This window comes from Orcinus orca, chromosome 7 (assembly GCF_937001465.1).
Source record: "Orcinus orca chromosome 7, mOrcOrc1.1, whole genome shotgun sequence".
Classification (NCBI taxonomy): Eukaryota; Metazoa; Chordata; class Mammalia; order Artiodactyla; family Delphinidae; genus Orcinus; species Orcinus orca.
Window position 1 is genome coordinate 80,157,023 of NC_064565.1, and position 72,089 is coordinate 80,229,111.

Sequence of the window (72,089 nt, forward strand, 5' to 3'; positions counted from 1 at the left end):
CTTAATGATAAAGAAAAGTTTTCTTTATCTTAATGATAAAAGTAAATGATAAAGCAGAATTTTAAGAAAGGAAAAATATTAGTACTGATAAAATTATTACTAAAAAAAAGTAAATAAGAGTTTTCGGTTCTGCAGACTATCTGCTAGAACTAGATGGTCTTTTATGGTAGTAGCTACAGGTGACTACTGAGCTCCAGAAATGTGACTAGTCCAAACTGTGTGATGTAAGTATACAATGTTCACTGGATATCAAGACTTAGCCACCCCCCAAATTATAAATATATCACTAATATTTAATATTGAATAAATATTAAAATGATAATATTTTAGATATTGGGTTAAAATAAAATATATTATTAAATTTCATTTACTTTTCTAATGCAGTTAGTAGAAAATCTAAATTAAAATGTGATTCATATTGTATTTCTATTGGAAAGCTCTGACATAGAATGTTAAATCCTAGTATGTTCTTATTACAGTCATTTGAAGACTTAGAGATAGTACTAAAGGTCATCAAAACAGTAAATTTTGTTTTCAACCAAAATATTTATCAGTAACCTGTTATGGCACTTATGCAAAGGTTAACATAAAAAGATTTAAAGAACACACTGTCATATACTTCGTGCTATACATGTGTCACAAGTCTAGTATTTTCACTATACAGAATGGATTAACCCAACTGAGAACGATTGTCTTTAAAATATTCCTATATATTGGGTTTTTAATTTTTAAAGTTTCAGAAAATGCTTTAATGCACCCTTCCATGTAGGTTTCTGCCACATAGAGTTTTAGTAAGTTATGGTACTCTAAAATAGGACACTATAATATTTAGAATATTATATTACTTGCATAAAATAATCCAAAACAATAAAAAGAAGCAATTGCTAAAAATGAAATACATCTTATTCCTCCAAATTATGAGCACTGATGAAAATAAAATGTTTAATTTTGTAATTCCATTCAGTACCTTTCATTATTCACAGACTTACCAGATATCCTTTAATAGTTTAAAGTTATCATAAAGTGTGACTTTTTATTAGGTATATTTTAGACTTCATTATTTTATGAAAAAACATACTTTCATCATATATATGTATCCATTCTATTTCTTCATGAAAACTAACAAGATGTTTGAAAAATATATCTTCAAATATCAAAATATTTTTGAAGAGATCTGTGACAGCAAAAATGACTTTTTCCAACAATGAGTAGAGATGCTGAATGTTTCTCTGAAGAAAATAGATATTTAATCACAATCAAATGGATGTTTTAAAAGTGGAGCAATTTGGGTTTTGGATATTTACATAGATTCTTTTTTATTTGACAAGCACGATGCTTGGTCAGGTTTGCTTCAAAGTTGACATAAGTTTGCACAGTACCGCTAAGAGAAATCATTGTTGAAATAAAAAAGAAAAGAAAAGAAAAGAAAACTAGAATGAAAGCACAGTCACTATGGAAGATTCCTGAGTTTTGCTTTACAATTAATTGAATTCTTGAGAGCTATCACCCACCTATGAATTTATAAAAATTGTTACTCTGAAGTTTAATTCTTTATTCCATTACACTGATGGTTTCACCATCTGCAGATGGGTATTAATAACCTTACCTAGTGTTTCATTGAATTTCTGTGCGTGTTAAATGAGATAATGTCTATAAAGTACTTAGCATAATCTCCAGCACACATTTTAGCTTTCACAGTTTCAGCTTGCAACCTAACTCTTACAGTACAAAATACAAGTGTCTCTCATTTTATGAAGGCATTGATAGGATAATTTTATTTTTAGAAAATATCGCATATCTACTTTTATGCAGTTTGGTTTCATTGGAGTAACTATAGAGAAGTCATCCTAAAATCATTTATATATTCATGACTTGATTTTTATAGTAAGGCATATGAACAGTTGGTATAGCATCTCATTCCAATATATCTTGAAAACAAACAATCTTTAGAATATAAAATAGAAGATCATGGATAGATTAATAAATCTGAGTATTTGGTGAGGGGGATGGATTTGACTCTCTTTTCTTGACATACTGTCTGCCACTGCTTGCTGAATGGGAGATGGCTCTCTAATTTACTGGGGAGCTCTAATTTAAAATTTTTCAAAAAAATTGTATGTCCCTGGAGAAACTAGCTTTCTGAGCACCATAAAGATGAGGTAATCTCACCCCTCAGAAAACCAAACCCTGCATTTTCATTTCAAGCTGTTCACTGGTACAGCAGAGATTAAAAGCTTTTGACTCACAGGAAATGCTTCTTCTTACTCAACTAATTATTTGTTATCCACTGTGGGTGTTATACAGTGTACATTAGAATATATATTTTGGCTGCGCAGACTTATTTTTCTTTCAATTATAATTTTACCTGTATTCTAGTGAGCTGAGTTTTCAATTAGCTAATGTACTGTTATTGATTTATGTGCACATTTTTCTTGGTATTTGCTTATTTGCTAATTTTTTTTCTTTTTAATAGATAGGGAAAGATAGCATTTATCACTTTGGGACATCAAAGAATTTTTTTTTAAATCATAGTATTTCAGACATGAAATGGACTTAATATATAATTGAATCCAACATTTTTATAGTATAGATGAGAAAACTAAGATCTGGAGAGGTTAACTGAATTGCCACAGGTCACAAAGTAATTAGTGGCTAAGTTTGAGCCAGTTACTATTTTCTGACCTACAACATAAGTACAAAGTCCTACTAGTTTTGCTTCAATATATTTTTCAAACAGTTCTCCTCTTCATTGTCAATACTACTGCCACATATGAGACCATAATGTCCTCATATAAAGGTTTAATCAATTTCATCTCAAGAGGTTTTCCCACCTTCATTTGTGCTATTTCACAGCTGTTGAATATATTGAGGATATATTCCTTTCTCCTTCTTATTCCCCAAATTATAATCTTAGATGAGGCAAAAGCTTTTATTAAACAGGACCAAAGCCAGAAACAATATATGAAAGTTAATATGACTAGTTATATATTATTTTTAAATCCACTAAGGAAATCTTTGCCATAACAAAAGCAAAAGATGAATGACATAATGGGAAAAAATGAATGCAGCACAGGTAGTATGTGACTAATATCCTTCATTTACAAATAATTCAGTGAAAGAAATAGGTGGTAGGAAAAAATGAGAAAAATATATTAAATAGATATCAAAGTGATGGGGATGTGAATGAAAGTCAATCCTTGTATTCTCTCCTTATCATGTAAAGTTTATCTGGTTGGGTTCAGTTAATGTTTATAAAACCCAGTTTACATTTCAGTAAAATGAGTCACAGAGAGGTTGAGTTGTTCAAAGTCAGCATGTTCCAGTTAGTTCATGCATGATCATCCAGGCCAGGCCAGGGTTCTGAGACATCTTTAGGTTAGAAGTGGTCAGTGAGCCTTAGATATTGGTGATATATATATATATATATATATATATATATATATATTTTATGATACTAATCCTTGAAATTCATGGTCCCAAAGTGCATTATTGGAGAGGGAGGTGAAATTGGGTGGAGGAAGCACATCAATTTCTGGAAACCTCTAGGACTGCTTTTCCCTGGACTCCCGTTTCAAAGCATATGACAAAAAATTTTGCCCCTCTTTATAACCAGAAGCCACAGAAAGACTGATGATAGGTAGATATAGATAGATTTTTTAATATGAAACAATTTATACGTTTGGTGGGGAAATTCTCCTGGCTGGGATATATTGAATTGTTTTACTATATCTTATGATTCTTTTTGATATCAAAATATCTCTTCAAATTTTAAGAAACTAGTTCCTATGCTTTGGAAATTTCTAGCAGTCAGGAATTTAATGATTTATTGAAGTCTGCCATTATGGAATCATTATATACTGTGTTTTCTCACAACGATTTAAGTTAATGTTTCCAGATGACAACCATCAAAAAAAAAAACGCATAAATAAGCAAGTACATAAAAATTTGTCAAGAAGATTATTTGTTTTGGTATTGTACTCAGTCTTAATGCTGTCATAAGTGTTAACAGGTGACACTAACTTAATTTATATTATTTTAAAAAATTCTTTTGGAATTGGTTTCCATAGAGGTTATTAATCCATACAACCAAATGATTTCACTTCGTTTGCTACTAAATTTCATTCCCTTTCACATGGACACAAAAACATTTGTAACATCTATTTTAGCTCAGAATCTGATAACAAATATCAGGTCTACTCTCTAATTACAGGGGCTTCATTCAGTGTTCATCACCCATATTCTGAATGCACTCATAAAATTAGTTTGGTGTATATGAAAAGAAAACAACTTCATTAAGAAAAATACGAATTTAACTCTGAAGACAAATAGAAACATTTTTTGATTTTTACAATAATAATTATTTTGAGTAAACAAAATAACCAATACAAATTATCTGACTTTTTGATGGATGGAGAGCTATAATTCTCTCAATGACATTCTTCAGTAATTTACTTTAGCATTTTATTCTTTGATTCTTCAAATAACCATTTCTCATTTTAAAAAAAGAATTTCTAAAAGGATGTAAATGATCCTTTGATATATACTTGATTTTTTTTTTTACAAAGAGAATTGAAAATTTTTGGACTATATTTCCTCTAAAATTATACATATTACCTTAAAAAATTATTTCTAATCAATCCTAATTTCATTATATATAATAAAGCTAAAAACTTTAGAAACTTTTTCTAAAATTAAGTATCTTTAAGTAAGGCTTACAACTATTTGAGTCTTTAAAAAAAAAGTTCTTCGTTACTAAGCTATTATATCATATCTACTAGAGACCTATAATTTATTCTAAAATTCCAACTAATAATCCAAAATGAAGAGAAAAATCAAAGTGTGATTTATTTTCTCTACATCAGATATTTTAAAATTTAAACACATAATGAAGTGGCAATTTCATTTTATCAAATAAAATGCACTTTCAGTTTCATTACTAGATAGACCAGCCGCTAACTTAGTATTACCACTGGCTCAGGCACGCAGAGGAAGTTTAATTTTCTCTTTGTATTCTGGTTGACTTCTTCCCCTCCTCCTTGCACACCTGGAGTATTATAAATGCAAGATTGCATTACATTTCCTCTTCTGTAACTTCTTCTCAATCAAAGCAAGTACAACAGAAAGAGAGTAACCATTTCCTACGGTAACATGCCTCCAACAGTTTATCAGCTCACTGTGGTATCATACCTTCCAATAATCTCAATGCAAGATATCTTTACAAATGGGTCCTGTATATTCTTTACACCATGAAAGTCATTAGCAAGGATAATTAACTGAGACTGTGGTGATGAATAGAGCTGCATTACTGATCAATGTAATAAAGAACAGAAGCCACTAATTACAGATATAGAGCCTTGGAGCTACCGAGAAATGTAATTTAACATTGCTGCCCAGATTCCACACAGATTAATATAAGTGCACAATTAAAACAATAAGGTCTTCCCACAGATAATGCTTTTGGGATCATTCCAGGTGTAAGAAAATGTGCCCATCTGCATGAAGTGGCTTGTGATCTAGTAAGTACAATGCCTTAAGAAAAACTTCTAAAAAATTAAATATACCTAAATATTTTGCTAGGTACTCGCATCATAACCTTGGTCTTCTATCACGTAGTTTAGTAATTTCTTTGGATTTTCAAAAGGTTAAAAATAGTTTCACCTTTATATGAGTATACAAACAGCATAAATATAAAAATCTTTGTATCCATAGAGTTAGTTAGAATTGTCTGTTCCTTAGATACAAAGAAGGCATTTTTCAACTGCACAGAAAGTAGTAAGTTGTAGAGCAGTGTTTCCCAAAATTACTTGATGATAAGAATTATACGAGGCCCTTGTTAAAATTCAGACTACTGGAAAGTACCCTGGGCAACGAGAATAGGATCTCGAAGGGGAAGGCTTAGGATAGTGATTTCAATGAGCGCTCTGGATGATTTTTATCATTGGGCAACTTTGGTGCAGTAGAAAGAAATTGGTTTGGGGACTTTAATACTGGTTCTTTGAATCCTGAACTACCTTTTCATAGATGTGTACCCTAGTGAGAGCCATTTCTTCTCTCTTAGTCTCAGATTCTTTATTTTTAAAATATGGAAATATATTATCAGTACATATATTAGAAATGTATATAACTTGCCTATTAATGTGTTTGTACATTGTACACATGCAGCAAATATCAGTTCCCTCACACTTTCTTCTTACCTTTAAGGGTTCTTTTTATTCAGTAAATATATATATAGTCTCACTAAGAGTAAGGAAACTATATATGTATGTTTCAAATCTATTATAAAGAAGAGGAAGTAAACTCAGGAAAACAGCCTTCTATTGGTCTTCCTGGCTTTTGTGTATGACAGCACCAAATGAACATATCTGCCTGGACAGTGCCCTTCTGTCATGCTTAGAATTTGGTAGCTGGTACATCCTCTAGTTTTAAGTCAAGAGAATTTTAACATAAAGCAGGGGTTTACATCCATTTATATAAAATCATTTGTGATAACATTCTACTGCTAGCAAAAAATTTTAATAACATCAGGTAACATATATAAATTTTAAAAAATTATCATTAAAAAGTTATCATACATAATATCAGCAACTATCCAAGTATTTAGAAACAGCTTCTCATTATTATTACTTTCATGGAATGAAAGAAAAATGTTTTGGAGTCTAGTACCATAATTTGGAGGCAGACTCAAAGAGATAATAATTTAAAAATGCTTATCACTGAGTTATTTTGCTATGATTATCTTTTTGCTTCTAATAAGATTATAACTGATATGGTAGCCTCTCAAAATTGTGTCAATAAGAAGACTTGCTGGAAAAGTTTCCTCTTAGAAAGGGAAAATGCGGTCTTTTTCTCCAAAAGTATAATCCTCATCCTTGACTGGTAATTATACACCTATTTACTTGACAAATATTTCTTGATGACACACATATAGGCCAATTGGAGAAAAGAAAAATTATTTCGACACAGAAGAGGTCATAAGGATCTTCAGTTCTACAAGTTATGCACATACATTTTTACAAAATGGCTCAATGATTGACAAAGAAAGGCACAACTGTGAATTCAGAGGAGGGCTAGATTACATACAGCCTGGATGACCAGCTAGGCACTATAACACTTCATAATTTATTTAATGGTGTAAGTCAGTTCATAGCTAACTGAGCTAATAATTAATAACAATTGGGCTAAATAAGAGCCAATAATACCAAAAAAGGTGTTTCCTAGCTTTTGTTTTATATTTATGTAATTTCCTGATATATATACCCACTGGTCAAATTAAGCCACCTCCAAAATAAAGTTAAATAAAAAATTAAAAACAATATTTTGAGTTACTCGTTAGCTCTTTTTTCTTTACTATTTTGCAACTTCAACACCAACCCATTTAAATTTATTTGTATTTTGACAATAATAATTCCATACATACATGGAGTTGCTTTTCACTATTCATCATACTGTCCACCTTTTATCAAACTGGCTAGTTTAAACTCTCATGCAAAAAATATCTTCTTACCATAGACTTTACTATCCACATTGTTTTTAATCTCACTCCTCGTAAAGATGCACTAACTCAATGACAATGTCAGGCTAAGCTTTTGCAATAAATTAATGAACAAAACAGCCCATGGAGTTTACTTCTTAATGGAGAGACATAAACAACAACAACAACAACAAAATATTACCTTAGAAAGTAATACGAGTGATAGAAATGATAGAGCCACATAAAGCAGATGATGGCTGAGGGAGAGTAGAGTGTTAATTAAAATAATCATGATAGGCCTCCACAGGATTGTCGTACTTGAGTAAAATGTGGAAGAGGTGAGGGACAGAATAATCCAAGCAGAGACAAGGACTAGCGCAAGGACCCTAAGGTAAGAGCATGTACAATGTATATTCAAAGGTGATATTTAATATCAAATAAGTTACTAATAGAGATAAAACCTCTAAGTCATGATGCATGCAAGGTATGGCTACTGGGCTTCTGCATTGAATTTATTACTTCAGAGCTTTAGGCTTCTAGTCAAACCACAGATGCTCATATCTCTTTTCAATTAACTCTATTAATCCTCTTCTACTCTGGAAAAGAATCCAAAATTTTCAGCCACAGAAAAGCTATTCTGTCATGAACTCTTTTTGAAGATGGAAGACAAACAGAGAAAAATGACAGGATAGTCAAGGCGTATCCTGAATGTTTGAAGCAACAAAAGTAACAGAGTTGGAAAACACCAGTTCCAATTTAACAGTGATGATATCCTTTACCCAGAGACATTGATATTCCCCATATCATTCTTTTTATGTAAATCCTAAAAATATAAATAAACAGCAAACAAAATGCAACTTTTATAATTATTTTGCCTCAGACTCAATGATTAGCATGGGTTCAATTTTTAAAGAGATGAAAAGAACAGAAAGAATAATAAAAGATTGGGAGTTGTAAACAATAGCAAAACTAGGTACCTGAGGCAAAATCATTGAATTAGACATAAAGGAAAGCTTTGAGTTTCCAAGAAGTCTGTAAATGGAAAGTTTTAGGCTCTATCATTCTCACAATAGAATAATAAGAGCATTCTCTGCTATTAGCTTCAGCTTTTTTCTAAAAGTACCACTTTATAGATCTTATTATTCTCCCACAGATAATTTCTATGTCTAGTAAAACAGAGAACATTACAGAGGTATGACAATATTTTATTGCTCTTCAAAGGCTAAGAAAAGTATTTTTAAAAGTTCAATATTATAAATCAGTGACTGGCATAGAGTAAATATTCAATAAATGTCAGCACCTTCTCAACACCTTTTCTTCACTTGTTCTCATTTTATATGTGCAACTAATTATACAGTTATTTAGAGATTTCTAATGAGGCTCTCCCTTGTGCATTAAAAAATGGGTTGAAATAACATTTGATAGAAATATATTCCGTAAGTGGTTCTGTGTTACTGTCAATAGTGTACTGCTTCTGCCCCTAGACACAGAGATGCAACACCTCTCAGAGGCTCACTTATTACCATATCTAATTAGTTTATTTACCTTAATTAAAATTTTGGCAGGTTTTATTCAAAACCTCACATTTTAACTACACAATAAGAAATTTATAGGTACTTATAGGAACACTGAAAAGCGTAGCTTGAGAAGAATATGAAACCACTAAGATAAAGACACCCCTTAAGGAGTAAGGAGATTAAGAAGTCTTAAAGCTAAAGGGTCTAGTCAAGGCTTCAATAGCTCACCATCAGCAACCCACCCTCCTCCACCAAGTAGTCCTTCACCCTGCCTGTGATAGGAAAAAAATGTTTAGATCAGTTATTTCAAGCAGTCATGAATTGTAGAGAAAGCACTGGAGTTTCAGTTATATGCCAAAAGATAAAACATCTTTTTAAATGCCCTTTCTTACTCACTAATTGCTTTATGTGTTTACTATTTAAAATGCCTACAATATAAAAAAAGTTTAGTAAAGAAGAAAGCAAATCATGAGAAAGGAAATAATATACTCAGGGTTAAGATTAGCAGTCAGAAATGCCCACTGTAAAGTCCTGAGTAGATGTAGAGATGTACTAAAATGTTGACTCTAAAATTCCTGGTGGTCAAAGCAATCAGCATAAAATTCAGAGATATAGCCTCTATAAGATTAGAGAGGCAGGGACAGAGGGGAGCCGGTGTTTGAAAGAGATATATCTTCTACTGATAACAGAGGCCTAATAGAAATGTCTCCTTTGGGATACTGTAAAGAAGAAGCTGTTCCATATATTGACTGATGTCCTCAATAACATTCACACAAAAGGAAAGCTAACAAGTTTCTTTTGATTGTTTATTTTAACATCCAGAACAAAAGCTGGTGGTAAATGCTTATGTGCAATTCAGAAAGCAATTCTATCAGGGGCTAAGACATTGCTATCCAAGTATATAGTTCCTTGGTTGTCTCAAACCCAGATTTAGTCCATTGGGATCTAAGAGACAATAACCTTTTTAGGTGTAGAAAGTGCATTCATCATGATGGGAAGAATGTCTTTATTTCACTCTTTCAAAAGTTACAGGATTAAAAAAAAAATTTAAGGTAATTCCCCAAATTAAGCTCCAATAGAAGTAATATCATACTTCTGTAAAGTATGTCAAACAGTATGATGGTTTAATGATCAGTGTTCCAAAAAGGGAATCACCATGAGAAATTGCTGTTTTGAATTTTTTCTTCCTGAGGCCAAAGCAGTAGTAGCATTTTTATCTGGCCATATTCTCTATCAAGGTTCACTTTGAAAACTTCAAAGGCCATATTTGGAAATAGAAAATATCTCTCATTTTCATTCCTCTTCCCTTTGAGCCAGCATGTAAAAATGGCAATCCTTTTAATCCCAGGGAAAAATACTTTTAGACAAACTATGTAGGTGTTCTTTTTTTTCCTGGGAATATATTAAAATTAATGTAGAAGAACTATTATAAGTAATGCATTGGCACAGTAAGGCATTAAAAACAGAACAGGTAGAAATCATCATAGTTCTCTACCAATTTAGACTTCTTACATTTAAGACATGACACATTAATGGAAGCCTTTAGGGCAACAATAAAGTTAAATAATATACTCAAAGATAAAATGATCTAATTTTTCCTTTTAATAACAATTACTCTACATATTACTAGAGACTATAAAATAGTAATAGATCGATTTAGGATGCTGGCATCTTATATGAAATATATTCCCATTGTATATGAGTGCATTTTAGTTCCAATCTTTTTTTTTTTTTTCTTTTTCCAGCATCAAGGGACTGCTGCTTTGGGAATAAATGGGACACCTACATGAGGACCATAAAACACCGAGTTTTGGCAACCAAAATTTTCCATTCATCTTATGATTTCAGTGGTTTCATTCAACTTTCTACCACCTCACTGAAAAGCAGGGCAATGGTGAGGAAACTACCAAGTGTTATCTTTGAACTAAGGAGTAACCTACTTTAAAGTGTCCTGCCATTAGTTACAGATAACCTAATATATGTTCCTGTATATTTTTATTATTATTTTTCCTGTTACAAAATCTTCAGAGAAAGAATTTCTTAGAGTAAGTTTTTAATCTAAAATTCTCAAATTTGCTTTTTATTGCTACCAGTACCACCTTTCAGATAATTTTTAGTAGATTACTATGTGAAGTTTTACAAGTTAATATATTCTTATATAAGACAGAAATTTCCCAGGATGGTATTAGCATTATTGATATATCATGGCAAAACTGATTAGACAACATAAATCTGAATAATCCTTTTATACATGAAGTAAATAGCCATGGATATAAAAATAATATTATTGGGCTTCCATAGATATTATCTTAAATATTCTTTATACTTATTAACAGATTTTTCTGAATACTTGACTCTATGTGCATTTTATATTAATATATAAACCAGATTAATCTAATTTCTCTAAATCCTAAGAAAATCTCCTAATAATATTCAAATTTTAGATTTTACAACTAGCCTGAATTTCAGATTCTGCAATTCCCAAATCACTGAAAATCAAAATGTTTTCTAACTTATGGCAAAATCTGATATGAATAGACTCTGATGCTGTATATGCAGTCTTTATTAATCACACTTAGTTTGAATATTCATATATTTTGCTGCCAAAATATGTGCTCAACCAGATTCCTCAATGGATATAACATGTGCAATTTATTACCTTTCTTAAATGCAAAATATTCAGGCTTCTGTTCCCAGGGGATACTGGGCCTGGATAGATATATCACTGTGGGTAGACAGATACATTAAATGGACAAGTTGAATGTAAAATAAATGGAGTAATCATTTTAACCCACTGAATAAAATAATAATTTATGAAACCATACTGATATAAACAAATGCGTAAAGAGAGAGCTCTCCTTACAATAGGAAGCTAGTTCATATATGTACATATATTATAATATAGTATCATATATTGTATTGTATATATAATGTGTAGTTATAATTATATATATAAATAATATACATAATAATATATAATGAATGTATGTATTATAAAAATATATACATATATAATTATAAAATCATCAATGGTTGATAATACTTGTGACTGAAAAGTTGATGAGCATCAAGATTTTTAAATAGTTTCAAAATATCTTCTTACGATTCCTAAATTGATCACATAGGAAAATATAGTAAATTTATAGTGAAGAAACCTAGTAGACATCACCTTAACCATGTGACCAAATTTAATATCACCAATACTGAGACAAACCAGAATCATTTTCCTCTTGATTTCATTTATTGAGAATAAAAGACAAAAAAAATCTCTCAGAGTATTCTGCCACAAATGTATACAGTGAATTTGATTATGAAAAAAAATCGTATCAGAGAAACTCATATTGAGGAATATTCTGCAAAATAACTGATCTTTATTTCTAAAAAAAAAAAAAAGAAAAATTCAAGTCAGGAAAGACAAAGGCTGAAGAAATGTGCCAGGTTACAGAAGAGACATGACAAGAAAATGCCATACCAGCTCCTATAACTTTGATAGAGATGATTGGCAATGGAATTTATTCCAATCAAAAAGAAAGAAATAATCCTGAATATTATCAAGTATATGAAAATGGTGCTAATTTTGAAGCAAATGAAATGAACTTTTAAGGGAAATAATTTAATAAGACAAGTTAAAAAGTGCTCTTCTATGGCCACTAATGGCTGGAAACGGTAGAAGAAAAAGAAGCAAATATGTGAACATAATGGAAGAAAATGAGAGACAATAAAAGAAAATGAAATACAGGCAATTATGGTGAGGAAAATAAAAGTCATCTAGAAATATTGAGTCCTAGATATCCAGGAAACAATTAAGTGAGTTACTGTAGTATGGTATAAACATAATTGGTTTTAGCCAGTAGAAAAAACAGTTTGAAATAGTTAACATTTAAGAAAATTTAAATGACTCATTAGGAAGCAGAATATATAAAGTTTTGAAAAGTAAAGCAACTTTAAGTAAAAAATGCATGTTTTGTGAGAAACAGATCAGATCCTTGAATAATTTAATGACTCAGAGTCCACATTTGGGTCTCAAGCACATTTTCCTGATAAGGTACTTCAGTTGTGAAGGATTTTGCAATGTGCCCGTCATGTTAGTTTTATATATTTAAATAAATATAAATAAAATAAAGCATGAAAGAATGAAGGAGAAATTTTCTTCTGCAATGAAATATACATATATACAATTAGCTATTACTTCTATATTCTTTGTCATTAATGATAATGACCATCCAACAAGCCAGAACTGGAGATTAACTCTTTTGTCTCTCAGAATCTCCTCATTAAATCAACCACTTGGACATGATTTTTCTTCTTTTCATTTATTGTTAAAATAATAACTCAAAATTTTATAGTTTATCTAGTAGATTAATTCCTTATTTTCTAAATTTCTTTTCTGATTCCTACTTGATTCTTATTAATTCATCATTTCATCATTCACATTCCAGAAAGTCTTGTTTTTTCTTTAAAAAACTGTACTGATGCCCTCCCATTGCAAAAATTTCTTTAGTGGCTTCTCATTGCATGTGGAATGAGGTTCAATTCATTATCATTGCCTATAGTTTTGAATAAAAAAAAGTCAACACAGTTTTTAAAAAATTAAAATTCAGATGCTGGAAATTTTAGTTATCTTATAAGCCTTATATTTATACATGATCAGTGAACAGAGTTACATACTACTACAAATAATAATAATAATAACTATTATTATTATTATAGTTATTCATCTTGGCTTCAGTAGAGGGTGCCATTTCTGTAAAAAAAATGTAATTGGATTATAGATATTAAAATCACCAGATGGGGAACTGTGGTACTAGTAATGTTCTATCTTTTCTTTTTTTTGACAGCTTTATTGGAGTATAATTGCTTTATAATTGTGTGTTAGTTTCTGCTTTATAACAAAGTGAATCAGCTATACATATACATATATCCCCATATCTCCTCCCTCTTGTGTCTCCCTCCCACCCTCCCTATCCCACCCCTCTAGGTGGTCACAAAGCACAGAGCTGATCTCCCTGTGCTACGCTGCTGCTTCCCACTAGCTAGCTATTTTACAGTTGGTAGTGTATATACATCCATGCCACTCTCTCACTTCATCCCAGCTTACCCTTCCCTCTCCCCGTGTCCTCAAGTCCATTCTCTATGTCTGCATCTTTATTCCTGTCCTGTCTCTAGGTTCTTCATGTTCTATCTTTTGATCTGAGTGCTGGCTATATAGGTCAGTTCAGTTAGGGAAAAGCCATCAAGTGTAAAATTATGGTTTTTGCAATTTTTGGTATTATATAATAATAGTAAAAATGTTAACAATTGTTTGGAGATTTAGGGTAAAAGGTACAATAAAGAGGAGGGAAAAGGGATGAAAGAAAATATATATTAATATATTCTCATTTTAATTAAAAATCCCATGAAAGATCTAAATTTTCCATGTATGATTGTTAATTTAAGGTTAATTTATCTTAATGATTATCATGAGGTTCTTATAGTAGCACTTAAATTACACATAAAATATATAATCCTAATATAGCTATTTATTTTCTAATCAAGAACATAAACCTTCCAAAAATTCCCTTCTACATCTTTATAGCTGAATTTATTTCTCTGATTTTTTTGTTTTTTTTCAAAGCGTGTCCTTCAATACAGAAACCGATACTGCATTTATCCGTATTTATTTAGGTCTTTCCTCAGCCCTACTGCCAACCCATGTGTCTTATTCTTAGCTCAGTGAGCTGGCACTAGTTTTGTACCTCAGGATGTTTACTCTGGCTAATTTAGCTAGTGATCTTCTAATGTCTGGTGTTTGGCAATAAAGTCCCAGTTGGAGTTTTCAACAACAGCAGTTTGTATTTAGTTTCTGAATCTCTGTTTTATAGTCTTAGTACCTTCCCTTCTACTACATGAAGACAATTGCTCCTAGGGACACCTGAACCTGAAATGAACTGAAAATATTTTACAGCTTTCAACTTGCCAGCAGTAGAAGAAATATTCATACCAATCCCAGCACTCTGAACAGCTGTTGCTATAAGGTGATGTTGCTAAAGAATCCCAAAATAGAACAAGGCAAATACCATCACTACAAGGTTTCCACTATGTTTTGGAGATATCCAGCTGGAAACTTAATTGTAATTTAAACAGAGAATGCAGAAACAGCTTTCTTGCATCTATTCACCATACTTTTATTGAATTGGATAATTTAATCAATAAGTCACAATACTCTCTAGTGCTGTGCTATGTAAAATTCTGGGAGCAGAGAAATTTGATCTTTGCTGCCTGTTTCTTCCATCTTCCTGTATTGCATTCCTCTAGGATTTAGGTAATATATCCCCCATTCTAATTAAGTCTTTATACACATGCAATCTATTTTCTGTTCTTTGTGTTAGCACCCTACCTCCAAAAACCGCCAGGAACACCGCTGTGTTTATTCTTGTTTGCAGCATTAGGGCATACATACGGTGAAATGTGAGGTGTCTTGGTAAGAAGGTGTATTAGAGTTCTCCAGAGATTAAGGAACGGTCTTGTTTTTGTCTTTATCCATAAAGATCAAAGAATGGTCTTATCTGAATTTGAGGTTCTGTGAAAAAGTTTATTTTCAGCAGGAGACGCGGAAACCTAGCTGTGAGTGCCAGGACAACTTGAAGCAACACCAAGGCCTGGCTGAGAGTTATGAGGCCACAGCCTGCATGTCAGGGGCTTGCTCTTTCTCACTTGTTTCTATTAAAGAATGTTAATAGAATATTCCATTGTAAAGTATAAAATGTAAAAAGAAAATCAGAAAATTTAAGAATTCCTCATAAAGGTATTTATTCACGGATTCATTCATCTATTTATTTTTGGAAATTAAGGCAACACATTCAATTTCCTTGCAATCATATGATCTAAAGCATGTGTGGTGGTCATTGGCCAGAATACGATTTTTTTAAGGCCTTCTATAATTAAACTTCAGTTCAGAAATACATCATATTTAGTGCAAATTTGAGAAAACTTATTTCTGGCCTGAGCTCTTAACTCATGGTAAATACATCTTTACCTCATCAACCCTTGATCACACTCAATCACTGTTTCAGTGGCAGGGCATAGCCAGTTTTAGCAGCTTCTCTAAAGGTCCCCTGTTCTAATGTGGCCTGTCCAAGTAAAGTAACTGTGGGCCATGGTGGGCTCCTTTCTCTTCTCAGGCTGGGCTCTGCATGATGAGTGTCATAACTTGGCCAACTCCAATGCACGCTTATGCCCCTGCACGTTTTCCACCTCCACATCTTAATTCATGAACCATGTGTGCAATAATGCTTGATCCAGATCCTCCCAATGGCTGATCCCCAGTAATGGCTCTTCCATTTAAATTGGTTATACCTGGGTCGAGATCCAAGCTCTTCTCAACTGCCAAGTACTGGGGAGGAAAAGCTCCATTTACCTCTACCAAATCCACATCCTTAGGACTCAGTCTTCTTTTCTTTAGTGCCCCATTGGAGGTAGGGACAAAACCAATATCTATGACAGAGAGATCACATCTAGATACAAAATAGCTCACAATTCTTGTCAGTGTAATGTTATGCTTTTTAGCAGCATCTTTACTAGCTATGAAAGCATCAGATACTTCTGGTACATTCCTTACACTGATGGTCCCTTTGTCCTTGAAAATTGGAGGAAGTTTATTTAACTGCTCCAGGCTCGTTGGGACCAAACTGGCTCATGACTTGCATTGTTTTCCTGTCCTTGTCTTTACCTCAACTGGTACCATCTCATTATTAAAGTAGCCAGCATCTTTAGCAGCTTTCCATCTCTGCTCTGACTACAGGGTGTATTTGTTACATTTTTCTCTGCTAATTTTATGTTTTGCAGCAAGATTCTTTGCAGTAATTCCCATGGGGATTTGGAGATGCTGCTCTGTTAATGCTGCTCGCAAAGAATCTTCCAGCTTGAAATCTGATCAAAACTTGGCTCTAAAACGCACGTTTCTGACACAGTAAGGAGCCATATTTTTGGCTGTTCCACACAAGACAACTTCAGCGTCTTTAACACACATTTCCTGACATCCATTCACAATGGACTGGAAACCAGAGCCACAGAGTCTATTAACAGTGAGAGCTGAGGTCTCTTTCGGAACTCCCACATCAAACTGACGTGCCTTGCCAAGTATGCAGCATCTGAAGAGCTATTTGCCAGTTTATTATAAAGGATACAACTAAAGAACAGACAAATAGAAATGCATAGCGCAAGATATGGGGAGGTGGGGTGTGGACCTTCCACACCCTCTGGGCACCCACCTGTCCCAGCACTTTCATTTGTTCACCAACTTGAAGCTCTGATGGGTTTATTCTTCATTCATAACAGAAGGATTTGCAAAAACAATGGAATTCATTTTTAACAGTAGAATTTTTGTTAATCAAATTCTGGAGAGGACAGTATCATTTGATGCAATGGGAGTTATAGGTAGAAGTTTTAATCTGCCTCTAAAAATTTGGCAAATATAAGGTTAATCTCCCCTGCCCTCCTAGTATTTGCACTTGAGATTTTCTTTATATTTAGTTTCTAAGTTAAAGGAATCCTGAATGAGAGGAATTGAAGACACATGTTTAAAATATAAAATTATAATTTTCAGTGCCATCACTATATTATATTTTAAAAGTTCTATATCTTATGCTGCATTCATAATACTTCTATAGTATATAGTTTAAGAGCCATCTTATCTTACTCGATTGGAACAATTATTTGGTAAGTTAATTGAAAAGTAGGTTAAAGTAGGAATCATATACAAACAAAAAATGTACGCATACCTTAAAAATTTTATTTCAAGTTAAAACATACGCATGCATCTTTGAAAGTTAGTTTACTGATTTATTTTCCACATTTTGCATAAAAGACATCCTAAGGCCTCACACAACATCTAGCAATGGTTTCATTAGGTAAAGTAAGAAGGGCAGAAGGTGTGGAGCAAAAGAGAGGCACTTATTAGCCACAGTTATTCAGTTGGTATATTTTCAAAAGGGAATTGAAACCTTCAATTAATCTCAAAGATTATATGAAGACATATTAAGAGAGTTTCTGTATGTTCTATAAATAAAGTGGATATAGTCCACTTAATGAATAAGGCTTTTATATATTATCTGCAAGGGCTTATAATTATTTTTAAGTATTTTATAGCCTTATGTCATAAATCTTAGTGTCTATTCATTAGGTGAGTTTCTGTTGTTGTTGTTTGTTTATATATATATGTGTATATATGTCCTCTTTCCTTACTTAAGGTACCACTGCAAAGTATTTTGGGAAATTTAGAATAGAAAGCAGAATTCTCAACAGCAGGTCCATTTAGTTGGTTAAAATATGTTTATAACTAATCTTTTAAAATATATACTTGTAGAAATATAATTTTCAGACAATGTTCATCTATTATATATATATATATATATATATATATATATATTTCCCCCATAAACACCAATTATATGTTGACATCGATCCTACTTGTTAGCTATGCTGTCGGTCAAAACAGATCTGACTGCTCTGTAATGGCATTTGGCAGAAGTAAATGGAGATTAGGGGATAGAGAGATCAGTTCAGGCCTCCAGGACAATCTGTAGCTTTCAATTCCAGCCAATCAGTGACACCTGCATGTGGTAATCATTCTCCTTGGTTACAAGTGCTGGCAGAAACTAGAGACGTGTTTTTCAAGCTTAAGCAAAACGAGCTAAATATAAATGTGAAAATCCTCTTCATTGTAGAAGTTTCATCTTCTTTTGAGGAAAAAAAAAGGACAAAAAACAGGGTTGTTTTATTCATATTTTCTATTTTGTAGTAAGGTCAATTAAGCTTAAACACACCAATGAAGGATAAGCATGTTGGGGATAATATTTATCTTCTTGGGCCTATGACAAGAATTCAAACTGCAGTCCAGTATCCAACATGGGACTTTAAACGGCTGTGCTGGTGCCCACTACACCAGTCTCCTTTTTAGTTACTTGTTAGAGCTGTGTGAACCTTTCATCTTGTGAAACTTGCCAACCTCAGGAATATTTTATGAGTTACCAGCTTTGCAACTTTTGTAGAATACATTCAAACATCACTTTTACGGGCAGCAGAACTGTAAAATGTCTCTCCAAAGATTAAAGAAAAGTATATAAAAAGGAAACTATGGAAAGAAAACTAGTAGCATTCTCCCATCATTTCCCAGCAAACTCTTGTTTTCTCTAACTTTAAATGAAGTCAGGCCTCGACTTAGGGGTCAGCAGACCATCCTTCTGAGGTTATCATTCTCAATTGAATCTGTCTCCAGAAAAGCAAAAACACTATAGGTAATAAGCTTCTTCCATTTTTTTTATTCAGGTATTTAACTGCCATTCTTGGGTAAAATAAGATATTACTTTATAATATAGTATTTTTCTTTTTCTTTTCTCCTCTTTTCCAACTAGTTATCCCTAATCTTTTAACAAATTCTCATATAAAAATGTAATATTTATTTAATAGATGATGAAATATGCCAAAGTTTTTTTTTTTTAATAAAGATCAAAGAGCTTGTAAGAAAGCCACACTGTTTTTCCAAATGTGAACAGTAGTGCATTGTTATAATGCCTGTGGAAACCCAGAAGGGCAGCTAGATGCTAGATCTGGTGCATAGGATAAGCCTGGATTTAGATCTTGAATTAAACCCTTTTGAAAATTTGACCTCAGAAAGATTAAAACTGATTTTGTAAGCAGATTTTGGGGAGCATACCTACACAGTTGGCCTTACTTATGGCAAAAAGAGGAAAACTAATAATTATAGAACACCTAGTACATTCCAGGGTCTCAGAGTCACAGACAGTTTTATTTGCTATCTTATATCCATTCTCCTTCTAGATATTATTTGAGGTCAGTTTTAGAGTCTCCATGGGAATTTGCCCTTGGGTTCTTTCAGAAGAGGAGCATGCATGAGACAAATCAAGCAAATATTGAATGGTGAAAATTCAGAACCTGTCTATTGAATGAATGTCAGAAAATTTGGAGAATTTATAAGTGGTAGTTCTTTTTTCTCCTGAACTAGAAATTTAGGAGCTACTGCCATCTTGCTACCAGAAAGAGAGTCTGAGGGTAGTTGTTCCTACTCACTGAAAACAAAGTCAAGATAAGATCAGAGAAAAACCAAGACCTAGAATATTGTTTAAGCCACTGCATCAAGCTTGATCAGAAGTCACTTCTATCCACGGACTTTTCAAAGGATCAAGCACTGGATATGAAAGCCACAGCACAGCCAACTGCACCATATTTGTAAACTACGTGGCCAGCAGAAGCAACAGCACCCAACACTTCCTACTCCCCACATAGCAGAGAAAGTTAGCTCTCCCAACTTGCCTCTGTTAGAGTACACAAGATTTTATCAGCATGTTGTTCTTGAAAGGGAAGTGTCAGTTGTTTTCTTTAGAAGAAGATGGAAAGAGAGAAATGAGTAATTGCTGCTCATCTTTCAGATATAATAACCGGTTAACATGAGGACACGATTCACTGCAATATGTCTCACACACTATGAGTGGCTCAAACTGGATAAAACCATGGCTTAAAGCAGAAAGACAAACTGAAGGCCCACCCAATCTATCCAATTTACTTTAAAGTAATTATTAATAATCCCTTTAAAAATGATAAACCTGGAAAAAGCCTAAGCCAGACAGGATGCCAGGATAATAGGTATAAATCAGCACTGTCCTGCAAAGGAAATTATCAACAAAACAAAAAAGACAACCTACTGAATGGGAGAAAATATTTGCTAATGATATGACCAATGAAGGGTTGATATCCAAAATATATGAACAACTCATACAAGTCAACATCAAGAAAACCCAGTCAACTCGATTAAAAAATGGGCAGAAGTCCTGAATTGACATTTTTTCAAAGAAAACATACAGATGGCCAACAGGCACATGAAAAGATGCTCCACATTGTTACTAATCAGAGAAATGAAAATTAAAACCACAATGAGATATCACCTCACACCTGTCAGAATGGCAATCATCGAAAAGACCACAAATAACAAATGTTGGAAAGGATGTGGAGAAAACACTTGTACATTGTGGTGGGAATGTAAATTGGCGTAGCCACTGTGAAAAACAGTATGGCAGTTTCTCAAGAAACTAAAAATAGAACTACCACATGACCCAGCAATTCCACTTCTGGGTATATATCTGAAAAATACAAAAACACTAACTTGAAAAGGTACATTCATCCCAGTGTTCATAGCAGCATTGTTTACAATCACCAAGGTATGGAAGCAACCTAAGTGTCAACAGACAAATGGATAAGATGTGGTATATATGTATACAATGAATACTACTTAGCCATAAAAAAAGAATGAAATTTTGCCATTTGCAACAACATGAATGGACTTGGAGGATATTAGGCTAAGTGAAATAAGTCAGACAGAGAAAGCCAAATACTGTATGATATCACTTGTATGCAGATTCTAAAAAAGTAGAACTAGTGAATATAACAAAAAGGAAATGTACAGATATAGAGAAACAAACTAGTGATTACCAGTGGGGAGAGGGAAGGGGGTGAGGGAAAAGACAGAGGTAGGGGATTAAGGAGGTACAAACTATTATATATAAAATAAGCCTCAAGGATGTATTGTACAACACAGGGAACATAGCCAATATTTTATAATAATACAAATGGAGTATAACCTTTAAAAATTGTGAATCACTATGTTGTACACCTGTAACTTATGTAATATTATACATCAACTATGTCTTAATTAAAAACAAAAAGCACAGGACTGTCCTGGGAAACCCAAGATGTACAAATCATCTAGCTACAGGGAATAACAAAACTCATGGGTGAGGTATGTACAATGACCTGTGACCTTTGGCTAATATGTAACGAAAACATGACTTTATTAATTCACTTAGTAAACATCGTTGTGTAGACTATCATGCAGCACTATGATACATCATAAGAATAAAAAGATAACCAGAATAAAATTTCTTACCCTAAAATAACACGTGTTTATCAATGGAGAAAGACATATTTGCAGATAGTTATGACACAAACATAAGGTATTGGCAGGGATAAAATAAGCACTCAGATTGAGTACTGAACTCTGTTTGGGGAGGTGGGAGAAAAAGTAACCAGAAAAGCTTAAAAAAAGAAGTGAAATTTGAGCTGTATAACAGTGGAATAATATATATTTGGCAAGTAACTAAGAAAAAAAAGAGTTTAGTCTTAAGTAAGGGAATGAAAGACATGGAATCATGGGGTCTAAAATGGCTTAATAACTTTAGGTTAATTTTGTCATGAAAATATTAAATCTTTCTAAGACTTATTTTCACCAAGGTGAAATGACTAAGAATAATATTGAGAGGCATTTTAGTTAATAAATATATCGTATCTTTTCAGAATCCATTCCTTGGTAGATTTTCAGCAAATTCATTGGCACTCTAGGATTTCTAAGATTGAAATAAATTTACAAAGGTCAGTTTTTATAAGTGAATTTAAGAAAATATTTCTTATTTTCTACATAAAAAACTTTGATTTAAATCCTGGAAGCCAAAAGTGTTATATTTTATTGAAACTGGAAAAAAAATAAAAGAATAGGAAAGCAATTCCCTTAGGAATTAAAGAACATTTTTATTCCCCTTTTATACAGTATGGCAGTTTCTACTTTTAGTGTTCCTCTTTAAAATATAGAAGTAACCTCACCATGAAAATTTTATGTGTAGAACCAAAGAATAAACAGCTTTCACTGATTCCCACCTGTATGCACACAGAGCCAAAAGAGTCCTTTCACTTAATTAAACCAAATTAAATTTTAGAATAACTTTAGAAACACTTACCTTCAAAATAACTGAGGTGTGCACTTCTCTCTAAACCCTCTGCTTGCCAAGTTTTTCCCATTAGACAAGCTTTTACATTATGTCATTAAAATCCTTCTTCTTTACTTAGTATAAATTGTTCAACCCAGAGGTTGTTATTTTTACCTAAGTCCAACATGTTCTGATTTCTCATAATGACCTACTGTTCTAATCTCTTATTTAGTTTATGATGTACTTTGCTTTTATTCTAATACATGGTATTAATGTTTGGTATTTTAAATGTCTGGACCATTAAGTACATAATGAATTACACAACTTTTTTTTTTTTAACTTTCACAAATGAGTTAAATAGGAAGAGAAAAATTTAACACTATTTATGATCTATATAGAAATATAGCATAATGTAGAAATTTAATAACACCTTACTTTTGTGATTCTATTAATTTGCTGGGCTGCCATAACAAAGCATCAAAAACTGTGTGGCTTAAACAACAGAAAGATATTGTTTCACAGTTCTGGAGAGTAGAAGTCCAAGATCAAGGTGTCTGCAGGTTTAGTTCCTACTGAGGCCTGTGAGGGAGAATCTGTTTCTGGTGATTTGCATGCACTCTTTGGTGTTTCCTGGCTTGTATGTGCATCAACCTGGCCTCTGCCTTCATATTCATATGGAGGTATGTGTGTGTGTGTGTGTGTGTCTGTGTGTGTCTGTGTGTGTGTGTATGTCTGTCTCCACGTCCAAAACCCCTCCTTATTTTCAGGATGCAATCATATAGGATTAGAACTCCCCCTATTGAACTCGTCTTAACTTGATCATCTTCAAGGACCCTATTTATAAATAAGGCCACATTCACAAGCACTGGGATTTAGGACTCCAACATCTTTTTGTTATTAAACTCATAGGAGTGACTGGGTTTTGAAATGTTTTTCTTAAAGCAGACTGAGAAAATGCTTAACTGTGGGTCATCATGCCTGGGTTTAAATCCATCCCCTATCATTCATGAAGAAATCATATAATTTCTTCATGTTCTAAGCTTTTGCAAATATACCTGGGTATTTAGGCTCTGTTTTATCTTACCTGTATCAGGAATGAAGATAATATGTCAAGGAAGAAAAAACTGGAATGGAAACTTTTAAAGGGTCTTAAAGAAAAGCAGGAATATTAAGAAGAGAATAGAAATAAAGAAGTAAAAGGTGCCCAAGGAAAAGTGGTTGATATGGAAGAGTGACAAAGAAAATCCAATTTATAATTGGATTTGCTGAAGTTCATGAGATCTTACTTCTCGTTCTGTTGTCTGAGAGGTGCTAGAAGACAAGGCAATCAAGTAACAATCACAAACCCAGAGCCAGATCCTGGTTTCTAAATACTCTCTCTCCACTAATAGGAACTAGAATTATTTGGAGAAATGTCTGATTCCAGGCTGGAGCAGGAACAGTACAAGATGAACTTGGATGATCTTGTTTCTGAAAGTAAGTACTCAAAATTGAGACACACAAAAAGGACACAGAAGCCAACTTGAGGAACTCCCATGGCTAAATATGATGCAATTCAGCATCGAATTAAATGATAGTAAAGCATTATAGCTTCTTAAATGAATTAACTTACTATTATGCCATATTTAATAGTTTATATATCTATATTTATATGGAAAGCCCTTTCTTATAGTAGAGACTCAAGTAATAAATAAGAAAGGAATGAAGAGACCCAAAAAATCACCATTTAACAACTATCAACATTAATTGAAGCAAGACTCATCAATGGATACTAAAAGAAGTGAGTGATATTTTGAGGTGTCACAAAATATTTATACGATCTCAATATAACTCCTTACAAGATAGTGAAAAAAATTGACAGGAACAACTTCATAAAGTGATCAAGTTAACATAATGAATCATGAAACATTTCAATAACATATGCTAACTGACATAAGACATTGAGAATAGCACGATATTGCTTCTGTGGTGTTCCTGACAAATAAAAACATCTATAACCTGGACATATCAGAAATTCCAAAGAGAGATGCATTTTATGCAAAATTACTGTTCTCTAAAAAATAAAATTAAAAACAAAAAGTTAACCTCCCAAAATAAAAGAGACTCAAGAGACGTGACAACTGAATGCAAGGCATGATCCAGGATTTTCGGCATTTTCTGTCATATAAATTGCATTATTGGGAAAATTGTCAAAATCTGAATAATGTCTTCAAATTAGAGAATAATGCTGTATCAGTGTTAATTTCCTAGTGTTGTTAAGTGTGCTATATTCAATGAAATATTTACAGAGAAAGGGACATAATATCAGTAACTTATTCTCATGAGAAACAGAGAGAGAGAGAGAGATGAGGGAAGAATCTGGGTGAAGACTATACGAGAATTTTTGTATTTATTCTTGCAACTTTCTGTATATCTGAAATGATGTTAGAATTAAAAAATAAAAGTTAAAAGGTACTCATATAACCTCTTACATGGTAGAGAGTAAGACTTGAAGAAAGAGCAAAAGTGTTACTCTTGAATTAAGAGAAGAAAGAAATAGGTTGTAGCTTGTAAGAGTGAAAAACTATGACACAAGGGGGATAAAGGAGAATTTCAGCACCACTTGGACTTACAAGATTTGCAGAAATGGGTACACCAGGAAAGGGCAGCAGCAGATGCAACTGGGAAGTATTGCTTTTATGAAATTTTTCCAGGAGCAGAGAGCAAGAAACGTGAAGAGGTGTTTGCAAACAAGAAAGTGAACATGTTAGAAAATACATGTAACCTGAAAATGTGGGCTGAGAAAAAGAGGGTTTTTCCAGTGGGCTCAAGTCTTGAATTATGCATACAAGGGCGTGAGCTAGTGACATTTTTCTTAATATTTTTAATATAAGCATGATAGAATGATAGAATTGGCAAAGGCTAGAGAAAATGGGGTTACAGAAAGTATACATGTGCCCAGAGGGTCAACATGTCCTGGACTCACAGTAGGCTCACACTGGTATTTCTAATGGTTGTTGTGTTGTCTTAATGACAGAAGATCTTGAATTTCTGTTCCCTCATTGCTGTCACCTACTTGAGCCTTTTATTTCTTCTGACACCAAGCTTACCAGATTTTCAGCTTGTTTCTAATTTTGGAAAACCGAAGTCATCTACTATCTTTCTGATGATCTAGGGTACAGAACCATTTTGCAGGACTCAATTACCAGATTATAGGTCTTCACTTTGACTCTTGGAGCTTGAGTATCTACCTAAATTACTGCCTCTGTTAATTGGATGGACTCTATATGTGACCACATTTGAAAAAATATTTACTCCAACTTAATTTCATGGCCTTCATTTCTGTTACATCTTAAAGAACTTCAGCGACTCTCTTATAGTATTTAGAGCTTCAGTTAAAATTATAGATAAAGGGCTTCCCTGGTGGTGCAGTGGTTGAGAGTCCGCCTGCCAATGCAGGGGACACAGGTTCGTGCCCCGGCCCGGGAAGATCCCACATGCCGCGGAGCGGCTAGGCCCGTGAGCCATGGCCACTGAGCCTGCGCGTCCGGAGCCTGTGCTCCGCAACGGGAGAGGCCACAACAGTGGGAGGCCCGCGTACCGCAAAAAAAAAAAAAAAAAAAATTATAGATATCTGCCTATTGTCACGATTACTTTTTTGGATATCACTTTTTTGTTCACCCCGAACTTATCAGGCCTAACTTCTTACATTTACTGAGTTCGATGTATAAACATTATTTTATTATCCTAGGGAGAAAACTCCTTTCACCTTATTTTTCTAAAGAATATGTCAAAATATGATCTTTTGGTTCTTATAACAGAAAAAATTGGAAGTATTTCTATTTCAATATATTTTCTGGGTTCACTTAAGCTTAAATAGGCCAGTTATAATTTACATATTGTGTGAATATTTGTAAAATGTAGAATCTATGCATTTTATTATATAGACTGTTTTAGAGCTAAGTCAATTTACATATCTAAATCAAAATTTACTAATGTTTTATTTAAATTCAATCATGCTTTAAAATGCTCAGAACCATGACAAGGGTTAGATGATCTTATACAAATTTCCCTTTGCACTAACTATTTTGCAATCTATTAACGATATCCTAATATTCTAATTGAATATTGGAAATATACATAGATTGAATCTTAAAATGGTTATTTTGAAGAGACACATTTAAATATGATCAAAAGATGACATCTGTTATAAGGAATCAACGAAAAGTTATTGAACAGGTACCAACTTGTCTAGATAATTGGTTTTCATCAAGTTTCAATACAGAATGACACAAGTGTAGGCAATGACAGAATATTTGGAGCGTTGGTCATCCAAAAGAACTTGAAAATAATTTTCAAAATGCGTCAGGAGTTAAATCCACAGGGATGGTAACTGTGAATGATTATGTAAACATTCATCAGGGTAACTATCTTTCAGGGTTTCACATCCCTTGAACCACTGAGAACACAATTCCTATTTCTAGTTGCATGACTATTTGCAGGGTTTTTCAATTAATATGCTTCAAAAATATGAATTTCTGATTGTGCCATAATTATGCATAACCCAAAAGCACCACATAAGGATAAAAGATTTCAACTGATTTTTTAAATAAGAATTTATTTATGTCACACATGCACCCCAATGTTCATTGCAGCACTATTCACAATAGCCAGGTCATGGAAGCAACCTAAATGCCCATCGATAGATGAATGGATAAAGAAGATGTGGTACATATATACAATGGAATATTACTCAGCCATAAGAAGGAATGAAATTGGGTCATTTGTAGAGACATGGATGGACCCAGAGACTGTCATACAGAGTGAAGTAAGTCAGAAAGAGAAAAACAAATATCATATATTAACGCATACATGTGGAATCTAGAAAAAAGGTACAGATGAACTGGTTTGCAAGGCAGAAATAGAGACACAGATGTAGAGAACAAACGTATGGACACCAAGGGGGGAAAGTGAGGGGGGTGGTGGTGGTGGGATGAATTGGGAGATTGGGATTGACATATATACACTAATATGTATAAAATAGATAACTAACAAGAACCTGCTGTATAAAAATAAATAAAATAAAATTCAAATAAAAAAAGAATTTATTTATGTCATAGTTCTTTCTCAAAAATTGCATTATTGAATTTTACCTATTTATACATGGCATGCAGTTTAAATACCCAAAAATTCCAAAATGAAATATAGAATGCTTTGAATATTCAGATTAAAAATGTAGGTGAATAGGTAGGTTGATGAATGGATAGATGAATGAATGGATATTAGATTAATTGAAATATACATAGATAGCTAGATTGCCAGCTCCAAAGAAAAGTCATAGTGAAATGGTAATCTCAAGCGTCCTGGAGTCCAAGCATTTGTATTCAAGTACTACGTAAGTCGTTTACTACCAGCATGCACTGGGGGGATTTACTTAACATTTCTGTCTTGTTTTACTTATCTATATAATAGATAATTTTATCTGTGATTAATTTTAGTACATCCATTAATATGAATGCACTGAAGATTAAATCAATTAATCAAGATAAATGTACCTGTAGGTATTATTGCATTAGTTTGCTAGGGCTGCCATACAAAATACCACAGACTAGGAGGTTTAAACAACAGAAATTAATTTTCTCACAGTTCTAGAGGCTGAAAGTTTAAGATCAAGATGTCAGCAGATTTGGTTTCTCCTAAGGCCTCTCTCCTTAGCTTGAAGATGCCATGTTCTCACTGAGTACTCACGTCCCTAGTGTTTCTCCCTCTTCTTCTAAGGACATCCTATGACTTCATTTAACTGTATTGAAATTTTTAAAGGTCCTATTTACAAATACAATCACATTGAGGGTTAGGGCTCCTGCATACACATTTTGGAGGGACATAATTCAGTCCATAACAGGTATTAAATATTATTAATGATTGGTATATGACTGATTATTTGGACCACGATTAAGCAATAGTGGCCAAAATGGCAAAACTGAATTTATGTTTCAATGAATAAAAGTTCTATTTATTGTACAGCTAAAGGTCTCAGAATAAATACATAATGAATAATATGCAGTTCCTTTGCCTAGAACCTAACTCCAGCATGGAGATGGCTCCTTCAAACTATAATCAAAACTTTGAAAGGTGGCCCCCAGTATCATTCAAACTAGTGCTGGGCTCAAGAATTCATATTGTTTCAATTGTGAGAAATCAAGTAAATATTGCCTCACCCACTTTTGTCTGGCTTCAAAATATAACATTATGTTTAAAGTTACCTGTGATGGCAAAAGAAATGATTGAACACTTTTTGCTCAATCTATACTATTCAGTCAATAATACTGTTATCTAATTGCAATTGATATCCTGATGGAAATAAATGCATTAAAATATTTTTAATGGGACATTTTTTATATTTATATAGTAATTTCTTAATAGAAAGATGATTTTGATAGAGATAGAATAAGATAGTGACACAGCTAGAAACCCCACGAGGGGGAGATAGATATAGAGGGACTTCAGGAGATGACCATAAGCTAGACACCAACCAGAAAATGCCCAGAACATCTGGCAGCTAAGCAACAATCAGAATACTCTGAAACTAAACACATTTACTTAGCCTAGTACTGCAGAAAAATAGATACAAGAACTGCATTTGGCCTTGGCAGGTCTATAAGATAACAGACCCTAAGAAAAATTGCATTCTTGCATGTAGCCAAAACAGGATAATAGGTAAAAGGGGAAAGAAACTATGTGAAAGGGTCCATTATGCTGAAACTTCAGATGAATTACCATATTTTAGTATATGCTACCACCTTTTACTAATACACATATGATTTAAATAGTGCCATAACAGTCCCTATTCGACTATATAGAGTTAAAGGGGGAACATAAGCCCTGACGTCTACCTAAGAGGGAGGAAGAAGGTGGTCTTCTCCCCTCCCCACTTTTTGTTTAATTATACAAATGTAGCTCTCTTTGTTCTCAGGGCTTTGCTCCCTTGTCTGCCTGCTTGTATCTCTTACAAGCTTCCTATGCTAATAAATTCACTCTTTGCTTATCACTTTGTCTCACACTGAATTCTTTTTGTGCTGAGACAAAAGAACTTGAGCTTCAGTAAGTCCTGACACCAGGTGAGCAGTTTTAATTAAAAGACAGTGGGTTCGAGTCCCTTCCTAAGTCAGGGATTGTGGGTTCAAGTCCAATCTGAGGTGTGGCTGGGTTCAAGTTCCAGCTGAGGAGGAGTGAGGTTTCCATTTTAAAAGGAATTACATTACCAAAATATTTTGATATCACTGTAGATTTAAAAAATTCAATAGTTTATTAAATTGCCAGGATATATAAAGAATTCTGCTCTTTCAAGTAAAATCAACGGTTAATAAAATTTGGGCAAAGATGAATGTGTGTACACACATATACTATATATATACACACATATACATATAATATGTATGTGTATATGTGTGTATGTGGGTGTGGGTGTATAGTCTTATGACAAAAAGAAAAGTTAATCACAGAATTCTTTATTTTTCTCAATTGAATAAAAAGTCGGTGATTATGTTCCCTGTATATCAGGTTTGTCATGTTTTAACCTTCTCAACTTTATCTTTAAATAATTCACAAGCAACCTTTTTATGCCTCACATATTAAAAGAGCGCATTTACTTTTTTTGTTCTCTATGATTTTTATTGTGTTTCCCATTTAGCCTTATCAGTTTTGAATACTTGGTTCATTTCCATCTCTATCTTTTTCCATTCCAATTATTTTCAACAAAACTGCCAGGCGTTTTTTGTCTGCTTAGTTTGACCCTTAACATAGTTAAATATCATCTTTGAAAACTGATGGTAACACAGTAAAAACATAAGGCATTGGGTTATTTTGGTGGGTTGAGTGTTTCAAAGAATGGCCACTGCTCCATTGTGGAATACAGACCAGACAATGATGAGAGGGCAAATGCCAATGACTGATAGTATGTAAAAGGCAACCCTCCAGGATTTCATAGGAATCTTTGGAACCTATGTTTTGTCTTTAGTTCAGTTTTTCATAGAATGATCATGCTAAGATGCTTCTGTCTTCACAATGGTTTTCCTCATGTTTCCCTTTTAGTTTTTTAAATATTCACCTTGGGTTTCAAGGGAGGTTACATATTGATGCTCTACTATTTTCCAATACATTTGGTTAAAAGGGGAATTTGATTTGCTATATTTTTCTGTGTGTCTGGGGGAATCTTGCTGATATTATGCATATTACACTCCAAATTAAATCTCGTCAAAATGTCACAGACACTTTACTGATTAATATACTAAAATGATTACTTTCCAAAGCATGCTCTGTTTATAGAAAGACTGTTACAAAAACTCCCAGTAGATATTTGTTTGAAAGACATTTTACTGACTCAACACGTGTACCTTTTTTTGAATATTTTATGGAAAAATAAAACATCTGTGATTGACATCTGTATTTTTAGATGGTGTTTCTAGCAGTTTATTTGAATTAGATATATTCAGAAATTTTTGAGGAATATTTTATTGTATAAACACAAATTGAGTATGGCAACCTGATTTGGGTTATTTAGCTAACTCCTAATACTAATTATCATATTTTAAAATATTTTGATAATGGAAAAGTGCTCCAATTTTGAGTGATATTTTAATGGTAGACATTTTGAAAAATCCATTCAAATAGAAAGTACATCACACTTATTGTTGATGTTTTCCTTCATGCTGATGAAGCTAATTAGTGTAACACTTCCAACCTCTTTCTGCCCCTTTTCTTAATTCTGTTTTAGGAAAGGTGTTATGGCTTGTCTGGCTTGCAAATTTGGCAATAGAAGAACAAGCTTGCTCACTCAGCTCTATTCTTATGCCTCGTGGAGACTATCTACTCAAAGAAAACCCACATTTTGCTCTCTTCCCTCCAGGAGCAGATTTGTTTTTTGGTAGAGGGACATCTTCCCTAGCCTGACACTGCTGTTCTGTGGAGCTCTGTAAACAGTCCAATTTGGCTTTCTCACCAAGATCTACTCTTACCTTAGCCCTTCAACAGTAATAAAAGCAGTGTATTATATGTGCTAGCTTCATGTGGCTTGTCACTTATTTCTCAACTGTTTCATAATATTGCAAACATGAAGATTCTAATAATTTAGAATGAGCTTAATAGAATTTGCTAAAATTAACTATAATTATATGTCTAAATTTTAATATTCTTCCAAATTCGGCAGAAAAGACAACAATAAAGAAAATATAGATAAGTTAAATAATATAAACATCAAATTTTATAGATATTATGTATAACATAACAGATAATTTCTAACAGGTAACCTTATTTCTCTTTTGCCCATGAAATAGTTTTAAAAATTAATGCACATGCGATAAAAATAGAAACAGAGAGGAAGGTTGAAACCTCTGACTAAAGTTGTGAATGAGTCTATTTCTTCTTGTAGTTCTATTAGTTTTTGTTTCATGTATTGTGGATTTCTTTAATTTGGTGTAAAAACATTTAGGATTGTTACGTCACCATAAAGAATTGACATTTTATCAGCATAAAATTTCCATTTTTATCCCAGCTAATGTGTTTTGGCTTTTTGTCTAATATTAATATATTCATTTTAGCATTTTGTTTAGTGTTAGAATGCTGTATCATATTTATCCTTATGTATGTATCTTATTTGTATATTTATGTTTAAAGTGGATTATGTATAGGCAGTATATCATGGAGTCTCGCTTTTTTATGTATAATCTGAAAATCTTTGCCATTTAATTGGGGTGTTTAGATAATTTACATTTAATAGAATTATGTAATTTTATATATCTCATATATAATATATAATTGAGCTTAAATTTATCATTTATTATTTGTTTTCTCTTATTCCATCTGTTCTTTTTCTCTTTTCCATATATTTCTGTCATCTTCCTTTGTTGGTTTTTAATTATTGAAAACAATAGTTGTTTTAGAGTTGACATTTATATGACTTTAACTTATCACACTCTGTTGTCAACTAATATATTACATATGCTGTAAGAACCTTATGTTCTGTTCTTATAGGACATTTATTTTGCCCTAGTAGCTTTTTTGCTATTGTTGTCAGATGTTTTACTTCTACATATGTTATAAACCTCCCAATATATTGTTAATATTTGTTTTTTAATTGTTGACTTTGAAGATTGTTGTCTTTTTTATTTATTTTTGTTTTGGCTGCACCATGCAGCATTTGGGACCTTAGTTCCCCAACCAGGGATTGAACCCACGCTCACTGCAGTGGAAGCATGGAGTCTTAACCACTAGACTGTCAGGGAAGTCCCTGAAGATAATGTTCAAAATGACAAGTCATTTATACTTGTCCACATATTTACCTTTTCTCAGTGAGTTTTACTCCTTTATGTAGATTCAGGCTTCCATCTGAGTGAGTTTTTCTTTCTACTGAGGACTTTCTTTAACATCTCTTGTAGTTCAGGTCTTCTGGTGATTAATTGTTTCACTTTATATATGTCTGAAAAAGTCTATTTTTCCATCACTTTTTAAAGGTATTTTTGCTAGCTATAGAATTTAACAGTGATAAGGCTGTCCCTCTCTGTTTGTTTTTCCTTTTGGTAATTTAAATTTGTAACTGTCTTTTGCAGTTTTTGATGAAAAGTCTTCTGTAATTGTTCTTTGCTTTTCTCTGTGAAATATTTAATTTACTTTAGCTGTTTTTTAAGATTTTCTCTAAATAATTTAAGAAATTAAATTATGATGTATTTTGTTGCAATATTCTTTTTATCACATGCTTAAAATATACACATAAAAATAATCAAAAAATAAATAAAGAACAAAAACAAGAAAAAAACCACAAAAACAACAAAAAAAATAAAAGTAGAAAAATAAAAAAAAATATATATTTGGAATAGTGGAAAATATTTCCACTATTTTTGATGAGATTCTGCTTATTTTTTTCTTTTTACCTAGAGTGCATTTGTGTCTATTTGTGATATCTAACAAAACTCTGTTATTGAAGAACCAGTATGATATATTCAAAAAAATTATTCTAGATATGATATAGGTTTGACTTTTTATTTTTAGGTCTATGATCAATTCTTTTAATTATTTTGTCAAGGTGTAATTTACATGAAATAAAATTCACCAGTTTTGTGTGTATAATTTGTTCAGTTGTAGCTAATGTAAACAGTTGTACAACAACCAACAAAGTGACACAGAACATGTTCATCTCCCTACAAAATTCTCTTGTATCCCTATGAAGCCAATCCTCTCCCTCTCCTCTAGCTATTGGCAAACAGTGATCTGCTTTCCATATTACACATTAAAATTTCAAACCTGTGCTCCCTTTTAGGCAATGTATAAAATTAGTACTTTTTGTATATTTTGTCCATTTTTTAGTTGTTTATGGTGGAAGGGCTAATCCAGTGTTAGTTTCTCTACCAGTATGGAAGCAGAAATGTTTATATGATTCTTACTTCAAGATCAAACACTGAGGGGCTTCCCTGGTGGCGCAGTGGTTGAGAGTCCGCCTGCTGATGCAGGGGACATGGGTTCGTGCTCCGGTCTGGGAAGATCCCATATGCCGTGGAGCGGCTAGGCCCGTGAGCCGTGGCCGCTGAACCTGCCCGTCTGGAGCCTGTGCTCCGCAACGGGAGAGGCCACAACAGTGAGAGGCCACAACAGTGAGAGGCCCGTATACCGCAAAAAAAAAAAAAAAAAAAAAAAAGATCAAACACTGAAACATATAATAACTCCTTTACTTGACAATTAACTAGATTAATTAACTCATAGCAAATGAAATGGTCTTAAAGCCTGAATTCAGCTTGACATTTATTTCAGTAGTTTTCACTGAGATAGAGGTATTCTCCTACTCTGAAGTTTTATGATCAGAAGGTCAAATGTGGTTATCAAAATATAATTTAAAATTTTTCCAAAATGCTTTGTAATTAATTTTTTAGATTAAAATGTTCCCTTATATTGTACCACCTATTTGCCATAACAGCAATTTTTATTGCAGATCCAAGCTCTTACATATATAGACACACAAATTAACGTTGCCATTTTAAACTTTTCATTTAAAGCTAACAACTGATTCCCACATTGTGGAGAATACAGAGAAACAACAAAAGTGCCCAAGGAAAGAGTATGTATAAGAAAGACATCTTATGGTAAGCATGCATGGATATCAGCAACTTACTTTTTAACAACAGAGAAGAATCACCAGAGAAAGGTATGCATTTCTTTTCATAAGAATGGATGTTACTTTCCACAGTCCTATATATTCTCCTTGATTTATTTGTTCTTTTGTGCACTTTCACTGCACTTCTGATTCTACCTCCAAGAACAATTCATATAATTCTTCATGGAAATAATAACAACAATCTACAATATTTTATCCATTTTTGCAAGCTAGTATATAGAGTTACCCACTCATAAGTAAAAGCACATACTGTAGGAAAAAAATCCATTAAGGAAATTTTGAATCAGTATTTCTATTGAAATTCACAGCATGATAAAAAGTAAAGCTAAAAAAAATTGTTACCACCATTATAGGATTGGACTTAATGGGAATCTAGGGTATTGCCCTGTCAATGTCAACAACAGAAATTGATTCACTTTGCATTCTTGTCCAGAAGAAAAATCAGTCTAATGTGACATTAAATTACACTTTATTTTGTGTTTTAAGAACTTAGAGAATTTTATTTTTAGGGCAGCATAAGTCGTGGACTCCAAGGGCAGATGCATACACCTAACAAACTATACATGAAAGACGAAAGCACAAACAGCTCTCTGAATTCCAAAAGAAAGCATAGATAGATATAGTAAACCAGTGGCAACAATGCAATAAGTTATATTAATCACAAAGTTCTAGGAAAATTGTCTAATTCTACATAAATATGTCTGTATGTTGAGAAAGCCACTGAAGGTTATTTAATTTAGAAATTTAGGATTTCTAAATTTTTGTTGTTATCATTATTGCTATATATTACTGGTCTTCAAACCTTAAATTAGGGCTACTTTCCCTCAAAGTCTCTTAGATGTTCATATATATTTATAATTTATAAATTAACCCAGAATTAAATGGTTTAATAATGATTACAGAACTACTATTCATTGTGTACATATAATATGCCATTCAGTTGTGTGCCATGAAAACTGCTTCTAGGCAGAGGGAGGTGATATGTCTTGGTGGTTTTCATGGTGTGAATACTACCACCAAGTCTGCTTTCAAGTTGTCAATGTGATGTCACTGAACAGGAGTTGAAAAAAGATGCATATGTGTGGCTTTTGCATGCCAGTGTGAGCTGGTTCCAGTACAAAATATGTTTGTTGGGAGGATATTCTGCAATGCTTTGAAGTAACGATCATCATCCTTTTTAAAGATGTGGAAATTGTGGTTTTCAGTATTGTTGAATTTACCAAGTGCATGCAGCTAGAATGGGAGAGAAAGGATTCAAACTCCAGGTCTCTCTCCCTGCAAAACTTAATATCTGTATACATGCATGTTCAAACTCACACAGACACACACACACACACATCTTAAGATTGGAATTTTACATAGATAGAGGAAGGCTCTAGTAATATTACTACAGTTATTATATATTTGTATGAGTTATTTGCCTTTCCACTCATTTAATCATGTGGACTCACTGAAAGCAAACAAGAAGTAAATAATGAAACTTCATTGATTCTTACTTATGTTTACATCAGGCTTTGAATCTTTACTATATAAGGGTAAACAGGAGTTTTTAAATGATTAAGATGTATGATGCAGTGGTATGTGGCTAGAATTAAGTTGCTTTGGTGTTTCTCAAGCATAACAGTGCTGTGCAGTGCCTTGGCATATGAAACTCTCTCCTAGTTCTGTTTCTGTCAAATACCCAATTTATGTGACAATTACTAAGCCACCATTTTGGGTATATATTTATATATCTGTTTTTTTCTATAAAATCAATGGAACATGTATAATTTACTTTTGAATCTATGTAAGTCTAGATTTATATATAAGGACATATGTTACTGACATTCATTTGATAAATAAATTAAGTCACAGAAAGTCATTTAATATTTGCATACAAAATAAGGCAACTTTGAAGAGTGCATCTTCTATATAACAATTCACTGCATTAACACATAATTCTGCAAATGAATACTTACTAATGCATTTTAGAGTCAGAATTAAGACTCTGAAATCTGTAGAGCAGTGGGCAAAAAGAGTGGTCTGACCAAATTGGAATTTCCATTTTCTTTTGATAATGTATTTGATATTCTTTCTAAAATCATGACTCTTGTTTTATCTCAAAGGAAGTTTTACAGACTTCATAATGCTACCTTTTATTTTGGTTTTAAAATTCTGTTGGAAGCAAAGCAATCTAATGATGTGTTTCAGATTTACTCTATCCTCTATAATCAAGTTGCTGAATGCAGTTGCTTTGATAACTTTGATTCGTTGGAGAGACTCAGACCTTATATTATTCTAGATAAATTCCATCTTTGGAAACATTATACCACAGTCATGAAAATGAATACCCTTTTAAAAAGTTGGCTTTTAGGTATGAGAGTGATTAATTTCTTCAAATTCTGAGTCTATGTTTCCTCATTAAAGAGGAAACATTTTACTGGGGAATGCATCTATGCTAAGCCCACTTAGGAAGGTTTTTTCCTATTCAAACCTGGTGCTAACAGTATTGTTCTCCTCAACAAGCCTTTTATATTTCTTATCCCTTGAAAAGGGGTTACAATATGTCTGCAATTTCTTATTGACTTGGAATTTGCCTAATTGTTTCCCTAAGTGTACTTCATGGAACTGATCTGAAGCATTAAAAGGATTTACATAAAGAAAAATGATGGTCAAATAAATTGCAGAAATGTAGAGCTGAAGAGAAGCTAAATGTTTTCTTAATCACATTTATTTACTCGCATAAAGAATTTTCAAAAACAATACAAAATAAAGCTAACCAAAAAAAGTACGTTCTCTGAAAATGATTTTAGGAAACTCTGCCATATGTGAACATGTAAAGGAAGTGAATGCAAATTTTAACTCCCAGGAACAAAGCCCAAACACACTTTGGGTCTTCTTTTTCCTAAGAGGAAATGGATCACAATCAAGCTAGATAATATTTGAAAGTAAACATAGAATCAAATTCTTATTATACATGCTTTTGTTCATAACTGCTCCAATCCTGGTAAGCAAAGCATGGCTGATATCTTTAAAATATTTCTGTACCCAGCTTATTGCTCATAATTGAATCTAAACCCTAGACTAATTTTCCAAGCTAAACTCTCACCTCTCTCTGACCTGCTCATCCTGCTCTGGCCTATTTGCTTCTCTCTGCCTCCTGAAAATACCAGCCTAGTTTCTGCATCAGTGTTTGGTATTTCTAATACATGATTAATATGTATACTAAGGTTGAACCAATTAGTAAGTATATTGCAAATAATGAAAACCAGTATTTTCATGATTGGGAAAAGAAATTACAAATAAGGAAAGATGGAATGAAACTTGGAATGTTGGATTGGAATTGTAGAACACATAATTTAAAAAAAAATTAGATGATAAAAATCCATTCTCCCCCCCCCCAAAAAAAACAACCACAAAGCAAAAATAACCTTCCAAAATGAAAATAAGACTTAGTATTTATTTTAAATACTAAAATACAAATTTAGTATTTATTAGTATAGTATCCTATGCAAAAATTTCCAAATATGATACAAACGACTGAGTATCTTTTTTTATGTAACAATTTCTCTTGGATTATTTTTTCTTCTCTTTTTAAAATTTTTTGTTCTTTTGGTTCTTTCTCTCTCTCTCTCTACACACACACATGTACATGTACACATACCCCTATATACAGACAGACATTTATGTATATTTTGGCATCTGTGAGAAATAAAATAAAACAGTGGAACAGAAAAGCATGTACACTATAATCTAAGAAGACATACTAAAAATAAAAGTATACCTGAATCTGTATATTGAAAGGGCTTGTGTATCAGTGAACATTGACCTAGAAACTTCAAGGTGGGTCCTATCAAAATTGTCAGGCAATAAAGATAAAAGAAGAAATGTTTAGGGCCTTCAGGCAAAAAGACCAAGTTTACTAATAAAGGACAAATAATCAGATTGGTGTCAGACTTCTTGATTTTTGACAGAACAGGGAATGTAAGTCAACAAAGAATTCAGAAAAGAAAAATGATCCAAAGATTTTTCATCTAGCCAAGTTGCCGTTCAAGAATCAAGTCTATAGGAAGCTACTGAACATGCAAAAACACAAGGAGCACTTCGAATCCTCCTGAGAAATCTACTAGAAAATGAGCTTCTTCCAACCAAGAAATGATAATAAACATTTTAATAAAATGTATGCATTGAAAATATTTAATTATAGATCAAAGAGTAGAAGTTTGGAACAAAGGCTATAACCAATATAAAACTGAGAAACATATTGACAAGATAGAAATAATACAACTAAAAATGTGGAAGGAGAAGAGAGGGACAGCAAAAGTCAGAATTAAGCTCATAGATTTTTATACAGTCATATGAGAATCTGTTTCTGTCAGCTTGGGCTGCCATAACAAAATACTATAGACAGGGTGGCTTAAGTAACAGAAATTCATTTTCTCACAGTTCCAGAGTCTGGAAATATGAGATCAGAGCGCCATCATAGTCAGATTCTAGTGAGAGTTCTCTTCCTAGCTTGCAGATACTTGCTTCTTGCACGTCTTCACAGGGGAGAGAGAGAGAGCTCTCTGATGTCTCTTCTTATAAGAGTACTAATCCTATCGTGAAGACCCCACCGTCATGACCTCATCCAAACCTAATTATTTCCCAAAAGCTTCATCTCCAAATACCATTACACGGCGGTTTAGGGTTTTAGTATATGAGTTTGGGGAGGATGAAATTTAGTCCATAGCAGAGTCCAAAGATTTTTTGGTAGCTACAACACCCATATTAAAAGTTTAAGCAGGGAAAAAAAAGGATAAGAGTACTACATATGTTATTAGTATAATCATAGCCATTAGAATAAAAACATGAGCTTCATAAATGCCAGAGCAATAATACTGGACAAAGAAAAAAAACGCATAGAGGAATGGAATACAGTATATATAACATAAACAAAAAATATCATGATAGAATCAAAGCCAAGCATATTTGTTATATCAAATAAATGTGAATGCAATTGACACTGATTAAACATACAAAAAAATTTAATTGGCTCATAAAGTGAAACTAATTTTAATACTGTATTCAAGAGGCATACCCAAAGCAAAGTGACTCTAAAGACTAAAATTTAAAGGATGAGAAAACTATACCATCCAAGAGAAAGTAAACAAAGAAATCAAGTATTGCTATTCTGATACTAGAGAAGGCAGAATTCAGACACCAAATATTAGATATAATCAATAAAGAACAACTTTAAATTCTAAGAGCCACACTCATAGTAAATATAGAACAGTTATGACCATGTACGCAAGAAATGAGCACAATCAACTTTATAAATAAAATATTATATGAGAGCCAAAAAATAGAAAGAAATTTATTCATAGAAGAAGAACTTAACACACCATTATCAGCTCAAGAAATGTTAAGTGGCAAAAGAGTAGGTAAAAATATAAAATACCTAAACAGTATTATAAAAAGATCATAGATCTTATAAAGATATACCAGCACTTAAAACCCCATATTAGAGAATATAATTTCATCTCAGGTAAACATAGGACTCACACAAATTGATCACACATTAGAACATAAAGAAAGCATCAATAAATTCAGCAAAGAAATAATGCAAACAATAATTTTATCACAAGGCAATGAAACTTAAAAAATAAAAAAAAGAAATTAATAACAAATTATTTAAATAAAATGGGTGAATTTCATAAAAAATGCAACTGATCAAAACTGACAGAAGAAAAAATAGAAGACAACATATACCAAATAAAGAAATTTAATTTGTCATCAATCCCACCAAAAGAAAACCCCAGGTCCAAATGGTTTGGTGAATTCTGTCAAACCTGAAAGAACAAATAGACCCAATTTGCATAAACTATTTCAGTGTATAGAGGAAGAGAGAGCATTGACTAACTTGTATTATGAAGCTATTATAATTAAGAAAAATCTAGTAAAGACATTACAAAAAAATTTCTAGACCAATTTCCCTTATGAATATAGATACCATAATCCTAATTATAATATTAACACATTAAATCCAATAATATTTAAAAGTGTAAGCCAAGGCCAAGGGGGATTTATCCAGTACTGCAAGATTGGATTAACATTTAAAAACAACCAATAGAATTCACTATATTAACACGATAGAGAAGGGATTGTATTATCATTTCAGTAGGTGCAGAGAAAGGATTTGAAAACTTTTAAAAACATTTAACACCTATTAAAGATAAAAAATTGTCAGTATAATAATAATAGTAGGAAACCTCCTCAATCTGGTAAAGGGCATCTGTGAAAATCCCAGGGCTAATAATACACTATATAGTGAAGGACTGAATTATTTCCCCCTGAGTTTAGGGACAAGTGATGACACCTGGTTTCACTACTACCATTCAGTATTGTACTGAATAAATAATACATCTACCTTTCATCATTGCTTCAATTTTCTCAGTGAAGTAGAAACCCAGGTTATTATTTGAAACAGTGAAGACTGAGGATGTTTTATTTGGGGTTTGAAGAGAAAGGAGAAGAGTGAGAAAAAGTGAACTCTGCATGTGGATAAATGAATTTGCAATGGAAGTACAATATCATGTCTGGTTTCAGCAGGGCCTGTTTTTGTTGTAGTGCTGGCATGATGTTCCCCATTGAGATAGGTGAGGGTTTTTCTCCAGATGCCCAGTGATGAGAAACGGTTTCTACCTCAAAGTTGTGCTTCCTTTAACACATTTTCCAAATATGCTAATCATGCTATTTTAGAAAGGACAATTATTTCTTTAAATGGTTATTAAATTTTGTAGTAAACTGCTTTAGAATCTCTCAAGTCAAAATGAATGAGAATGTAAATATTTTACAACTGATAGTTTTTTAAAAGGTAGACACCCAAATTTAGTAACACACATGGAATTAAGTATAAAGTCTAACTTTAACTGAAAGGAGACCGTTAAACAGAATTGATTTTCTGTGAATTACATGGATAAATATTTTTTCATGTATTTCTCTTTAAATTATTTAACTTCAATATATTTAAACAAAAAATTGTCATCAAAGAAATTACATCTTTTTTATAGAAATAGTAGATTAACACATGACTGGTTAATATTTGGCATTTTAGACCTCAGGAATGAGTCATATTTTGGTGAGTCTAAAGATATTCTTAGGAATCCTTATTATTTGAACACAAATGGAGATGCTTTCATTATTATGACAACATTGTCAGCATATTGCTTTAAAACAGATTAATGTTATAGAGAAGAAATGCATTAAAAGACCTTTTTAATTCAGGCCTGTTTCCAAGAAGTAGCAGTAATGTTATTTATGGTTTAATAATTGTAAATAAATTTATATTTAATTTTTGCATGTGAAATCATAGTTTACCAAAAAGTTAGGCAACTACAGCATGAATCACCCTCAACAAAATACACAGATTGAGATTCTATGACACAGAATATCAAGCAAGAGTAACAGTATTAGAAGACAATGTACTTTAATAAAAAAGCATCTGATAGAATATGCTTTGCTTCCTATAAACTGCTGTCTCCAATTTCTTGGCAATGTAAATTAGTTCAGAAAATGTGTTCCACAGTGTGTGGTGTGACGTAGATCATAAAATAAAGGAACAAAGAGGGAGAGTGTGCTTAAGTGGACTCATTATAATAGTTCAATAAAGTGTGCATGCTTTTCAAATAAGTGCTGTTCAGAAAATCAGTTGTAATTTGTTAATAATTCGAGCCTTTTCTACATAAATAGTCTAGACTGATGCATTTCCTTCTTACTCTTTTTTTTTTTTGATAGGAAAAAAAAATCTTGTAGCAGCAGAACTCAAAATGAAAGCCAGTATGGCTAAACATAGGATACTAGGATACAAATCATGGTTCTTTATGTTGCATTTAATAGAGTTTTGTGTTGAGTGGATTTTCCTCTCTGATACATTTTATTGTAACAAGTCCAAAGTTTCACTGAGACCAAGTCAGAACAGATTTGAATAATAAAGCATGTGAGACAAGTGACAAAGATCTCTCAAAACATGGAGGCTCAGGCTTGTCAAATGTCCCGTACCTTGCCAAACAAAAGAAGAAATAAATAGTTGTATATAAGATAAAATTAGGTGAAATAGAGATGAGGAAATGGAAAGGAGGGCGTTTCCCTGGTGGTGCAGTGGTTGAGAGTCCGCCTGCCTATGCAGGGGACACGGGTTCGTGCCCTGGTTTGGGAAGATCCCACATGCCGCGGAGCGGCCTGGCCCGTGAGCCATGGACGCTGAGCCTGTGCGTCCAGAGCCTGTGCTCCGCAACGGGAGAGGCCACAGCAGTGAGAGGCCTGCGTACCGCAAAAAAAAAAAAAAAAAAAAAAGAAAGAAAAGAAAAGAAAAGGAAATGGAAAGGAGGAAGCCAAGACATAAGGAAGTAAAAATAAGCTGAATCTCTGGATCCTTCATAAGCAGATAAAAACAGTTTTTAAACTTTCTTATTTCATGTTATCCTTAGTGTCTGGGTAAGATTTTTTTCCTTATGTTCCTAAAACAAAAGAAATACACAGTATCCATGTTGCATTATTAAGTAGTTAAGTACAAACAACTTCATCAGGATTTATGTTCTAACAACTTAGTAGTCATTTGAGAAAAATTGAACACAGAATATAAAACAAAATTATGTCATTAAATAATCACAATTATTTACTAATAAAATGCGTGTTTTAGCAGCTGCTCAAACCTTTCCCATTTATCTGCACATAGACCCCTGAATGCCATGCTGCCTCTAATTCTTCCTTCTCCTGCTCTATTCACTCATTATTCCTTTCCAAAAGTCCCATCCTGAGATGGGGAGCTGTCAGCTCACATAACCTTGAGGACAGTGTAGTATAATGTCAGTTCTGATTATAGGTTTTGCCTGAGTCTGATGAACAGCCTTACTAGAATTCTCATGCAAAACTCTGTAAATCCTTACACAGGCATGTCAACAGTAGACTGCAATAAAAAAGTGATAAATTTTAAGGGGGAAAACACTGGAACCTACATGAATGCATAACAGAAGCACACACGCAGATTTTTGTCATGAATCGAGTAGAAATTCCCAGAGATGATATCACATAATTTGATACCTGAAAAATGAATGAGAGTATAGCAGACAAAAGAGGGGGGTGAGGAAATATAGTGTGACTCTAGTATAAAGAGTGAGGTTTGATATGTAATCTGTGTCGTATCATGAAGCGTTTATAAATCGTATTATAAATCGTTTATAAATCGTATTAAAATCGTTTATAAATCGTAACACGCATGATGAGATCGGTATTAAAAGATGGTGGCTCTGGCTGCAGTATGGATTATGGTGTTCTAGCTAGGTTTTCTTGTTTGCAAGGAACAGAAAGTCCCTTAGACTAACTCAAGCAAGGGAAGGGAGTTATCTTGGTCCCTGCAAAGCTAAATATCCAGCCGTAAAGGGAGAAAGTCTCATGAGTAACCCTAAATGAGAACAGTAATGAAGGAAGGTCTTATGGAGGCTGCAGAAGATGGGTAACTCTAAAAAGCTCAGTAGAAAGAGAATACAGATCTTCCCCAGTACACTAATTTTCTTTACCCTCTTGTTTCCTTTTTAATTTGCTGGATGATTGTTTCAATACCCTATGTCTTTTCTATACTATCATTTCTTTTTGCACGTAGCTTCTGATTTTATGCCATTGCTTTAATCGGGATCTTTTTGTGTCTCCTAGTGTATCTTATAGCTTCCTTCTACTTATGCATATTTCAGTTTCAGGTCCCAGGATTAACTCATCTAAGTATTTCCCAGATTAGAGTCCACCGAGAGAGAGAGAGAAAGATAAACAGACGTTGAGAAAGAGAGATTGCTAACTCTAACTTGCCTTTTAATGACAACAAAAATTATAGCTTAATTGCTTTCAAATCAATGGTTATTCCTATTAGATAAACTATAACTATCTAGAGGGTAAACATTTATGGACACATATTTGCAACATGAATAAAGCCAAAGAGCGGGACAATTTCCCTTAGAAGCAGCTGTGAATAAGACAGAAGCCAGGGAGGAAATGTAATGGTCTCTAATATAGAAAAGGGATGGCAGTGATCTAGAGTTAGGGCCAAAGGAAAGAAGATCATTAGGTGGATTATAGAAAGGTTTGTTGGCCAATTAAACAATCTTGCTAACTGGCTAGGTATGAGGTTGAAGAGAGATAAAGGAGTTAAGCATCAGTGAGGAGATAGTGGTAACTTTAGGTGACATACTGCATACAATAGTAACAGCATGTAGAAGCACCAGTGTTAAGCTTCTATACACACTTATCAAAAATTACTTTCTATGTTACGTGATGATTGATGATGATAATATGTTAATTGTATTATTAACCATTGGAACTAATATTGATCTATCATTGATTTAGGACATGCACTCATAACATGAAAAAAAGCTATTTCTATAATAATTTATTGATGCTAAACTTGTATTACAGTTTCTCTAAAAGGCCCTTGCAGCATACAGAGAATGTGATTACTCTGGGCAATTAATAGAATCCTTTCAATAGTGGGGTTAACTAGCCAAGACATCAGAATATAAATCTTTATAATCAAAAAAGAAGAAGAAGAGTACAATTCCACTTTGAACATTTAATAAATTAATTTTTTACACTAAGATAACATAAAGAAAACAGAAAAGGACTCTGAAAACATAATTTTGCCACGGCTTAGTTTTTGCCATCGTAAGCGAATGCTATTCTGGGATATCCATTTTATTATAGTCTGGAGAGAATTTGTTGATTTAGATATATTGCCTCCCTTTTTGTTACTGCCTAAAGGAAGCCTAGTTCTTTACTGTAGTATATGTCGCTGTGAGAATTTATAAAAATCTTGAAAAAATATAGCCTTCTTCATGGTACAGTGCAGTACTAATGAGTCTTACCAAATCAAAACATTGTTTTTCTCTCCATAAAGCTTCATAACTAAGTATCAGAGATCATCTCTAACCCCATACTTTTTAAAACTTGCTCTTGAATGTAGATTCTGGTTAGCCTAGGACAGCCCAAATTTATACCTGTTGCTCCAGCTCAATTATTACCAGTGCCTCCTTTCACTCAAATATTTCCTGATTTGGAGAATATAGTGCAGTCGGCCCTCAGTATTTGCAGAGCATTCACGGATAAGGAAGGCTGACTCTCCTATACCATTTCATATGAGGGACCCGAGCATCCCTAGATTTTGATACTCATGGGAGCTCCTGGAACCAATCTCTCATGGATACTAAGGGACACTATATGATTTTCCTGTTGATGACCATTACCTAGTGCTACATCAGTGCAGTTTTTAAATCTCTGGACTACAAATATATTCTTCAAAACACAAAAGGTTAATAGGACATCACAGAAATGTCAATTTAGATTTTTCTGGAAAGCTGAGGAAAAGTCAAAGAAGCTAAGACCTAAATATCTAGTACTTTTTATTTTATAAACATATATTTTCAGTAATAAAATCATTTTACTTAATTAAAAACTTCTTAAAATATATATTGCATTTAAATATGCTCAACATTTGTGTAATAAGAAAAAATCATCAAAAATAAAGTGCATATAAAATGTAGTTAAAATAAGTTTGCTTTGAAAATGAGAATTCAGACATATATTTGTTTCTATGCCTTCTTCAAACTTCAAACTTCCAACACCTCTTCCCGCATCTTTACTGATGGTCTTATGTGTATATTGCATTGATAAAAATGGAAGTAATCGAAGTAAACTTATACAACTAGCTTCCTCTCCCCCGTCCACACACACATCTTAACTACTTGCATCTGTGGCATGTCCTCTGCTTTGTACTTGTTCCTGTGCACAAGGTGTCCACGGTTCTGGAGAAAGCCAGTCCCTCTATTCTGTAGTAGATCTTTTCCTCCTCTTACCTATTTAAGGATATCACTCCAGATTTCCTGCCTTTTAATGTTTGTAATTTCCCTCTTAACTGATTGGCCACTCCCTCCTATCATTCTTTAGCATTTCTTTCTGATCTCAAAGTAACCATTATTATAAGAAATAATTTGAATTATTTCTTAAAATCTTTTGAAAATAGATCACACACAATAATATGCTCTAGAAATAAAATACCTCTTTAATCTTATAATAAATTATTCTGATGTGCTCTTTTAAAAATAGATTCAAGTTATATAAGTCAAAGTGAAAGAAATATCAAGTCAGGAATAAATTTGTAATGTAATGGGATTTTACATTATTGAATTCCAAAATCCTTAATGGTTGTTACATGAGGGGTCTTTCTTGAATTACTATTTTGGTATCTTTTCCTAACTTTGCTTCTCCCACTTTTCGTTATCAATACTGACCAGCAAAATAAGACCTCCAATATACTTCCTCTTAGAAAGGAGAAAGCTTTATATCTATTCTCTTTTGTACATGCAATATTCTTCTTAATAGATGAATGAATATCTCAATGAATCACTGTTATTCAAATTATCTTTTAAGCCAATCCACTTAAACAAAATTATATAGCTGATATATAATAAGTGTTTACTCTATATTGCAAAACATCTTACTAAGTTAGCGCATATAATCCTTATAGCTACACATTTAATTTAACATTATCATTCTTATTTTATAGATAGTGAAAACAGAGGCTAAAGAGGAAGGTAACCACTTGAGGTCACACTGCTAAGAAGGATGGAGAAAGAATTACTCAAGTCTGTACCTTTAACCACTGTGTCAATTACTTATACTTCTCTTTTTGTTCTTTGCCATCATACTACTCTAGACCACTGTTTTCCCTCTTTTGGACCAAATCTCTAACTAGTTTTTCCATTTCTGTCTTTTCTTCTGTATAATTTACTCTCCCTACAATAACCAAATGAGAATTTATGGCTGCCCTGCTTAAAACCCCTAGTAACTTTCCATTGCCTGAGGATGAATTTCAAATCCTTAGTAACACTGACAAGTCACTGCATCATCTGCATCATGCTGAAATCTACACCAGCGGCCTTCAGCTTTGTTTGTATAGAACAGACGCTTTTAAAAACTATTGATGTCAGGGCCACCCCCGAGGTCACTTAAATAGGATCTCTGAGCAGGGGGGCTCTCCAGGCAATCATTGTGTTCAGTCAGAGATGAGTACTCTGCCCTTATTGCCTCCTTTGGAGCCACTCTTCACTCTGTAAGTTCTATGCGCTCTTTTGTTGTGTTAATTGATAATATGTTTATTAATTAATCTCTTGTGTTAATTGATAATATGTTTATTAATTAATCTCTTTTGTGCATTTACAACTCAATCTACACTAATGTCTAATCAATATAGCCTTTGCTAATATCCTATTTGATTGTCATTCTTAGAAGTCATGATACATAATTGGTTTTATTGTAAGAAAGCCCAGTAGTTAGTCGAGTGCAGATAATTTACCATGAAGTTTCTATGCATATGATAACAAATCACCAATTACAACTGTGAATGAAAAGTAAACAAAAATATTTTATCATATTATTTTTTAAATATAGATAGACCATCTTTTTATTGAAATTAAATATTTTGCATTATTCATATTTATCTAAATATAATATATATCCAATAAAATTTCATGATTATGAGAATTCATAATTGAATTCATATTATTTACTGACCATATATTAGGGCACTGAACCAAGAGTTTGGGGAATGTGTAGAGTTCAATCCCATATGAATCTTGCACGATGATTATAATTTATTAAGAAGATAAACTATATATGAACCTAAATGATTGTATCCTAATACAGGAAATCATGCGATATGAATGGTAGAGATAAAATGGCTGTAGGATGAGGACACATAGTAGCACAGCTCTAAAGCATAAAATATAGATTGTCTTAAGTCCCCAAAATATTCCAAAACAGTTGTAACAGTATTTCTCCTCTGAGGCAAAAAAAAAAAAAAAAAAAAAGTGCTTCATATGCTTCTATATTATACGTAAATAGAAAACCTTTTACTATTTCCTAGGACAATATTTGAGTTATAATTTAGTTTACAATTCTTTTGATATGTTTGGAAATAACTAGGAAAAATAATTGGCAAAATATATTTCTTTCTATAACAGTGGCATAAAATACGTATGTTAATCACCAACAGATTTAAGAAACTACTCCAGAAAAGAATTTGAAACACAGATCTCTCATACAGCTGGCAGTTATAGTGTGTTATCTCCCTAATGCAGTACCATCACAGGTAAATGAAGAAAATGTCTTTTTATATTTTAGATTAGCCACAAGAGGGAACTCACAGAGAACTGTTAATGTAAGTGAAACATATTAACAATGATGAAAAGTGTTAGTCTGCAGAGTTCAAACACAGTTCATTCTCTCTTATTATGTTTTAGTCCTGTGATGCTTGAAAGGAAGTTTTGAAGATACCAATTACTTTTCTTACAATTCCTGAACTCATTTCACAAATTTTAAGGGTTTTTTGTATGTCTTATTATAAGATTTGACTATTTGATTAATTTTTTTTTTAAGGCAAGTATTGGAGATCTTTAATAAACATAGTTTTGAACTGACTGAGCTACTTTCACTGCAGTGTCACTCTGGGATCTTGGAAGTCATCTAATCTCTTTGCACATGATCTTTTCACTGATACTAGGGGAATAACAACATAAATACATTAATATTCACACCTCTTTTCAAAACGTGTTTCAATGTCTGTAATATAAATCCAGAAGTAAATAGTGTAGTAATTGTATTATAGTATTGGCATTTTAAGTTTCACACCATATTTGGCCCTGGGAAGATACTGAAAGAAATCTTATCCCCTCCAAATTTGGCTACAATAATTATGAAGACTGAATTTGAAGGTGTCTCGCTTCTTGACATTTCTTTCTTCTAGGACAAGCATCAGTTCAAATATTAATCGAGGAAGGGAGGTGGATAGTGCAAGCCTTTAGCACCCACAGTGAAATACAAGATATGCTGATCAGAGAATCTGTAGGTAAAGTGAGTTTGCTGGCTTTCTTACTTATTCGGTGACATTTTTGTCTCTGTAACTCCTGGTAAATATCTAAATATGTAATCACCTGATTAGGTTAATGCTACCAAAAAACTTGTGCTAGTTTTGTAGTTTAACTTATTGCTACTCAGGATTTCTTTTTTCCTTTTGATGAAAATGTATTTGGGGTAGAAAAAACATTTTTTACATCTGTATATAATATATTTGGTCATAGGTTTTAATAACAGAAAATAGCAATTGGTGATACTGTGACAAGTTTTAAGCAAGTACATGGACACTGAATCAAAAATAAGCAAGTGAACAAACAAACTTTCCCTTATTACTCATTTAATGCAAGAAAGCTTTAAAGTAATGAATTTCAATGTATTGTCCTGAAATTGAATGCCCTTAGATCTAAGATATTGACACCATAATTAAGTTGAGGTATTGTTATAGCTGAGAAAAGGGGATATTTAAAGCATAGTTTAAATATCTTTACCAAAATGCCAAAAAACTTAATAAGGACAATGAAGCAGTGTCTAGTTTATAAAAGTTAGACTTAAAACTATCTCAGCATCTTTGTGGACATGTTGGAAGATCTAAATAAACACCATGGCAATCATTTTTGAAAAAAAAGTCCATGCTGTTAAATTTTGAACTTCGGTTGCTTAAAGATAGGAAAATATAATAATAAAAATTTAGCACACTTAAGTTAACAAAACACTTCCAATATAGTTGTCTCATCATATTTCCAAAGATTCTCCACATCCCAGAAAGTAAAATTTATGTTAGAGAAATCAAGGTCCTATATAGACCTCTGATGGCAGAAAACAACCTGAAACCTAGGTATCATGAGTAATGCTCAGATTATCTTTGCACACTTTTTCTTGCAACTGTTACAAGTTCTATGGAAGGATACATCACAATATATCTCAGAACAATTGAGACCTTGTTAAATTTTTTATTGCAAACTTGGCTGAAATATATATTTTTAATACCAATTTACTTGCCCTGCCCTAAAGTTACAGAATGGGAATCTCTGTGTTGGCATTTGAAAAAATTCCTACGTGTGATACCATTTTGCAGAAATGCCATGAGATATTTAGTAAGTGGATTTGCTACTTTCTGTAGTCAATATACCTTCAACTATAATGTCTACCTTAAACTTAATGTGGTAGGGAGAATAATAGCCTTTCACAGATGTCCATTCCTGAAACCTGTGCATATGTTAGATTATACAGCAAAGGGGAATTAAGGTTGCAGATGAAGTTATGGTTGCTAATCAAGTGACCTTAAAATGAGGGCGTTATCCTCGATTATCTAGGTGGATCCAATGTAATCACAAAAGTCCTTAAAAGTATATGTGGGAGGTAGAAGAAGAGAATCAGAGGGAGATGTGATTGTGCAAGAATGGTCAGAGAAATATAATATTGCACACTTTGAAGATGGAGGAAGGGGGTCATGATCCAATAAATGCAGGTGGATTGTAGAAGCTTGACAAGATGAGGAAATGGATTCCCTTCCCTTACCTAACCAGAGCCTTCAAAAGGCAATGAAGTCCTGTCAACACCTTGAATTTAATCCAGTGAGAACCAAATCAGACTTCTGACCTACAGAAATGTAAGATGATAAATTCGTGTTGGTTTAAGCCACTAAATTTTGGTAAATTGTTACAAGGCTATAGAAAAATATTATAGATAAAGAATTTCAAGGGTTTTGATAGAAAACATCTAGATTTCCTTGAATAAACTGTTAGTAGTAATATGGATATTAACAGCTGTGCTAGGGAGGGCTCAAAACAAAGTCAGGGTCTTCCCTGGTGGTGCAGTGGTTAAGAATCCCCCTGCCAATGCAGGGGACAAGGGTTCGAGCCCTGGTCCAGGAAAATTCCACATGCTGCGGAGCAACTAAGCCCGTAAGCCACAACTATTGAGCCTGCATGCCTAGAGCCCGTGCTCCGCAACAAGAGAAGCCACCATGGTGAGAAGCCCTGTGCACCACAACAAAGAGTAGCCCCCACTCGCTGCAACTAGAGAAAGCCCGTGCACAGCAATGAAGACCCAACACAGCTAAAAATAAAAATTAAATTAAATTTAAAAACTAAAAAAACAAAAACAAAGTCAGGATCATGGTAGAAAAAACATGTATTGCCTTAGAGAATACCTACTGCTCTGAATAGACTATAGAAATATGAACACTAAAGGCACTGCTGGTAAAAGTTCAGAAGGAAATGGGGAAGTGCTATTGGAAATCTGGGAAAGAGGCTCCTTGCTGTACAGTGAAAGAAAGCTTAGTGGAATGAGGTCCCACTATTATATGGAAAGCAGAACTTGTAAATGGAGAAAATGGACATTTATCTGAAAGAATTTCAAGCATAGTGTTAAAGGTATGACATGGTTTCTTCTTACTGCTCACAGAAAAATGAGAGAGGAAAGAGATGGATTAATGGAAGAACTATTAAACAAAAATGAAAGTGGAACTTGATGATTCAGAAATTTTTCAGCCTTCCTAGATAGCAAAGGACTCTACAGTTAAGAGATTCACTCTTCCTAGAGAAAATGCTAAGGACTCAGGAGTTGAGGTAGTCAATTAGAACAACAAGCTAAATGGAAAGTAGCAAATAAGCCTTCACTTACTTACAGCAACAGTGAACTCAAGGGGCAAAAAGAAGCACTCGCTCACTTATGTTCCATTTTTCCCCATGGAAGAGCACCAGGAAAGTCAAGTGGATACAGGGCAGACAAAGAGAATCACGTCACTGTCAAAGAGCCCTGATAAATATAGGCTTCTGTCTATTTATGAAACCTTCAGCTAGGAAGTAGGGAGATAGCCAAAGTCTCCAATAATGAGGTTTTAGTGTAGGAGCCTGGGAATTTTCTCAACTGAGGCCTCTGATTAAAAGGTGTCAGAATAGAGGCCCCTGGGTTAGGAATGCAGCTATGCATATGAACATGGCTGACCTACGGAAGCGAGCGGTGCTGAGCCTTTGAATGAAAGTCTAGAAAACTGCAAGGCCTTGGATGTGTACCAAATCTGGTGTGTGGGGAATAGATTATTCTCATGAAGCCTGCCCTGTAATTGTCTGTAGTTGGACCCAAAAGATCCCAATAGGTTTTCGGCTTGTGGCCAAATTCCTCACAATCTTTTTCAAATTTAGCACTTCAGAAAGAAAAAAAGGTCAGAGTATTTAGTTGCAGAAAAAGCAATCAGAAGATATTAAGTATGTTATGAATAGATCCCCTGAGCCATCTCAGCAGAAGACAAAAATAGATATGAGGTTATTTAAGAAAAATCTGTGGAGGGATCTCTTCCCCAATGGAGTGAATTTCTCTGACATACACAGGAGACCCACAAAATTCTTGAGAATTTTTAACTAGAAGAAACACTGCATTTTGGACGTGAAAGGACAGAGAGAGTATGTGAAATAAAAAAAAAAGGCTGTTGAGGACTTCCCTGGTGGCACAGTGGTTAAGAATCCACCTGCCAATGCAGGGGACACGGGTTCAATCCCTGGTCCGGGAAGATCACACATGCTGCGAGGCAACTAAGCCCGTGTGCCACAACTACTGAGCCTGTGCTCTAGAGCCTGCAAGCCACAACTACTGAGCCTGCGTGATGCAACTACTGAAGCCCATGCGCCTAGAGCCTGCGCTCTGCAACAAGAGAAGCCACCGCAATGAGAAGCCCGCGCACCACAACAAAGAGTAGCCCCCACTCACCACAACTAGATAAAGCCTATGCACAGCAATGAAGACCCAACTCAGCCAACAATAAATAAATAAATACATTTATTAAAAAAAGAAAAAAAGGCTGTTGTACTTTCAGATGTCTAAAGGCAAGTCTGATAAAACCACTCAGCTGCAAACATGTGATCTTTAATGAAAATAAAAGGATGACTCAGTGAGTGGAGTCATGGGCCTGGAGTGCAGAGTGGCACCAGCTATTCACAGGCCTTAAAACCTAATGGAGTTTACCCCGCTTGATTTTGATAATGCTTGGCACTAATGTTTCCTTTTTTCCTTCCATTTTCACCTTTTTAAATTATTATTATTATTATTTTTTGCGGTACGCAGGCGTCTCACTGTTGCGGTCTCTCCCCTTGCGGAGCACAGCCCCCGGATGCGCAGGCTCAGCAGCCATGGCTCACGGGCCCAGCCGCTCCACGGCATGTGGGATCCCCCTGGACCGGGGCACGAACCCACGTCCCCTGCATCGGCAGGTGGACTCTCAACCACTGAGCCACCAGGGAAACCCCATTTTCACCTTTTTTTGAACAGAAATATCTACCATTACTCCTATTTCTTTCTTACTATTGTATTCTAGGAATAGATAGCTTATTTTCTTGTTTCCCAGGTCCACAGATGGAAAAGAATTTTGCTCCAGAATGAATTACACACAAAGCCTCATCCAAATCTATCTAATTCAGATGATTTAGCTGATAAAATTTGGGACTTTTTTAACTGCTGTGATTAAATTGAGATTTTGCACTTTGAGTTGATGCTCTAATGGGTTGAGACTTTTTGGAGATCTTGATGAGAGGTGAATGTATTTTTCATGTAGGATAGACATGCATTTTTGCAGCCTAGAGGGCACACTGTGATAGGTACAATAGTAACTACCTTTACAAAAAATGTTCACATACTAATCCATGGAACATATGAATATGCTAAATTACACAGTAAAGAGGAATTAAGATTGAAGACGGACATAAGGTTGCTAATCAGCTGGCTTTAAATTAGAGACATTTTCTTGGATTATCTAGGAAGGTCCAATGTAATCACAGGATACTTAAAACTATAAGAGGGAAGCAGAAAAAGAGAGTCAGAGGCACATGTGACTATAGAAGAAAAATAAGAGAGATGTAAAGTTGCTGGCTTTGAAGATGGAGTTGGGGGCACGATTTAACTGATTGGAGCAATCTCTAGAAGCTGGAAAAAGCAAGGAAATTGATTCTTTCCTAGAGCTCCCAGGAACGAACGCAACTCCGCCAATATTTTGATTTTAGCCCAGTGAGATCTGTGTGCAACATCTAACCTTCAGAACTGTAAGATAATAAATTTCTGTTATTTTCAACCCTTGTTTGTAGTGACTTGTTACTTCAGCCATAGGGAGAAAAACAAAAACAAAAACTAACACACCTGGGATGGTGAAACGCTTGATTTACTATTCTTAATCAAATAGCTTGCAATTTAGTCAAAAAAAATTTAGTCAAAAATGCTACAACCTAACATTAACCCAACTTTTGACTTTTTTATGCATTAATTTAACCATTTTAAAAATCCCCCCAAGGAACATATATTCTTAATATAAAAATCAGCTGATGCCTATTTTTTGAATAAAAGCCTAAAATAAATTGAAATTGCCATTTGCATTTTTACAATACAAAATAATTTTAGGGATTGTATGTAGTATCATTTTGCTCTACTTAGTGTCTACAAAACTGCACAGGAGAAAAAAGTAATATAGTCTCTGAATCTCAAGACTGAATAAGTCTTTAAAGGCCAAGGTCTCTAACAATACCTTTAATGCTTTTATCCCTTTCTCAGCATCCCTTTCAATTTGTTTCTAGACTTTCCTTTGTAATGCTCTCTACTTTCTGAAGCATCTTACGCCATCCCTGGATTTATCAAATCAATGCAATTTTTGTTATTGTGGTTATTCATAATTGCCATAATGTTGAAGGTGTGATTAACTGGTAATCCTAAATGCCACAAGACTTAACTGAAGTAGCAATGTTTTATTTTTAATAGCAGAATAGATGAATTTTAGAACATTTTCATTCTCTTGGCCTTCTAAGCAAGCCTTTTGTACATGATTCTGACACACTGAAAGTTGGCATTTACTGCTTTTGTCCATCTGTCAAAATGGAATTTTGCCCGTTTTAAAATGTGATGAGACAACTATACTTGAACATAAGTGCCAGCAAAACACAGACATAATTTTTAACTCTGCATAGCATTTCTAGCATTATCCTTTGGGTATTACGATGTCTGTGGCAAATTTGATTTTCAATGGGAAAAAAAAGGTCGGTTTTAAACTCCATATCCTGCTGGATTACATGTTTTGTTCACGTCAAATTTTATTTTTATCTTATGCCATGTTCAGCCCTGGGAAGAAACTGAATCACTATTGTCTTTGTTAAAGAGCCATATGCCATTTAAAGATAATCACATCAAATCAGATGATAACATGTGAAAGTGTAAAGCACTGCACAGGTATGAGAGGTTATTTTATAACTAAAAGTATTATTGAGCTTCAGTTAACAATATCCTAAAATAATTTCCCTGCATAATCATTGTGAATAATTGTTTTTGAGTTATTTGGTATAGGAAGAAATAGTTTGCAGGCTAGAACACATTATTTAACATACGAAGACTAACCTGAGTATTTGGCACTTTTACCTTTCAAAAGCAATCTGATTACTACACGGATAAGCCATTTAACAGGAATAGAGCACTGGGTGTCTGCTGCTGAATAAACATGAACATGTTTAATATTTGTTTTTCTTAATTTTCTAAACTGTTAGAAAAACGTTGAATGCTGAATGAATATTTGTGCTAAAGATTAGACAAAAATAGGTTAAACACAAGACTCATTAAACATAAAGAACAAAGCAGGTAGTTACTATTTTATATAATAAGCACATTTTATATAGTAAAAATACTTTTGCCTAGTATTTTTATGCTTTTCAGGTAGTCTAACATATATTAAAAGTGAAAAATAGGCAATTTTCAGTTGACTATGGTTTTTACTAACAATCAGTCTTAATACTTTAATCCTAAACCCAAATAAAAGGGACTAAATAGAGGAGATGAAAAAATATTTTTATAATCTAAATGATTTAACCTTATTCAATGCTTACATATTTAAAACATAATGTCTTACCTGCTAAGACATTTTACCTATGTGTCAAATTTCTTTTACTTGTGGTCTCTCTAAAGAATCAGGAAGGATAGAGAAGGGGACATTTTATTTGGCTTTCAACATCATTTATTCGTCTTTGTATTGGCTATACATTCCCATGGTTCATAACCAAAAGAGTATACAAAGGTATACAAAAAATTCTTTTTCTCATTCTTGGAAAATTCACTCAGTTCTTCTCCCCAGAGGCATCCAGCAACATCAATTTCTCATGTATTTTTCCAAAGCTAATTTTGTCATTTATTTAAACTGTCTTTTACAAAAAAAAAAAATTGTGGTATTTTTAATATATTACCTCATATGATTTTAAATATCACTGTGGACTAATTATTCTCACTTTACACATAAGTATTTCAAGACTCATAAGTATTTTCCAAGCTCAGTCTCACATGGATAGGTCAGAAATTAAAACCCATTTCTGTCCAATTTCTATCCCGTTCAACTACCATTTCAACATAACATTGTGCCTTGCCTTTGTGAATTTTCATCAATATTTCCATAGTCATTTTATACTTTCTACAATTTTATAGTAAAACTAGAGCTTGAGCCATATAGTAAAACTAAACTGGTTGAGCTATTGCAAAATTTAAAGTAAGTAGTTTTTCCTCTATTGTACACTAAACTTTATGTAGCTATGCTGGGAAGGATATGGAGAAACTAATACTCTCAAACATTGGTGTCAAGAGTGTGTGAACTATTTCAGTTGAATAAACTTAAAAACAAAAAAACCTTCATATAGTTCTTCTAACTTATGAAATACATTTGATGTTGAACTTCTCATATTACCCTCTATTATCTAAAGCTGCTTTCTCTCTGTCTTTACAACAACAAGGTATACTAAAATATACAATCAATTCTTTTTTAACAATATTCACTTCCCTCAAATTTTTGATGTAATAAGACAATCTCAATTAATCCAAATAAATCGTGACTAAGCAATAAATGACTGATCTTAAAATCTTCCAGAATAAATATATATTAATAGAGAAATTGTTAAAATCATATCAAACTGAAAGATAAAGTATTTCATCACTAGAACATGAAAACTACTGTAAATACAGGAATTTTAAAAGTCCGTTTATTTCTTATGATTAGCATTAAGTGGTAGTTGTCTCCTTAGTTATCTGCTGAGCTCAAAACTTTCTCATCCCTGGGAATAGCAACAGTATATGAAACTGTATTATCAGTGACAGTGCCCATATTGTGTGACTGTGCCATGCTGGCTAGAGTGGTCTCATCCAGGTATAGTTACCTGATCTAAGGTTGAGCCAATCAGTTTCTCTCTAATAGGAATTTGAAATCTCAAGTAGGGAGAAAGAAGCCATCTTGTGGCCTCAGAAAGAGGAGGGCTGGAGAAAGGGGTCTGTGCATTTGCTGTCTAGTTTTTATTTCCTAAATCTGGATTATTTAACTTTTCTCTATGTATATTTCCAAATAATTATCTTCTCCCCACATTTTTGGTATTATTATTTAATCTAAACATTGCTTTATCGATTTGTTCATTTATTCAACAAATATTTAATATGAATTTTGCACTTTGATATGCTCCATCCTATTCAAGGCACTGAAGAGCCTTCAGAAAAAGTCACATAGTTCTACTCTTCTTTCACTTGTGCTCTAGCAAGAAAGACTGATAGTAATAAGAAAACAAGCATATGCTATAAGTTAACGTAGTTATAAGTCCTATGGAGAAAAAGATCAAAATAATAATACAGAAAGTGAGGAAGTTGAGCTGACATGCTAGTCCAGATAGGATGTTCAGAAAAGAGATGACATTTTCTCAGACTTAAATGAAATAAGAAATGAGAATAAGAAATTGTAAATATATATGCACCCAACATAGGAGCACCTCAATATATAAGGCAAATGTTAACAGACATAAAAGGAGAAACTGACAGTAACAAAATAATAGTGGGGGACCTTAACACCCTACTTACACCAATGTTCAGATCATCCAGACAGAAAATTAATAAAGAGATAGAGGTCTTAAATGACACATTAGAGCAGATGGACTTAACTGAAGTTTTAGAGAATTCTATTTGAAAGCAGCAGAATACACATTCTTTTCTATTCTCCAGGATAGATCACATGCTGGGCCACAAAGCAAGCCTCAGTAACTTTAAGAAAATTGAAATCATATCAAGTATGTTTTCCAACCACAACACTATGAGATTAGAAATCAACTACAAGAAAAAAACTGCAAAAACACAAACACCTGGAGGCTAAACAATATGCTACTAAACAACCAATGGATCACTGAAGAAATCAAACAGGAAATAAAAAAATACCTAGAGACAAATGAAAACAAAAACATGACGACCCAAAACTTATGGGAAGCAGTAAAGAGCAGTTCTAAGAGCAAAGCTTATAGTGATAGAAGCTTACATCAGGAAACAAGAAAAATCTCAGATAAACAACCTAACTTTACACCTAAAGCACCTAGAGAAAGAAGAACAAACAAAACTCAAAGTTAGTAAAAGGAAAGAACTCATAAAGATCAGTGCAGAAATAAATGAAATAGAGACTAAAAAAAAAGAAAAGAAATCAATGAAAGTAAAAGTTGGTACAAAATTGATATAAATTTTGTACATCAAAAATTTACATCAATTTTGTACCAACTTTTACTTTCATTGATTTTTTTTTTCTATTCTCCAGGATAGATCACATGCTGGGCCACAAAGCAAGCCTCAGTAACCAGACTCACCAAGAAAAAAATGAGAGGGCCCAAATCAATAACAGCAGAAATGAAAAAGGAGAAGTTACAACTGACACCACAGAAATACAAAGGATTATGAGAGATTGCTATGAACAACTATATGCCAGTAAAATGGACAACTTAGAAGAAATGGACAAATTCTTAGAAAAGTACAATCTCCCAAGACTGAACCAGGAAGAAATAGAGAATATGAACATACCAGTTACCAGTACTGAAACTGAATCAGTAATTAAAAAACTCCCAACAAACAAAAGTCCAGGACGAGATTGCTCCACAGGTGAATTCTACCAAACATTTAGAGAAGAGTTAACACCTATCCTTCTGAAACTATTCCAAAAAATTTCAGATGAAGGAATGCTCCCAAATTCATTCTATGAGGTCACCATCAACCTGATGCCAAAACTAAACAAAAATCACAAAAAAAGAAAACAACAGGCCAACATCACTGATGAACATAGATGCAAAAATCCTCAAAAAATACTATCAAACCCAATCCAACAATACATTAAAACAATCATACACCATGATCAAGAGGGATTTATCCCAGGGATGTGAGGACTTTCCAATATCCATAAATCAATCAATGTGATACACCACATTAACAAACAGAAGAATAAAAACCACATGGTCATTTCAACAGATGCAAAAAAAGCTTTTGATAAAATTCAACATCCATTTATGATAAAAACTCTCCAGAAAGTGGGCATAGAGGGAATACACCTCAACATAATAAAGGCCATAAATGACAAACCCACAGCTACCATCATACTTAACAGTGAAAAGCTGAAAGGATTTCCTCTAAGATCAGATACAAGACAAGGATGCCAACTCTCGCCACTTTTATTCAACATAGTTTTGGAAGTCCCTAGCCACAGCAATCAGAGAAGAAAAAAAAATAAATAAAAGGAATCCAATTTGAAAAAGAAGTAGTAAAACTGTCACTTTTTGCAGATGACATGATACTATACATAGAAAATCCTAAAGATGCCACCAAAAAATGACTAGACCTCATCAATGAATTTGGTAAAGTTGCAGTATAAAAAATTAATATACAGAGATCTGTTGCATTTCTATACACTAACAATGAAATAGCAGAAAGAGAAATTAGAGAAACAATCCCATTTACCATAGCATCAAAAAGAATAAAATATTTCAGAATAAACCTACCTAAGGAGGCAAAAGACCTGTACTCTGAAAACTATAAGATGCTGATGAAAGAAATTGAAGATGACACAAACAGTTGGAAAATATACAATATTCTTGGATTGGAAGAATCAATATTCTCAAAATGACTTATACTATCCAAGACAATCTACAGATTCAATGCAATCCCCTTCAAATTACCAATGGCATTTTTCACAGAACTAGAACAAAAAAAAATTTTTAATTTGTATGGAGACACAAATGACTCTGAAGAGCCAAAGCAATCTTGAAAAAGAAAAATTGAGCTGGAGGAATCAGAGTCCCTGACTTCAGACTATACTACAAAACTACAATAATGAAAACAATATGGTACTGGCACAAAAACAGAAATATAGATCAATGTAACAGGATAGAAAGCCCAGAAATAAACCCACACACTGATGGTCAATTAATCTATGACAAAGGAGGCAAGAATATAAAATGGAGAAAAGACAGTCTCTTCAACAAGTGGTACTGGTAAAACTGGACAGCTACATGTAAAAGAATGAAATTACAACATTCTCAACAATATACACAAAAATAAACTCAAAATGGATTAAAGACTTAAATGTAAGACGCGATACTATAAAACTCCTAGAAGAAAACTTAGGCAGAACACATTTTGACATAAATTGCAGCAATATCTTTTAGGATCCATCCACTAGAGTAACAGAAATAAAAGCAAAACTAAACAAATGGGATCTAATTAAACTTAAAACCTTTTGCACAGCAAAGGAAGCCATAAACAAAATGTAAAGAAAACCTACAGACTGGGAGAAAATATTTGCAAAGGATGCAACTGACAGCGGATTAATTTCCAAAATATACAAACAGCTCATACAGCTCAATGTTAAAAACACAAACAACCCAATACGAAAATAGGAAGAAGATCTAAATAGACACTTCTCCAAAGAAGACATACAGATAGCCAAGAAGTACATGAAAAGGTGCTCAACATGGCTAATTATTAGAGAAATACAAATCAAAACTACAGTGAGGTGTTACCTCACACTGGTCAGAATGGCCATCATCAAAAAGTCTACAAATAATAAATGCTAGAGAGAATGTGAAGAAAAGGGAACCCTCCTACACTGTTGGTGGGAATGTAAATTGGTGCAGCCATTATGGAGAATAGTACAGAGGTTCCTTAAAAAACTAAAATTAGAGTTACCATATGATCCAGGGATCCCACTCCTGGGCATATATCTGGAAAAAACTCTAATTCAAAAAGATACATGTAGGGCTTCCCTGGTGGCACAGTGGTTGAGAGTCGCCTGCCAATGCAGGGGACACGGGTTCGTGCCCCGGTCCGGGAAGATCCCACATGCCACAGACCAGCTGGGCCCATGAGCCATGGCCGCTGAGCCTGCGCGTCTGGAGCCTGTGCTCCACAACAGGAGAGATCACAACAGTGAGAGGCCTGCATACTGCAAAAAAAGAAAAAAAAAAAAAAAAGATACATGTACCCCAATGTTCATAGCAGCACTATTATGCCAAGGCATGGCAGCAACCTAAGTGCCCATCAACAGATGAATGGATTAAGAAGATGTGGTATATGTACACAATGGAATATTACTCAGCCATAAAAAAGAATGAAATAATGCCATTTGCAGCAACATGGATAGACCTGGAGATTATCGCACTAAGTGAATTAAGTCAGACAGAGAAAAATAAATCTCATATGGTTTGGCTTATATGTGGAATCTAGAAAAAAATGATACAAATGAACTTATTTACAAAACAGAAATTGACTCACAGACATAGAAAACAAACTTATGGTAACCAAATGGGAAAGGTGGGGAGGGAAAAATTAGGAATTTTGGATTAAAATATATACACTACTGTATATAAAATAGATAAAAAACAGAGAACTATACTCAACATCCTGTAATAACCTATAATGGAACAGAATCTAAAAAAGAATAGATATATATGTATATGTATAACTGAATCATTCTGCTGTAAACTTGAAACCAATACAACATTGTATATCAACTATATATTAATAAAATTTTTTAAAAAAGAAATGAGAGCATCAACCTTAGGACGATCTGGAGAAAGACTGTTCTAATCTGAAGGAACAGTATGTTCAAAAACCCTCCTGAACCACTACATTTTGGAACTTAGTGGTGGACAAACAACAGTACCTGAAATAGTAATAGTAAATTTGTGCAAATTACTTTATTTTTTGGTGGTTCAGTTTTTTTATTTAAAAATAAAAACTCTTAATTAGTGAGTCTGCTGGCATGTTTATATGAAATGACATATTAAAACACATAGCATAGTGTTCCATGTAAAACATTTTCTTTTCTTCGCTTTGTTCATTATGTTCTCATTTAAACTTTAAAGTTGGGGAAAACTACTAGACTATGATTATTATGGATTTTAGAAGAGCTCTGATGAGGCTATTCAAAACGACAGAAAGACAAAAATAATGTATAATTACATTGAAATTGTTTCAAATAGTTCTTGCTCTTCCTTGCACATAATGTGGAAATTTAAATGAATGAATAGATGAATGAATGAAACTAACAGGCATCAACTACCTCAAATATTTCTGGCATTAGGAAGGCAAAAAGCAAATATATACTTTTTAAAAGCATGATTTAGAAAGATGTAAAATGGCAAAATGAAAGTGTAGTGCACCGAATTCTAATACATTATATATAGTATTGCGTTCAAACATTTAGATACGTTTGTCTTGCAAAGGGGAATTATTTATAAATCTTACTGTTTTACCATCTGGTGACATCATGTAAGGCTTATTTATATGATGGCATATTAGAGGAAAGTAATTCCCCTTTATGATGTTTAGGTTTCATTACTGCATTTGAGAGATGTTATGAGTAAATGTGGGTTATTTATCTGAAAATGGGTTTATCTTATATTTTATTCCTCACTGATACACAAAAAACAATAGAAGAATATGTGTTTATCTCCTTTTACTTTCCTGTCTTGTATAGCTTGATTAGAAAATGAATAATTTTATGCCTGGCTGAAGATCAATGCTGTGCCTTCTCTCCATGGCTTCGCTGTAATTGTGGAATATTAAGGTAATCAGAAGTAGAACATGTTCATTTACATGAGGATGAAGGAAGGCTATTTTCAGTGATGGCTTATGCACCTCTCTGAACACAACTGGATGCTGTACCTCAGCTCAGGACTCCCTTTTCTCAGAAGATGTTGTATTTTCTGAGTTGCAACTTGACATCTGGCAAGTACACAGTGGATGTATTTCCTGGTCACTACAAATCCTGTCAAGAATAATTGGGTTTGTAGTTCTCTTAGCCTTGTATCAATATAATACGTGGAAGTAGTGGGAATCTTTAAACAAATGAAAAAAAATACTTAAACAGGAGAGCAGTAATATGATGTACAGTATTCCCCCAAGCACATTGACAAGTAATATCCAGCTCTTTATTCTTTGGAATATGAGTTTAACAAAAACAGAAAGCAGTGCTAGGTCTACATGTCTCCACGTATTCCCTGTATGAGTGTGTGCGCGCATGTGTGTGTGTATGTGTGAGTTAGAAAATGCTAGTTAGAAATGGTAATAAGCACTATTTTAATCCTGTTTTTCAGTTGCTGAAATATGAATGATTTTCTCAGTTTTGCTCCACTGCTTCAATTAAATGCTGCTTCCCTTTGCTGTGAGAAATCATTCTAAATCTTTGTAAGTGCTTTGCAATTATAGAATTTTTCATACTTTAGAGGCCAGAGCCAACTACAATTGACAGATAGCTTTGTAAAGAAGACACTTTTTTAAAAAAGGATAAATAATACACCATGTCAATTCAGAATAGTATCAGATCTTATAATTCTATGAGACTATCATGATAATAGATTGAATATTTGAAGTTCCCTGGAGGTTGTTCACTTTTATGCTTACTAAGTGTTTAAAGAATTTTCTTTTAAATGATTGAAATAGTGTAATGGTTGACAGAATTGGAATTGCTTGAGAAAGAATTTTATGTTATTTCTCAACCTCCCAAAATTTGTTCAATGCTTTTCTTGAGAAAAGCAATTTGGATTAATGTAAAGAGGGAAAGAGTAAAGGAGAGAATGAAAGAGGAAGGAAGAAAGGAAGTAAAGAAGACCACATCTTATAATTCTCAATTTTGGAATGGGCAGAGTCATGATCATGTCTTTGCAAATCTCAGTGGAGACTTTTCAATCCAGAATACAGATAGATCATAAAGTAATAAGTGGAAAATTGATGGGATATGTCTTACCTGCCCTTCATGCATCAGCCTAGACCAATTTGAAGTCTCTCTCTAATTATCAACCTCAGTCTCTACATTTGATTTCCAAAGCCAGATAATAAAATAATATACAGATGTTACATAAGTTGACCTATTCTTTGATATATATAATTCATTGGTGACCATGCATCCATACTTGGAACATGTCAGAAGAACAATATTTTAACAGTTGTGAAATTTAAGTGAAATAATTCACATAAACTATCATATAAAATACTTAGTAGTCATTCAATAAATGGTTTCTATCCATTTTATTTATCTGACATTCTTTGAGTTAAGTCACCAGTTTCATAATGAAGTAAAGACAGTTTTTACACTATATATATATATATATATATATATATGGAGAGAGAGTAAGAGAGAGAGATATAATCTTTACAAAGTCCCTATGAAGTGTGTTCAGTATTCTTTCATGAAATGATCAGCTAAGTGTGGCCACAAGAAGGGCCACATGAGAAGCATAGGGAAACAATGTTTATTATGCTCACAGATTGTAGAGAGACAGAGTCACCCATGACCCCCTGGGAACACCAAAGAGTGGGCTTCAGAACCTGTGGGCAAGTTCCTTAATAGAGGTCAGGTTGGAGAACACAAGCAAAAGATGTGAGGAGATTTCATTGGTACATTTGAATGACACTAGGTCACAGTCAGATGAGGGCAAGAAGGGTAACTTGTGACAGGGGCCAGCCTTATCATTCTGGTGTACCTGTCACCTGGGCGGGGTGCTCACAACTTGTTTGTGGGGATGTTGAGGTAGCAGGAAAATATGAAATTTTAAGATTTATAATATAAGGTTATATACTACTATTATCAGTATTTCACAGAGGGCAGGGGCAAGCCACCATATAGGTATTCTTTTATTACACAGCAAGCAAGTGGTGAAACTGGGATTTGAACCTAAGCTATCTGATTTCAGATCCCTCAGTTTTGATCACTTCCTGGCATTTCCTTGAAGCTAAATATTATATTTGGTCAGAAGAAATTCCTTATAAGCTTACATAAAGAAAAAAATAAATTTGGAGGGGACCAGAATGTGAGAGAACTACATTGTTTAATGTAATGGGAGAAGTGCCATGGCTCTTCTGGGAAAAGAAGATGAGAGAGAGGAGAGAAAGAAGCTGGGCAGGGAAGTGAGCAAGTCCTCATTATTTCTTGATCCTTCCAGGACCCCCAAATCTTCTATCAAAATATATGACTGTCATAAGTGATGAAAGAGGATTCTTGGGGAAATCACTAAAGATTAAAGATCCCTTAACATGTAGATTTCTGTTAATTAGACATTTGTCTGCCCCCTCCCCACTGTCTTCTCAAGACTAAGAGCTAGGTCATGGTCAGTACACACTAGGAGTTTTGAACAAGGAATTAGAAGCTCTGGGATCTCCCCCAGCTCTGTCACTCATGTAAGTGAGTTAAATCAACGGTCCCCAACCTTTCTGGCACCAGGGACTGGTTTCCTGGAAGATAATTTCTCCACAGACAGGGGTGGTGGGAGATGGTTCAGGTGGTAATGCCAGCGACGGGGGCATGGGGAGCGGCAGATGAAACTTTGCTCGCTGCTGCTCACCTCCTGCTGTGCGGCGGTGCGGGGTGATGAGGACCACATGATTAAGTAAATTGTTCACGGACTAAACCACAAATATAAAAATAATATTCTCTTCATGTAAATATAAAGTCATATTATCAATGAAAATAAATATTTTGGAATCATTTTTTCTTGTTTCTCAACTATTTTTAGCATCATTACTGTAGTCTGTACTACTGTTTAGTTTAAGAATCCTGCAATTAGGACACTTGTTTAAATGAGCATCTCTCACTACATAGTGCATAAAAATAGCCTAAATCTTATTAACTCTAGTGATTGCTCTCATAACCATTTCAATGGAAAAGGCATGTTGCTGCCAAATATTATCCAATATATTAAGTCTCTTTGGCTTCATAAAAAGATAAAGTAACCCTGGAATATAACATATTCCAAAAATCTGGTGGTTCATGAAGTGAGAAATTATGGGCTTGGATTTTTATAAAATTTGAAAGGTCAAGAGGGTAAGCAGATGGCTAGCTGTAGAATATATTACACATTAAGCAATTGTTTGTGCTAGGCAAAGTCCTGGAAGCTTATGAGATTGTAAAATCCAATGACCCTGAATTAGACTGAGGGTTCAGATCATGATACACATGAAATTTTAGAGAGCACATTTATTATTGGTTTATTAGCTGTCAGAAACACACAATTCAACACGATTAATACCCTGAACTGCAGTTTTTACTACTGTTCTTTTTTTAACCTCTTTTTCCCCCCCATCTTGCTATTTTATGCTTCTTTTACAATATTACTAAGTTCAGGATAATCAAGTGACAGCTCAGCAATGGTGAATGGTTTTCCAGTAACTTTTCAGTTACTCGTAAGTAAAAAAATTTTATAAGGGATATAAAGAATTTAGATACTCAATCCAACATACTGTCCTCAATGTACATGAGTAGTTTCATTGTCATCAGCTGGAGTTTTGAATGCAGAGAACAGCAGTATTTTTTTCACAACTATGTAAAATGCTCAAAACAAATTACCCTCCTAAAAAAAAGTTAATCCTAAGAAGGTGATCTGCAATATTATGGTTGCTGAACCTTTCTCATATCAAAACAAACAAAAAAGTCAAAGGCAAATAACTATCTTAGAGACTTAAGGAAATGCTTTTCTGGGGGTTGTTTTTAGTGTGATGCTAATAAAATTTATCAGTATGCTATGAAACAGCATGCCATGGTGCTCCATTTCAGGGATTTCTAATAGATGATGTCTAATGACTTAATATTTACCCAAAGCCAGCTTCAAAAAATTTACCCTCCCTCCCGAGTTTCAGGAACTACAGTACTTCTGAATTTTAAGAATGTTATATGAGCAACCTCAATTTCATTAAATGTACTATTAAAAATTCAAATGCTCAGAATTCTAAAGTACTGACCAGACTAAACCATAGTTTAACACTATGTTCATTTTATTAAAAGTTACTAATTTTAAATACATTTAATTTTGTTTAATGGCAGCTCAAACTTTTGGGCAAGTTTCACTAAGAAGTATTTACTAAAATATAGATGACTTTTAAAACAATCAAGTGATAACATTTCTGCTCCACGTTTTTTACAGAAAACAACAACAACATAAATGCCAAGATACCACACCTGAAAGAATGCTAAGATAAACCTTCATTCACTGTCCTCATTGCAGAGTTTATTTAGTGTAGAGGACTCTGTTATCAGAGGTTTTTAACTCCCCTTCAGTTCCCTGGGATATTCATTAAGGATAGCTGATATTTAATCTAGTAAGTATACCTATCTCTACTCCAAATTAAAATAATTTTAGGAGTTATTTGTTTCAGATTGTGGGAGAAGCTACTATTGTTCAATTACAGGCTTTCTTGCTTAGTGAGTTCTTGTTTAAGAAAAGGTTTAAATACTTGCTGAACTATGTATCAAGGCAGGGACTCCCATTATGTGAATCTTTTTTAAATTTAATACTAAAAAAAACCCCAAAAAACTTACTGAGGGGGTGAAAGGGCCAATGTGATAGAAAGCAAAAAGTGTTACATGATTCCCAGAACACTGGGGTGTGCTCCTGATAGAAAATGAATCTGCACAAGACAGTTTACTTCTGTGGGACTAAGTTCAATTCTCTATTAAAAAAAAAAGAGTTGGGACTATAGATCATCTCTAAAGTGGTGCTGCAAAAGTTTGGCTCCAGTAGGGGAGCACTTTTCCTTGGAGACAAACTTAACTCAAGTTGTTTGTTTGTTTTTTTCATGTGAATCATCCATATCATCATAACCTCCATGAAGCACTGCTATGAAAATTAAATGAGATAAATTTATTAAGAATCTAGTTTAGTGCATGCCATACAGGAGATGTTATTTAAAAATATCTATTCCTTCAACTTTCCGCTTTTCTCCTCTAGCCCTTTCTTCTCATTCTAAGTTTCCATGATTTATCTCAAGATATTTTATACAAAAGTTCTTGCAGTTAGAGAATTACTGTAGTACAAAAATTCAATTGAGGAGCACATGTTTGGCATCAAATCAGTGCAACGCAGAAAAATATCCCAAAGTGTAAGTTATTGTTACAAACTTAAGAGAATGCATTTGACCTCAAAGTAAACTGTTGAAAATATTGCCTAGAGATAGGCACTGCTCAAATACAAAATACAAGGACAATGTTTTCACAACAAACAATATTCTGAGATTCAATGGAAATTTAAAATTTTCTCATAATCTGTAGAAATAATGCCTCATGTGTTAGTAGCATTATCTTTATAAATTGAACCACTGTTTGACAAAGCTATGTAAGATAGCCAAAACTCAAACTGATTACTTTTTAAATATCTGTAATAGTTGTATCTAATGAACAGGAAAGAATGCAAGAGTATATAAAGTTCAAAGTCTTTATCATTGGACAGAAAATATTCTTACATTTATTAAGATACCATCCAGTTCAAATGCTTTTTGAATATGAAGGCAAAAAAGAATGTATATATCTTAGCCAGAGAATTTCAAATTCCAGTTTAATAATCAAATTTGGTAGGAGTAGCTGATTCTACAGGTAAAAAAGGATCAAGTAATGTGTATATTCTGAATATCAGGAGTTAAACTACGTGAATCTCTCTTCTGTGCTATGGATTAATTAACAAGGAACTCTATAAATAAGATTTTATTTATAAAATAAAATGATGTCACCTAACAATTCTGGTAGGCATCCCAGTCAACATCCCTGGTCTGTATTAACTTCAAGCATACTGAAAAAGTCACTCCCATAATTACTCAGGCAGGTATAACAGCTTTCTTGATTGACAGTAAGAGAAGTTGCTCTGGATGTCTGCAGGTTCAAGTTTCATGCAAGGCCCAAAATATCTAGTCTTCAGGAACCTTAGATAATAAAGATGGTAAACTAAACATTTTTTCACTGAGGAAAATTCATAATTCAGTGTAGAGTTTAGTTTTAAAAAATCAATAACATAACATTAATATTTTGCTTAAGAAGCAATTAGTGGTTTTTTATGTGTGTGCAATGAATTTTGTCTATTGGAGTGACAACCTTATAGCTTCAGTTTAAAGAGTTTAATCAAGTAATTCATGCTTTTAATTTCAAATTGAAATACTACAAAGTTTGTACAGTATTAGAGCATTTGAGAATTTTAATTCTCTCATATTTACATATTTAAGTTATCAAACATTAAAGACTATTTAATATTCAGAAAACTTTTGTTTGATAAGTGAGACAATTGAAGTACTTATGAAGGGAATCAAATATATTCCATTTTAAAATGCAGTTAAAATATTTGGGGCTTCCCTGGTGGTGCAGTGGTTGAGAATCTGCCTGCTAATGAAGGGGACACGGGTTCGAGCCCTGGTCTGGGAGGATCCCACATGCCACGGAGCAACTAGTCCCGTGAGCCACAACTACTGAGCCTGCGCATCTGGAGCCTGTGCTCCACAACAAGAAAGGCTGCAATAGTGAGAGGCCCACGCACCGCGATGAAGAGTGGCCCCCGCTTGCCACAACTAGAGAAAGCCCTCACACAGAAACGAAGACCCAACACAGCAAAAATAAATAAATTATTAATAAACTCCTACCCCCAACATCTTCTTTAAAAAAAAAAATTGAAGATATTTAATTAAGTTTGTAAATGGGATCAGACATTGCTCAAAGCTTACAAAAAGTAATTATTAATACTTTCTAAACGTATAAACAAAATAAAATCTGTATGCTTAACTTAAAGGCTTAAAATGTTTTTGCTATAATTTTAATAATTTACAACTTAATACTAAAAAAAAGTGAATCTCTAAATAGTCTTTTTTTGTGTGATAAGAACATGAGATGTACTCTCTTAAATTTTTAAGTGTGCAGTTCATTATTGTTGACTATAGTACAATGTTGTATAAAAATTGCTAGAATTTATTCATCTTGCTTAACTGAAACTTTATACCCAGGGATTACTAGCTCCCCTCTCCTCCTCCCCGTAGCCCCTGGCAACCACCGTTCTACTTTTTGATTCTATGAATCTGACTGCTTGGGATACCTTATACAAGGAAAATGCTGCAGTATTTGTCTTTGTGACTGGCTTTTTCACTTGGCATAATGTCCTCCAGGTTCATCCACGTTGTCACATATTGCAGAATTTCTTTCTCTTTTAGGCTGAGTAGTATTCCATGATATGTATATAGTACATTTTCTTTATCCATTCATCTAATGATGAATATTTCAGTTGTTTCCACATTTTAGTTTTAGTGAATACTGTTTCAATGAACATAGCAGTGCTAATATCTCTTTGTGATCATGATTCCAATTCTTTTTGATAAATACCCAGAAATGAGATTACTGGATTATATTGTAGTTCTATTTTTAATTTTGGGGGGGAACCTCTATACTGTTTTCCATAGTGGCTACACCATTTCAAATTCCCACAAACAGTGTGAAAAGGTTTCAATTTCTCTACATCCTCACCAACACATGTCAGCTGTTTTTTTGATATTAGCCATCCTGACAGGTGTGAGGTATACACCTGTATATACCTCATCATGGTTCTGATGAATAGTTTTTCAAACATACAAAAATCACTGTTGAGGGAATTCCCTGGCGATCCAGTGGTTAAGGCTCAGCACCTTCACTGCCGTGGCCCGGGTTCAATCTCTGGTTGCGGAACTAAGATCCCATAAGCTGTGCAGAGTGGCCAAAATAATAAAAATAAAATAAAAAGATCACTGTTGAGAAATCCACAGTGCTTACAGAAGTGCAGAGCCCAGTTTTACCACTTTGAATCTTAAAATCTCTAGGATATTAAGAATATAATTTAATTTCACTCAGCCTTAGACATCTGACCTGTAAAATGGGGATAAAAGCTACTATTTTATACAATTGTTTTGAGGATTGACACAAACAACATATATGGAGTGCTGATAAAATGCTCAGCACATTAGTGCACAATAAGTATTGTTACTATTAAACTCCTTAGGGAACTTCTAAGACAATAATTATTTTGCTCATAGTATTTAAAAATGCTTTTTTTGAAATATAAATCTGGCCATCTCAATGCCAATATGTGGAACAGCATTTAATGCATTCTCTATTACTGAATACCTGCACTGTAACTGACCTGTGTAAATGTGTGGAACATTTACTAAATTAAGCATTCAGAGAATCTCCAAATATACACATTAGAAGCATAGTTTGTCATATTTATGTCATG

The 72,089-nt window shown here is 33.5% G+C and overlaps 1 pseudogene; it reads right to left on the bottom strand.

The window, feature by feature from the left end:
• Positions 1 to 16,144: 16,144 nt before the first annotated feature.
• LOC101278491 (3-ketoacyl-CoA thiolase, mitochondrial-like) lies at positions 16,145 to 55,395 on the bottom strand (annotated as a pseudogene).
• Between the last annotated feature and the right edge of the window lie 16,694 nt (positions 55,396 to 72,089).